Here is a 72,089-nt window from a genome sequence, read left to right on the forward strand (position 1 = left end):
GTGACAATAATATCAATTGGATTCAGTCTCTTTGTCAACATGAATATAAAAAAAATTATTTTTATTTTTTATTTTTATTTTTATTTTTTTTAATTTTTTTTTAGTGGTGAAAATTGCCCAACACAAGATTTTTATCATAGTTCTCAAGGACATTCGACAATAGTTCAGATAGATCAGTTAAGAAAGTGGATTGTCAATTGTCAAACACTGAGTTTAAATGTATTTGACTAAGATGTATGTAAACTTCTGACTTCAACTGTATGTGAGTGAGTGAGATCTTAGTAAAATTCCTGAACTAAGTGTTTTAATCATTCTATATTGCAGCCGGTAGCAACAAGAAGAAGCTCTGCGATGTGTGTGGCTGCAAGAAGGACAGGAAGACACAGTACACATGCATCAAGTGCAGGAAATAATCTGGTGGTCCCAATCACCCTAATCTGGTGGTCCCAGCGCGCACGACCCACGTGGAGTTCCAGGTCTCCGGTAGCCTCTGGAACTGCCGATCTGCGGCCAACAAGGCAGAGTTCATCTCAGCCTATGCCTCCCTCCAGTCCCTTGACTTCTTGGCACTGACGGAAACATGGATCACCACAGATAACACTGCTACTCCTACTGCTCTCTCTTCGTCCGCCCACGTGTCTCGCACACCCCGAGAGCTTCTGGTCAGCGGGGTGGTGGCACCGGGATCCTCATCTCTCCCAAGTGGTCATTCTCTCTTTCTCCCCTTACCCATCTGTCTATCGCCTCCTTTGAATTCCATGCTGTCACAGTTACCAGCCCTTTCAAGCTTAACATCCTTATCATTTATCGCCCTCCAGGTTCCCTTGGAGAGTTCATCAATGAGCTTGATGCCTTGATAAGCTCCTTTCCTGAGGACGGCTCACCTCTCACAGTTCTGGGCGACTTTAACCTCCCCACGTCTACCTTTGACTCATTCCTCTCTGCCTCCTTCTTTCCACTCTTCTCCTCTTTTGACCTCACCCTCTCACCTTCCCCCCCTACTCACAAGGCAGGCAATACGCTYGACCTCATCTTTACTAGATGCTGTTCTTCCACTAACCTCATTGCAACTCCCCTCCAAGTCTCCGACCACTACCTTGTATCCTTTTCCCTCTCGCTCTCATCCAACACTTCCCACACTGCCCCTACTCGGATGGTATCGCGCCGTCCCAACCTTCGCTCTCTCTCCCCCGCTACYCTCTCCTCTTCCATCCTATCATCTCTTCCCTCTGCTCAAACCTTCTCCAACCTATCTCCTGATTCTGCCTCCTCAACCCTCCTCTCCTCCCTTTCTGCATCCTTTGACTCTCTATGTCCCCTATCCTCCAGGCCGGCTCGGTCCTCCCCTCCCGCTCCGTGGCTCGACGACTCATTGCGAGCTCACAGAACAGGGCTCCGGGCAGCCGAGCGGAAATGGAGGAAAACTCGCCTCCCTGCGGACCTGGCATCCTTTCACTCCCTCCTCTCTACATTTCCTCTTCTGTCTCTGCTGCTAAAGCCACTTTCTACCACTCTAAATTCCAAGCATCTGCCTCTAACCCTAGGAAGCTCTTTGCCACCTTCTCCTCCCTCCTGAATCCTCCTCCTCCCTCCCCCCTCCTCCCTCTCTGCGATGACTTCGTCAACCATTTTGAAAAGAAGGTCGACGACATCCGATCCTCGTTTGCTAAGTCAAACGACACCGCTGGTTCTGCTCACACTGCCCTACCCTGTGCTTGACCTCTTTCTCCCCTCTCTCTCCAGATGAAATCTCGCGTCTTGTGACGGCCGGCCGCCCAACAACCTGCCCGCTTGACCCTATCCCCTCCTCTCTTCTCCAGACCATTTCCGGAGACCTTCTCCCTTACCTCACCTCGCTCATCAACTCATCCCTGACCGCTGGCTACGTCCCTTCCGTCTTCAAGAGAGCGAGAGTTGCACCCCTTCTGAAAAAACCTACACTCGATCCCTCCGATGTCAACAACTACAGACCAGTATCCCTTCTTTCTTTTCTCTCCAAAACTCTTGAACGTGCCGTCCTTGGCCAGCTCTCCTGCTATCTCTCTCAGAATGACCTTCTTGATCCAAATCAGTCAGGTTTCAAGACTAGTCATTCAACTGAGACTGCTCTTCTCTGTTCACGGAGGCGCTCCGCACTGCTAAAGCTAACTCTCTCTCCTCTGCTCTCATCCTTCTAGACCTATCGGCTGCCTTGATACTGTGAACCATCAGATCCTCCTCTCCACCCTCTCCGAGTTGGGCATCTCCGGCGCGGCCACGCTTGGATTGCGTCCTACCTGACAGGTCGCTCCTACCAGGTGGCGTGGCGAGAATCTGTCTCCCACCACGTGCTCTCACCACTGGTGTCCCCCAGGGCTCTGTTCTAGGCCCTCTCCTATTCTCGCTATACACCAAGTCACTTGGCTCTGTCATATCCTCACATGGTCTCTCCTATCATTGCTATGCAGACGACACACAATAATCTTCTCCTTTCCCCCTTCTGATACCAGGTGGCGAATCGCATCTCTGCATGTCTGGCAGACATATCAGTGTGGATGACGGATCACCACCTCAAGCTGAACCTCGGCAAGACGGAGCTGCTCTTCCTCCCGGGAAGGACTGCCCGTTCCATGATCTCGCCATCACGGTTGACAACTCCATTGTGTCCTCCTCCCAGAGCGCTAAGAACCTTGGCGTGATCCTGGACAACACCCTGTCTTCTCAACTAACATCAAGGCGGTGGCCCGTTCCTGTAGGTTCATGCTCTACAACATCGCAGAGTACGACCCTGCCTCACACAGGAAGCGGCGCAGGTCCTAATCCAGGCACTTGTCATCTCCCGTCTGGATTACTGCAACTCGCTGTTGGCTGGGCTCCCTGCCTGTGCCATTAAACCCCTACAACTCATCCAGAACGCCGCAGCCCGTCTGGTGTTCAACCTTCCCAAGTTCTCTCACGTCACCCCGCTCCTCCGCTCTCTCCACTGGCTTCCAGTTGAAGCTCGCATCCGCTACAAGACCATGGTGCTTGCCTACGGAGCTGTGAGGGGAACGGCACCTCGTACCTTCAGGCTCTGATCAGGCCCTACACCCAAACAAGGGCACTGCGTTCATCCACCTCTGGCCTGCTCGCCTCCCTACCTCTGAGGAAGTACAGTTCCCGCTCAGCCCAGTCAAAACTGTTCGCTGCTCTGGCCCCCCAATGGTGGAACAAACTCCCTCACGACGCCAGGCAGCGGAGTCAATCACCACCTTCCGGAGACACCTGAAACCCCACCTCTTTAAGGAATACCTAGGATAGGATAAAGTAATCCTTCTCACCCCCCCCTTAAAAGATTAGATGCACTATTGTAAAGTGGGTTCCACTGGAATGCCTCATAAGGTGAATGCACCAATTTGTAAGTCGCTCTGGATAAGAGCGTCTGCTAAATGACTTAAATGTAAATGTAAATGTAAATGTAAATACATGTGCAAAACACACACAGTAAAACTCTGTCCCTCATGTGGTCTGTAGACGACCTTAATTTGTGTTCAATGGTGCTAATTTATCATTTCCATAAAATACTGTATGTAAATGGTGTCCTTCCAATTTGTTCAGTTCAAAGCAATAAACAGCAATACTGATAAAGCTTATTTCATTTACATTTATTCAAGATAAACATGATTTATTTCCCTCATGTCTTGATTAAAATTGATTTTTGTATAAATAAAAAATCGAAAAGCGCTTTTATTGATAAATGTGATCTAGCAGAGGTTAAATGACAAATATTAACCATGTATTCTGTCTTCTGCTTGCAATTGATATGTCAACATCTTAGTAGTACGTATTTTTATGTAAATTGTTACGGCTGTATTGTTTTAAAAACCCAATAATGTTGTGGCTCCATCCGAACTGCGAACATTGGGTGAATGACAAAAACATGAACACCACACAAGGGTTAAAACCTGTGGCTAGCTCTTCTGCTGCTGCAGTTAGACGTTCTGTCTGTTCTGCCCTCTCCACCTCATTCACTGCTGCCTGCTAATGCTCAACCTGCTCAACCTGCTCTCTTTTGGGAAGATGTTCTGAATGTCCATATTTGGTCTGTGTTATGCTACAGGCTCTGACTGAGTACAGGTGTTTTGTTGAGTGATGCCATTGACATCTAACTGGCGCTGTAGCGGTGGGGGAGGGGCCAAGGGACGTTGACATGTCCAGTGCGTTGTGAAATCTCGACCAATCACCGTAGGCACCGCATCACTCCAGGGACTTCTTGCAGTGCCTGCTACTGCCTAGCGCAGGATGTCTTTTTTTGTCATAAAATGTGTCAGTAAAACACAAGTGATGCGTGGTTATGGGAACTCATCAGACTGAAATAATTAAATATACCATTTACTTTTTTATTGTACCATCAAAGGTTCGGGGCTGATGCCCAGGAAATCCAGTCCTAGTGACACCATTTCAATTTTGAAACCCACAAGTTATCTATTTATCTAATGCAACAACTATGCTGTGACTACTTAAAAGGAAAATTAAGCAACTAGGTAATGCTAAAAGAACGTATCTTGGAAACCTGTGGTGATTATGAACATGCAATTACAGCACCCTTATATGGGTTATGAGAACTAATAGGTAAAGTGTATGTACAATATGCATGACTGTAAGTTGCTTTGGATAAAAGCATCTGCTAAATGTCATATTACACAACACAACCAAAAGTATGTGGACATCTGCTCGTCAAACATGTCATTCCAAAATCTTGGGAATTAATATGGAGTTTGTCCCCCCCCTTTTTGCTATAACAGCCTCCATTCTTCTGGGAAGGCTTTCCACCAGTTGTTGGGACATTGCTGCGGGGATTGGCTTCCATTCATCCACAAGAGTGAGGTCGAGCACTGATGTTGTGCAATTAGGACTTGCTCGCAGTTGGCATTCCAATTCATCCCAAAGGTGTTCGATGGGGTTGAGGTCAGGGCTCTGTGCATACCAGTCAAGTTCTTCCACACCGATCTCAACAAATCATGTCTGTATGGACTTCGCTTTGTGCATGGGGGCATTGTCATGCTGAAAAAGGAAAGGGCCTTCCCCAAACTGTTACCACAAAGATGGAAGCACACAATCGTCTAGAATGTAATTGTATACTGTAGCATTAATCTTTTATATTTTCCTTCACTTGAACTAAGAGGCTTAGACCAAACCATGAAAAACAGCCCCAGACTGAATACCTGGAGTAGCTGTCATACAACGCAACCTGACACATTTGACACGCCACACACACCATTACGGCCCTGAGTAACTTAGAAGTAGCCATGTGTGTCTACGTGTTGGAGGTCCATTAACTGCTCTAGAATAGTGATCAACAAAGGTACTAACATAGTAATCTTTCACCAAACTTTAAAGTTGGCACTATGCATTCGGGCAGGTAGGGTTTTCCTGGCCTCCGCCAAACTAAGATTAGTCCGTCGGACTGCCAGATGGTGAAGTGTGACTCATCACTCCAGAGAAACTCGTTTCCACTGCTCCAGAGTCCAATGGCGGCGAGCTTTACACCCCACCAGCCGACGCTAGACATTTTGCACATGGTGATCTTAGGCTTCTGTGCGGCTGCTCGGCCATGGAAACCCATTTCATGAAGCTCCCGACAAACGGTTAATGTGCTGACGTTGCTTCCAAACGCAGTTTCGAACTCGAGTGAGTGTTGCAACCGAGGACAGATGATTTTTACAAGCTATGCACTTTAGCACTCGGCGGTCCCATTCTGTGAGGTTCTATGGCCTACCACATTGCAACTGAGCCGTTCTTGCTCTGAGGCGTTTCCACTTCACAATAACAGCACTTACAGTTGACTGGGGCTGGAAAGGTGGCAACCTATGACATTGTCACGTTGAAAGTCACTGAGCTCTTCAGTAAGGCCATTCTAGTGCCATAGTTTGTTTATGGAGAATGCATGGGTGTGGCTGACATAGCCTAGTCTACTCATTTGAATGGGTGTTGACATACTTTTGAATACATAGTGTATTTTATCATATTGTATGAAATAATGCATTGTGGTGTACTCCTCTGCATGATACATTTGCACCTGTCTCTGAGAAAGCAATTATCTGTGACATGTGGTATAACTGGTAAGGTAAATCATTCCGATACCTCTTTTGCAATTAGACAATGAACAAAAAACACATTTAGGTGGATGGCACTGATGATGTATTTGCACATTAGGGTAGGGTAGATGGATTGTCCTGGCTGGAGTAATGTTTAGGAACAGTCTTATCTATCAAGAGGGCCTAACAACACAAAAGGGTTGACATTGAGTCCACCCAACCAGTTGGTGAGCAATTGCAATTACTAAGGCTGTAAATATGGTCTAAGATTCATATTGAGCATACCTGTGTTCTCCTGCCATACTGACAATAACAATCGTGAGGTGATAGAGTGAGGAGTTGCGCTACTTTTGGACCTGTATACCTGGCTGACAATAACGTTGTGACCCTTTGGGAGTATAATTTTAAGTGGACTTTATTTATTATTTCAAGAAGTTCAGGTGAGTGGAAATTGGCATGCAAGATACTGCATTTAGTGTAAGAATGCTAGGATTTTTTTAATGATTTAGATTTTATAGCATTACTTTATAGAGTTATCTATGATTATCCAACTAATTTCATTGTCATGATAGTATTTGTGCATTTCATCATTTTATTAAACACAATTATTTTTTATGTGCAAACTTTATACACACAAATCTGAACTTCAAAACTGACAGTTTCACATTTCAAATCCATCAACAGAAAATGTTAACAAAATTAAACAATATATACAAAATTAAACAATAAACAAAATTCTTTATATAAAGATATTTCATAATTTTGTCATCAAAATAGATATGACAGAATTTTATGTGAAATTACAAAACAGTAATAAAGACAGTAATCAAAATTCCTCACAAAATATGCACCAGTTTAGAGAAATGTTTCCTAATCCAATAATATCACATGAAATGATCTTGTCACCAAGTAAACCTGTGGTCAAAATATCYTTCATGTATTTCTGCCAAATCAATCAAGAAGGTTACTATGTTAAATCAAGAAAGAACAACAGACATAGCAGAATTCTTTCATTATACAGTGCCTAAAATGTCTTCACACCCTTTGCAACGTTTTCACATTGTGCAGCTTTAAATTTAAATATAACAATGAATTAATCAAATGAACGTACTCCATAGTTTGTAAGTAAAATGATAGAAATGTGCATTAGAGACAGCAGGAGCGGTAGAGATGCTCTCAATGATCGGCTGTGAAAAGCCAACTGACATTTACTCCTGAGGTGCTGACTTGTTGCACCCTCGACAACTACTGTGATTATTATTATTTGACCATGCTGGTCATTTATGAACATTTGAACATCTTGGCCATGTTCTGTTATAATCTCCACACGGCACAACCAGAAGAGGACTGGTCACCTCTCATAGCCTGGTTCCTCTCTAGGTTTCTTCCTAGGTTTTGGCCTTTCTTAGAAGTTTTTCCTAGCCACCGTGCTTCTACACCTGCATTGCTTGCGGTTTGGGGTTTTAGGCTGGGTTTCTGTACAGCACTTTGATATATCAGCTGATGTAAGAAGGGCTATATAAAATAATTTGATTTGATTTAGATATAGGACAGACACTTGAAAACAAATTTATGTTATAATTTTTGGGGGACCAACAGTTTTTCCATTTATGATTCTGTTATTCAATGCATTTCTACGGGCTAATAGCGGTAAGGCCAAATTCAATGTTTCATAAAAAAATATATATTTTTGTATACCTAAAGGGGTCCTACATTTCAAAATAAAATAACTAAATTACCCTTGGTATGATCATTTTAAAAACAATTAGCTTAATGGAACAATGGCCTATAGTTTCAGTCAGGGCCCTCTGTCCCAGAGAAACAGAATATAAGTAAAGCGAGTGCCATTCTGAAAGCATATGATGGAGAAGGTTTGACAGGCTCAGGCAAAACGTAAAGATATGTCTCTAGTGAATCAATTCAAATGCAGATTGGCATTTAATGCTGGACTCTTCCCAATAGCTAAACAACCAACGATTCTACGCACATTTTCTCGCCACCGCGAGAAAGACGTCTTTGTCTGGTTTATCCTATAAACGTTGACATGTTGTACAAAATACATGATCGACATGTTGAACAACAAACGTCTTTGTCTGTTGTACCAGTAGGTTATTACAAACATAAGCATGATTCAGGCATAGGCATTTTAAGTAGATACTCAGGCTATGATATATAACATTCCAAATAAAATACTCTGTAATGTTGAAGTGGAAGAAAAATTCTAACATTTGTAAAATTATACAGCATGAATCAAGTTTAGACACACCTACTCATTCAAGGGTTTTTCTTTATTTTTAATATTTTCTACATTGTAGAATAATAGTGAAGACATCAAAACTCTGAAATAACATATATGGAAACATGTAGTAACCAAAAAAGTGTTAAACAAATCAAAATATATTTGATATTTTGAGATTCTTCAAATAGCCACCCTTTGCCTTGATGACAGCTTTGCACATTCTGGACTGTCGTTTCTCTTTGTTTATTTGAGCTGTTCTTGCCATAATATGGACTTAGTCTTTTACCAAATAGGGCTACCTTCTGTATACCCCCCTACCTTGTCACAACACAACTGATTGGCTCAAACGAATTAAGAAGGAAAGAAATACCACAAAATAACTTTTAGGAAGGCACACCTGTTTATTGAAATGCATTCCAGCTGACTACCTCATGAAGCTGGTTGAGAGAATGCCAAGAGTGTGCAAAGCTGTCATCAAAGCAAAAGGTGGCTATTGATATGTTTAACACTTTTTTGGTTACTACATGATTCCATATTTGTTTTTACATAGTTTTGATATCTTCACTATTATTCTACAATGTAGAAAATARTAAAAATTCAGATGTTTTAAAACTTTTGAAAGGTAGTGTATGTCATGAAATTATTGTATTCATAGAATGTAAGTAGCCTAATCAAAATAATTTGGAAATCTGATCTGAATTCTACACTCTAAATTAAACAACGACAAAGCTTGGACAATTTGAGACATGTTATTAACATTAATAAAACCATAATTAATCATGTCCCCTGAGGTTTCACAACTTTCGTCATGGATTTTGCATAGGCATGTCTGCTCTAACAGAGGGCAGCAGAGAACTATTTAGAGCAGACAACCAGTTCATCACCCTTGCTGTCTCTGCCTGGCCGGTTCCCCTCTCTCCACTGGGATTCTCTGCCTCTAACCCTATTACAGGGGCTGAGTCACTGGCTTACTGGTGCTCTTCCATGCCGTCCCTAGGAGGGGTGCGTCACTTGAGTGGGTTGAGTCACTGACGTGGTCTTCCTGTCTGGGTTGGCGCCCCCCTTGGGTTGTGCCGTGGCGGAGATCTTTGTGGGCTATACTCGGCCTTGTCTCAGGATGGTTAAGTTGGTGGTTGAAGATATCCCTCTAGTGGTGTGGGGCTGTGCTTTGGCAAAGTGGGTGGGGTTATATCCTGCTGTTTGGCCCTGTCCGGGGGTATCATTGGATGGGGCCACAGTGTCTCCTGACCCCTCCTGTCTCAGCCTCCAGTATTTATGCTGCAGTAGTTTATGTGTCGGGGGGCTAGAGTCAGTCTGTTATATCTGGAGTATTTTCTCCTGTCTTATCCGGTGTCCTGTGTGAATTTAAGTATGTAAGTATCTCTAATTCTTTCTTCTCTCTCGGAGGAGGACCTGAGCCCTAGGACCATCCCTCAGGACTACCTGGCATGATGACTCCTTGCTGTCCAGTCCACCTGGCCGTGCTGCTGCTCCAGTTTAACTGTTCTGCCTGCGGCTATGGAACCCTGACCTGTTCAACCGGACGTCGTGCTACCTGTCCCAGACCTGCTGTTTTTCAACTCTTTAGAGACAGCAGGAGCGGTAGAGATACTCTCAATGATCGGCTAATGAAAAGCCAAACTGACATTTACTCCTGAGGTGCTGATTGTTGCACCCTCCGACAACTACTGTGATTATTATTATTTGACCATGCTGGTCATTAATGAACATTTGAACATATTGGCCATGTTCTGTTATAATCTCCACACGGCACAGCCAGAAGAGGACTGGCCACCCCTCATAGCCTGGTTCCTCTCTAGGTGTCTTCCTAGGTTTTGGCCTTTCTAGGGAGTTTTTCCTAGCCACCGTGCTTCTACACCTGCATTGCTTGCTGTTTGGGGTTTTAGGCTGGGTTTCTGTATAGCACTTTGAGATATCAGCTGATGTAAGAAGGGCTATCTAAACACATTTGATTTGATGTGATCGAGGTGACAGCCAGTAAGGCTGTGCATCCAGGTGTACTGTAACCTAATATTTAGTGAGGACTTTTTATATTCACTTACTTATACATACGTTAAAATAAGTAGGCCTACATGAATATTATATAATTTTATAAGTGAATGTAAAACCCCTTACTCATCCCTCACTGAAAAAAATATTTGCCTAAACAGAATGTATTGTATTGATATCATCTCATAGTTTCCCAAGAGGTTAAAATGAATGAAACAATTGTTGTCTGAATTGCGTAAGAGCGGTTAATAAATAGTCAGTCTACTTGTCTGAAGTCTTAATCTCAGCACATACCGCCAGTAGAGATGAACGCTCACACCCATATCTATATTTAGGTGCCTTCTCCGGTCACACAAAATGCACCAACTCACAACATACAGTATCACTACCACCACTTAAGGTATATTATAGCTGTCACGAATATCACCAAAGGTGGCTCCCCTTCCCGTTCGGGTGGCGCTCGGCGGTCGTCGTCGCCGGTCTACTAGCTGCTACCGATCCCTTTTTCCCTTTTCGTTTTGTTGGGTCTAATTGGTTTCACCTGTTCCTTGTTTGGGGATTTTGGGTTGGGGTTATTTAAGTTCAGTTAGCCCGCCTGTGTTCGTGCGGGGTTGTTTTTGGTATAGGAGTGGCTCTGTTTTTGGATTGTCCGGTGTACAGCGTATGTGCCTGTGTAGTACATTATTTTGCAGTGTTTACGCCTGTGTTCGGCGTCACCCTCTTTGTGTGCGGTTATTGTACGGAATAAAGTATTTTTCCGAATCCTCTGCTCTCTGCACCTGACTCCACACCCATCACTCTACGCACCGTTACAATAGCATTATTGTTTCATAAACGGAGCTAGGATAGGCAAGAACCTCGACGAAAGTAACACTTGTCTTTTTCCTAAAGTGACAAAGCTAGAAACACCTTATTTGATGACAAACAACGTATATACTGCATGTCCTCTACCATTAGCAAATGTAATTTCATTTTTGCTGTAAATTAGTTGAAATTAAATTGACAAAAAACATATTTACTGCAATGTTACTTTTGCACCTGTCAGCGGGGCGGGAGTAACATATGCTTGGACGGAAGTAACAGCTGTAGAGAAATGCACAATATCTGTCTAATCTCCATGTTTCTGGTTTGTAATGCTCGTTACTTTCAACAAACGTACTATCAGCCATAATGTCATGTTTGTGTTGATTTTAATAATTCATGCTATAAGTTTGAATATTATGGAAATTAACCACACGTCAACATGCAATGTTGTGCAATTATGGATGACTAAATAGATATATTGCCCATTATTTTCTCATCTCACCTTAATGGGAATGTAGTAGGAGATGTTTTTCACCATTTTTGATGACTATTCATGCTTAGCCCGACCAATTAGGTGCGCTCCAGCTGTCCTTGTCATGTGCACTCCTCAAGTCTTGATAGAATAAACTGCTTCATTCTCTTCACAAACAGAAAACTCATCATGCTTTTCACATTTCCTTGGCTTGACATAAGGTTCTTGACCCTCTTAATGATAAAGATATTTTTAACCAATAACCTACTGATGAAAGCATATGTGAGAAGGGCTTCCAAGTGGCACAGCGGTCTAATGCACTGCATCTCAGTGCTATAGGTGTCCCTACAGACCCTTGTTCAATTCCAGGCTGTATCATAACCGGCCGTGGAGTGTTTCACAATTGGCCCAACGTCGTCCGGGTTAGGGTTTRGCTGGGGTAGGCAGTCATTGTAAATAATAATTGGTTCTTAACTGACTTGCCAAGTTAAAAAAAAGGTTAAATAAAAAAGTATATATATTAAGTCAATTAAGGCATACGTCTAATGAGGTCATTTATATAATTTTCAAACATTCAATCACTTGTTGATATTTTCCTAACATTGTAAATGCATTATGAACTAGAGAAGACAATGGCCTGTGCTTAAACATTATTTTATTCTAGATCATCAGTTTACATTGTGTTACTTTCATCCTATCTGTCTCTTCTGTAACTTCTACCAGGCTAGCAGCCAAGACTAGCTAGCATGATCATTCATGGGGAGGCAGGGTATCCTAGTGGTTAGAGCGTTGGACTAGTAACCGAAAGGTTGCAAGTTCAAATCCCCGAGCTGACAMGGTACAAATCTGTCGTTCTGCCCCTGAACAGGCAGTTAACCCACTGTTCCTAGGCCGTCATTGAAAATAAGAATTTGTTCTTAATTGACTTRCCTAGTTAAATAAAGGTWAAAAAAAAAAAAAAAAAMCTATAGATGGGTTAGTCACTAGATGAATTGAATTTTTCCACATTTTGTTATTCTAAAATTGAAAAAAATACACACAATACCCCGTTACCTTAATGACAAAGTGAAAACAGGTTTGTAGACGTGTTAAATCATTTAATAAAAATAAAGAACTGAAATGCCTTATTTTCAAAAGTATTTAGACCTTTTGCTATGAGACTTGAAATTGARGTCAGTTGCATCCCATTTCCATTGATCATCCTATGAGATGTTTCTACAACTAGATGGGAGTCCACCTGTGGTATATTCATTTGATTGGACATGATTTAAAGACGATACTACAGTGGTAGGCTTGATTACCAATATCGACGAGACGGCCTACAGGGAGGAGGTGAGGGCCCTCGGAGTGTGGTGTCAGGAAAATAACCTCACACTCAACAAAACAAAGGAGATGATCGTGGCCTTCAGGAAACAGCAGAGGGAGCACCCCCCTATCCACATCGACGGGACAGTAGTGGAGAAGGTGGAACGTTAAGTTCCTCGGCGTACACATCACGGACAAACTGAAATGGTCCACCCACACAGACAGCGTGGTGAAGAAGGTGCAACAGCGCCTCTTGAACCTCAGGAGGCTGAAGAAATTTGGCTTGTGACCTAAAAACCCTCACACACTTTTACAGATGCACAATGGAGAGAATCCTGTCGGGCTGTATCACCGCCTAGTGAGGTCTACACAACGCATCACCGGGGGCAAACTACCTGCCCTCCAGGACACCTACACCACCCGATGTCACAGGAAGGCCAAAAAGATCATCAAGGACAACAATCCGAGCCACTGCCTGTTCACCCCGCTATCATCCAGAAGGCGAGGTCAGTACAGGTGCACYAAAGCTGGGACCGAGAGACTGAAAAACAGCTTCTATCTCAAGGCCATCAGACTGTWAAACAGCCATCACTAACATTGAGTGGCTGCCGCCAACATACTGACTGAAATCTCTAGCCACTTTAATAATTACTAATTGGATGTAATAAATGTATCACTAGTCACTTTAAACAATGCCACTTTATATAATGTTTACATACCCTACATTACTCATGTGATATGCATATACTGTACTCTAAACTATCTACTGCATCTTGCCTATGCTGCACGACCATCGCTCATCAATATATTTATATGTAGATTTTCTTATTMATTCCTTTACACTTGCGTGTATAAAATAGTTGTTGTGAAATTGTTAGATTACTTGTTAGATATTACTGCACGGTCGGAACTAGAAGCACAAGCATTTAGCTACGGTCGCAATAACATCTCCTAACAATGTGCACGTGACCAGTAAAATTGGATTTTATTTTATTTGAAAGGGCACACACCTGTCTATATAAGGTCCGACAGTTGACACTGCATGTCAGAGCAAAAACCAAGAAATGAGGTCGAAGGAATTGTCCGTAGAGCTCCGAGACAGGATTGTGTTGAGGCACAGATCTGAGGAAGGGTACCAAAAAATGTCTGCAGCATTGAAGAACACAGTGGCCTCCATCATTCTTAGATGGTGGTTCCAAACTTCTTCCAAAATCTGTATAGAGCTGGCCGCCCGGCCAAACTGAGTAATCGGGGTTGAATGGCCTTGGTCAGAAAGGTGACCAAGAACGCGCTGGTCACTCTGGCAGAGCTCCAGGGTTCCTCTGTGGAGATGGGAGAACCTTCCAGAAAGTCAACCATCTCTGCAGAACTCCACCAATCAGGCCTTTATGGTATCAGAACGCATCTCCTTCCTGAGCGGTATGACAGCTGCGTGGTCCCATGGTGTTAATACTTACGTACTATTATTTGTACAGATGAATGTGGTACCTTAAGGCGTTTGGCAAATGTTCCCAAGGATGAACCAGACTTGTGGAGGTCCACAATTCTTTTTTCTGAGGTCTTGGATGATTTCTTTTGTTTTTCCCATGTTGTCAAGCATAGAGGCACTGAGTTTGAATGTAGGCCTTGAAATACATCCACAGGTCCACCTCCAATTGACTCAAATGATGTCAATTAGCCTATCAGAAGCTTCTAAAGCCATGACATCATTTTCTGGAATTTTCCAAGCTGTTTAAAGACACAGTCAACTTTGTGTATGTAAACTACTGACTCACTGGATTTGTGATACAGTGAATTATAAGTGAAATAATCTGTCGTGCACAAAGTAGATGTCCTAACCGACTTGCCAAAACTATAGTTTGTTAACAATACATTTGTGGAGTGGTTAAAAAACAAATTTTAATGACCCCAACCTAATTGTATGTTAACTTCCGACTTCAACTGTAGCTGTGGCTGGGTTGGTTATAGCATTTCTTTCACATGACCCATACATTTATAAAAGTGTGTCCGAGTAAGCATCATCTAATAATTATAAAATATTTATAAAATATTTTTATCTTGACACTTTCGAGTTTTCAAATTGCTACTAAACCATTTCACACCTTCTGTATTATTTGCATGTGACAAATAAAACACACATTTATTTCATATCGTCTGTGTTTACCAGAGACGATAATGTGAAGAACAACATGACCTGCACCAAAGTCAGATTAGGATATAGGCCACGGACTAGATATAGTGTATTTATGCCTGGAGTTGTTCCTTATTGTAGGCTATTACTTTCACCACTTTTAGTCTTGAAATCTTTGGTTGTTTACTACACTACCTTACTCGTTCTGTTTAACACATGTGTGAATCCTTAAAGTGATGGGAGGGGCTAAAGCTTAAGAGGGTGTGAACGATGCTGAATAGCTGTAGAAGAGTATATAGAGAATGTGTACCAAAACATTAATGGGCAATATAAAAGTGGGGATACAAGTTTAGCAACTTTCAAAACAGAACGTCTTTCCCATTGTTCCTCAACTGCAGTGTATGATGTAACATTTAGTAGCTCTGTCTCTACTTTTATATACCAACAATGCATTCAGAAAGTATTCAAACCCCTTGACTTTTTCCACATTGAACACATATTCTAAAATGCCATATTCTAAAATGGATGAAATAGTTTCCCCCCTCATCAATCTACCAACAATACCACACAATGACTAAGAAAAAACAGGTTTTTCGATTTTTTTGTCCTGGAGTGACCTAGCCAGTCTCCAGACCTGAACCCAATAGAAAATCTTTGGAGGGAGGTCTGAAAGTCCGTATTGCCCAGCGACAGCCCGCGAAACCTGAAGGATCTGGAGAAGGTCTGTATGGAGGAGTGGGCCAAAATCCCTGCTGCAGTGTGTGTGCAAACCCGGTCAAGAACTACAGGAAAGCGTATGATCTCTGTAATTGCAAACAAAGGTGTTCTGTACCAAATATTAAGTTTCTGCTTTTCTGATGTATCAATACTTATGTCATGCAATAAAATGCTAATGAATTACTTAAAATGTAATTTTCCTGGGTTTTTTGTTTTTAGATTCCGTCTCTCACAGTTGAAGTGTACCTATGATAAAAAGACAGACCTCTCCATGCTTTGTAAGTAGGAAACCTGCAAAATCGGCAGTGTGTCAAAATACTTGTTCTCCCCACTGTCTATACAAAACACAGGGTTGAAACCCAAACAAAAGAGCAAGGAGTACCTCGAAAACATACACCGGGGCGAGACCCGTAATCATCTGCGCAATCCACAAGGAAACGAAAGCCCAAAAACACAGCACAGTTACTCACACCCACCAACAGACATAGTAACAATAATCGGCAGCACAATGCTGAACACAGGGCACACTTATACAATTGCTTATCACTGGGTATAGGGGGCAGGTGTGCGTTATGAAAGTTCCGGAGGGATCCGTGACAGCATACTCTTAGCATTCTCTCAACCAGCTTCATTAATTAGTCACCTGGAATGCATTTCAATTAACAGGTGTGCCTTGTTAAAAGTTAATTTGTGGAAGCTCCTTTCTTAATACGTTTGAGCCAATCAGTTGTGTTGTTACAAGGTGGGGTTGGTATACAGAAGACAGCGCTGGTTGATAAAAGACCAAGTCCATATTATGGCAAGAAAAGCTCAAATAAGCTTAGAGAAATGACAGTCCATCATTACATTAAGACATGAAGGTCAGTCAATCTTGAAAATTTCAAGAACTTTGAAAGTTCCTTCAAGTGCAGTGGCAAATACCATCAAGCACTATAATGAAACTGGCTCTCATGAGGACCGCCAAAGATAAGGAAGACCTAGAGTTACCTCTGCTGCAGAGGATACGTTCATTAGAGTTAACTGCACCTCACATTAGAACCCAAATAAATGTTTCACAGAGTTCAATTCACAGACAGATCTCAACATCAACTGTTCAGAGGAGACTGCGTGAATCAGGCTTTCATGGTCGAATTGCTGTAAAGAAACTACTACTAAAGGACACCAATAAGAAGAAAATACTTTCTTAGGACAAGAAATACGAGCAATGGACATTAGACTGGTGGAAATATGTCCTTTGGTCTGATGAGTCCAAATTTCAGATTTTTGGTTCCAACCACTGTGTCTGTGAGATGCAAAGAAGGTGAACAGATGATCTCTGCATGTGTGGTTTCCACTGTGAAGCATGGAGGAGGAGGTGTGATGGTGTGGGGGTGCTTTGCTGGTGACACTGTCAGTGATTTATTTAGAATTCAAGGCATACTTAACCAGCATGGCTACTACAGCATTGTGCAGCGATACGCCATCTCATCTGGTTTGCATTTAGCGGGAACATCATGTGTTTTTCAACAGKACAATGACAAAAAACACACCTTCCGGTTGTGTAAGGGCTACTTGACCAAGAAGGAGAGTGATCGAGTGCTGCATCAGACGACTTGGCCTCCATAATCACCTGACCTCAACCCAATTGAGATGGGTAGGGATATGTTGGTCCACAGAGTGAAGGAAAACAGCCAGCAAGTGCTCAGCATATGTGGGAACTCCTTCAAGCATTCCAAGTGACTACTTCATGAAGCTGGTTGAGAGAATGCCAAGAGTGTGCAATGCTCTCATCAAGGCAAAGGGTGGCTACTATGAATAATCTCAAATATAAAATGTATTTTGATTTGTTTAACACTTGTTTGGTTACTACATGATTCCATATGTGTTATTTCATTGTTTTGATGTCTTCACTATTATTCTACAATGTAGAAAATAGTAAAAAATATAGAAAAACCCCTGAATGAGTATGTGTTTCCAAACTGTTGACTGGTGTGGTGGTTCCTTTCTTTACTATTAAATGAGGAGAGACAAACGTATCACACAAGTCAGTGTTATACTTAAACTAAATCTTTAACAGTGAGAGCTTTGCAATAGCGAAGGCTGGTTGACGAATCACCGTCTCTGATGATCCCGTAGAGAGCGCCGAGACAAAAGTACACAGGTCTTTTATAGCCAAGACACACCCTTTTCAACCAACATGACAAACAACATATATATAGAATGGGTCACAAGGTTAAGATTTGTATGAAAGATACCTACAATACTTAGCAGACAGTATCTGCTGTGTCAACAGTTTTCATTGTATAGAGACCAGTGTCTGGCCCTCCAACTCCAAACTGGAACCATCTCTCCTTGGTATGCTATAGAACAGAAACATTAACTCATGCTCTGCAATGCTCTTTAGGTTTTATCACCCAAAATACGTTGTCTCCTGTCAGTGTTATCTCCCAGAGGCCCATCCTCAGTAGAACACACAAACAATAGTTAGGAATACTCTATTCTGTCGAAATAAAACAACCATTTGATGCAATAAAAGTATTATAACATAKTCTTGTAATTTCGCCACCATACTGGTACTGTATAATCCTAGACTAGTGCTTATTGTATCCTGTGACTTACCGACAGTGAAAACAACTACTTGAAAACAACTCTGGCCCCATAGGAATGAGGAAAGGATCGGTTTCAGTCCATAAGAAAGCAGTGTTCATGAGAGAAATATTTCCTGTAGCTTTTCTGCAAGTCATGGAGGTGAAAACCAGTATTGTACTTGATAAATGTACTAAAGTAATACTGGCATGGAACTCTGTAATAACCCCAACCATCAMCATCATCAATTCTGCCTCTACCATCCAACTTGGCTGCCAGGCACAGTCAACTTAGTGTACGTAAACTTCTGACCCACTGGAATTGTGATACAGTTAATTATAAGTGAAATTATTATCTGTGATATATATTTTTTAAATTACTAGTGTCATGCACAAAGTAGATGTCCTAACCAACTTGCCAAAGCTATGGTTTGTTAACAAGCAATTTGTAGAGTGGTTGAGAAACAACTTTTAATGATTCCAACCTGAGTGTATGTGAACTTCCGACTTCAACTGTAAGTTGACAGTGCATGTCAGAGCAAAAACCAAGGCAAGGAATTGTCAATASAGCTCAGAGACAGGATTGTGTCAAGGCACAGATCTGGTAAATGGTACAAAAAATGTCTGCAGCATTGAAGGTCCCCAAAAACACATTGGCCTCCATCATTCTTAAATGGACGTTTGGAACCACCAAGACTCTTCCTAGACCTTGCCGTCGGGCCAATCTGAGCAATCGGGGGAGAAGGTCCTTGGTCAGGGAGGTGACCAAGAACCCGATGGTCACTCCGACAGGGTTCCAGAGTTATTCTGTGGAGATGGGAGATCCTTCCATAAGTACAACCGTCTCTGCAGCACTCCACCAATCAGGCCTTTATGGTAGAGTGGCCAGACGCTAGCTTCTCCTCATTAAAAAGCACATGACATCCCGCTTGGAGTTTGCATTAAGGAACTTAAAGGTATCTCAGACCATGAGAAGCAAAGTTCTCTGATCTGATGAATCCAAGATTGAACTCTGAACTCTGTGAATACCAAGCGTCACGTCTGGAGGAAACCTGGCACCATCCCTACGGTGAAGCATGGTGGTGGCAGCATCATGCCATGGGGATTTTTTTCAGGGGCAGGGACTTGGAGACTAGTCAGGACTGAGGGAAAGATTAACTTAGCAAAGTACAGAGAGATTCTTGATGAGAACCTGCTCAAGAGCACTCAGGACCTCACACTAGGGCGAAGGTTCTGCATTATTACTGCATTGTCGGAACTAGAAGCACAAGCATTTCGCTACACTCGCATTAACATCTGCTAACCATGTGTATGTGACTAATAAAATTTGATTTGATTTGAGGTTCACCTTCCAAAAGGGCAACAAGCTTAAGCACACAGCCAAGACAATGCAGGAGTGGCTTTGGGACAAGTCTCTGAATGTCCTTGAGTGGYTCAGCCAGAGCCCAGACTTGAACCTGATCGAACATCTCTGGAGAGACCTGAAAATAGCTGTGCAGTGACGCTCCCCAACCAACCTGACAGAGCTTGAGATGATCTGCAGAGAAGAATGGGAGAAACTCCCCAAATACAGGTGTGCCAAGCTTGAGGCGTCCTACCCAAGAAGTCTCAAGGCTGTAATCTCCGCCAAAGGTTCTTCAACAAAGTACTGAGTAAAGGGTCTGAATACTTATGTAAATGTAATATTTCATTTTTTCAAATGTAATTCATTTTAGAATAAGGCTGTGACATAACAAAATGTGGAAAATGTCTAAGGGTTTTGAATACTTTCCGAATGCACTGTATACCCATTGATTCTTGAAGAATATAACATATAAATGCCTCATGAGCGTACTTCCACTGTCGTACTCAATCAGAACACAAAATATAAGCTTGTTTTACTCACAAAGTAAATGTTAACAAACAATGTATAGCTTCAGAACATGGTTAAAACACAAATGTTGATTTCATGGATGGGATCCTGCTCTGTTTATTTCAGACTGGTCACATTTCTCCAGCCCCATCCCTAAATGTTTTACCGAAACACTGGCGGGGAAATGTGTGAGGGAATGCTTCTTATAATCATCTACTCTTTCTGCATTCTGATGTCACACAGATGTCTGGAGCTTTAACTAATCAAATGACATGTCCTTTCTTGTAATTCACCAGGAAGTATTGTTACAGGGTTTCCGCGTTGTTTTGCCAGTTTGTTGAGAAACTTTGCATAAAAATGTTGTTTGGGCAACATGAACGATGAAGTGATGGGAGTGCTTATGTCAACCCAATTACTTCCTCTCCTTAAATGCTCCCATCATCTACACTCCCAAGGTAGTTGTTATTTGGCTGCGAGGCAGATAGTTCTACATCTGGAAATTAGTCAATTCATTATCATTCTATTGTGGAAAGAAAGTAACAGGACTCCTCTTCGCGGTGAACATAGTTCTATTTCCAAAGGTGAGTGATGGATGTTATGATATCTGTTCTTTGTTTGAACATTATCAGTCTCTTCTCACGCACCTGAATGCATGAGAGTTGGTCTGCTCTTTGGTTTGACCATAGGCAGTCAAGTATATGAACACTTCTGACTATTGCATGTGTTGATTTATTTTACACTTTCAAATCACCTAGATTGTTAAATTAACCAACATGGATAACTATTTTGTTAAACTATGTTTAAAATACAATATTGGCTGGTTATTTCATTGATCAAATTCCACAAATCTTCACTTTAATTGTCTGATCCTGTAATATTTTATTTGATAATTTGCTTCCAACTCTTCAATTTGTTCTCTACTCATTTGTAGGTATTTCCAGGTAGCGGTAGCATTAAAAGGTGACATGTATTGGAAGATTTTGACAGCAGTTCTCTGCTTCTATGCAGTTGTCCCTGGTAAGTTTCTCCTGTTATTTACTCCTCTCTTGAGGAGCCATGTAATGCGTCTCCTCTGTCTCCTGGGTGACGGCAATGACGTCAAAACAAGTTGATGGTGTTGAAAGTTACTGTTTCATCAATATTGTTATTGCCAAACCCTATCAATGTCAATTAAATAGTTGTTACTGGTGAATTACTGTATATTTTTTAGCAATTTTGTTTAAAATACAAACTGAAATATCACAGGCCTGTTGGAAGGTGAACCATCGCCCCACTCTGAGGTCCTGAGAGCTCTAGAGTAGGTTTTCAACATGTATCTCTATGTACTTTGCTCCCTTCATCTTTCCCTCGATCCTGATTAGTCTCCCAGTCCCTGCCACTGAAAAACATCCCCACAACAAGATGCTGCCACCACCATAATTCACCGTAGGGATGGTGCCAGGTTTCCTCCAGACGTGACGCTTGGCATTCAGGCCACAGAGTTCAATCTTGGTTTTAACAGACTAGATAATCTTGTTTCTCATGGTCTGAGAGTCTTTAAGGTGCCTTGTGGCATACTCCAAGCGGGCTGTTAGGTGCCTTTTCCTGATTAGTGGCTTCCGTCTGGCCACTGTACTATAAATGCCTGAAAGGYGGAGTGCTGCAGAGATGGTTGTCCCTCTGGAAGGTTCTCCCATCTCCACAGAGGAACTCTGGAGCTTTCTCAGAGCTAACATTGGGTTTTTGGTCACCTCCCTGACCAAGGCCCTTCCCTTCTTCTTTTCTATAGGATTGAGGTCAGGGCTTTGTGATTACCACTCCAATACAGTCATGGTCAAAAGTTTTGAGAATGACACAAATATACATTTTCACAAAGTTTGCTGATTCAGCGTCTTTAGATATTTTTGTCAGATGTTACTATGGAATACTGAAGTATAATTACAAGCATTTCATAAGTGTCAAAGGTTTTTATTGACAATTACATAATGTTGATGCAAAGAGTCAATATTTACAGTGTTGGCCCTTCTTTTTGAGGATTGACCACAAGTTCTCAATGGGATTAAGGTCTGGGGAGTTTCCTGGCCATGGACCCAAAATATCAATGTTTTTTTTCCCCGAGCCCCTTACTTATCACTTTTACCTTATGGCAAGGTGCTCCATCATGTTGGCAAAGGCATTGTTCATCACCAAACTGCTCCTGCATGGTTGGTAGAAGTTGCTCTCGGAGGATGTGTTGGTACCATTCTTTATTCATGGCTGTGTTCTTAGGCAAAATTGTGAGTGAGCCCACTCCCTTGGCTGAGAAGCAACCTCACATTGTCTTCTCCGGACAAGGTATTTTCCAGATATCCCAAACAATCGGAAAGGGGATTCATCAGAGAAAATGACTTTACCCCAGTCCTCAGCAGTCCAATCCCTGTACCTTTTGCAGAATATCAGTCTGTCCCTGATGTTTTTCCTGGAGAGAAGTGGCTTCTTTGCTGCCCTTCTTGACACCAGGACATCCTCCAAAAGTCTTCGTGTGTGCAGATTAGAGGTCGACCGATTATGATTTTTCAATGCCGATACCGATACCGATTATTGGAGGACAAAAAAAGCCGATACCGATTAATCGGCCGATTTATATTATTTATTTTTTTTTTTAAATACACTGCTCAAAGAAATAAAGGGAACACTAAAATAACACATCCTAGATCTGAATGAATGAAATATTCTTATTAAATACTTTTTTCTTTTACAATAGTTGATGTGCTGACAACAAAATCACACAAAAAGTATCAATGGAAATCAAATTTTATCAACCCATGGAGGTCTGGATTTGGAGTCACACTCAAAATTAAGTGGAAAACCACACTACAGGCTGATCCAACTTTGATGTAATGTTCTTAAAAAAAGTCAAAATTAGGCTCAGTAGTGTGTGTGGCTCCACGTGCCTGTATGACCTCCCTACAACGCCTGGGCATGCTCCTGATGAGGTGGCGGATGGTCTCCTGAGGGATCTCCTCCCAGACCTGGACTAAAGCATCCGCCAACTCCTGGAGTCTGTGGTGCAACGTGGCGTTGGTGATGGAGCGAGACATGATGTCCCAGTGTGCTCAATTGGATTCAGGTCTGGGGAACGGGCGGGCCAGTCCATAGCATCAATGCCTTCCTCTTGCAGGAACTGCTGACACATCCAGCCACATGAGGTCTAGCATTGTCTTGCATTAGGAGGAACCCAGGGCCAACCGCACCAGCATATGGTCTCACAAGGGGTCTGAGGATCTCATCTCGGTACCTAATGGCAGTCAGGCTACCTCTGGCGAGCACATGGAGGACTGTACGGCCCCCCAAAGAAATGCCACACCAACCATGACTGACCCACGCCCAAAAAGGTCATGCTGGGGATGTTGCAGGCAGGCAGAAACGTTCTCCACGGTGTCTCCAGACTCTGTCACATCTGTCACATGTGCTCAGTGTGAACCTGCTTTCATCTGTGAAGAGCACAGAGCGCCCAGTGGCGAATTTGCCAATCTTGGTGTTCTCTGGCAAATGCCAAACGTCCTGCACGGTGTTGAGCTGTAAGCACAACCCCACCTGTGGACGTCGGGCCCTCATACCACCCCCATGGAGTCTGTTTCTCTGACGGTTTGAGCAGACACATGCACATTTGTGCCTGCTGGAGGTCATTTTGCAGGGCTCTGGCAGTGCTCCTCTTGCACAAAGGCGGAGGTAGCGGTCGCTGCTGCTGGTTGTTGCCCTCCTACGGCCTCCTCCACGTTCCCTGATGTACTGGCTGTCTCCTGGTAGCGCATCCATGCTCTGGACACTACGCTGACAGCACAGCAAACCTTCTTGCCACAGCTCGCATTGATGTGCCATCCTGGATGAGCTGCACTACCTGAGCACTTGTGTGGGTTGTAGACTCCGTCTCATGCTACCAGTAGAGTGAAAGCACCGCAGCATTCAAAAGTGACCAAAACATCAGCCAGGAAGCATAGGAACTGAGAAGTGGTCTGTGGTCACACCTGCAGAACCACTCCTTTATTGGGGGTGTCTTGCTAATTGCCTATAATTTCCACCTGTTGTCTATTCCATTTGCACAACAGCATGTGACATTTATTGTCAATCAGTGTTGGTTCCTAAGTGGACAGTTTGATTTCACAGAAGTGTGATTGACTTGGAGTTACATTGTGTTGTTTAAGTGTTCCCTTTATTTTTTGAGCAGTGTATATATATATATATATATATATATTATATATATTATATTATATATATATTATATATATATATATAATATATATATATATAATCTATTACATACACACACACACATTTTTGTATAATGACAATTGCAACAATACTGAATGAACAATGAACACTTTTATTTTAACTTAATATAATACATAAATACACACACGCACACAGCTCTGAAGTGACAATGATACTGAAGAGTCTGCTTAGAGACAAATACTCTCAACTGTTTGAATAAAAATAGAGTTTAAGTTACTGTGATGAATGTTGAAAAACAAAAACTTTATTTCTATATGCAGGAATCCTATTTTAATAATGGGCATGGTAAGAATTGACAACCAAAGTGCGAGTCATAATTCCCATGACACCTAGCAAAATCTGAAAAGCGGTTCCTTCATTTATTCCAGAGGATATTTTTAGATTCACTTAAAATAAGGTCTGTGTTTCGTGTAGGCTTACATCACCGTGCCAATTTTTATAACTGTGTAGATATCCATAGGAAAAGGTAACTCTGATCAATATTGGCTAAATATAAGCGAAGATAAAAAAAATTGTAGAGTGGATTTATGAAAATATGTTGACAAACGTTACCTTATCCTAGTGAGATTTACACGGGTATCAAAACGTCGAGGCGGTTTAAGCCTGCACGAAACACAGACCTTATTTGAAGTAGATCAAGACATTCTCTATGGAAGACATGAACGGTAAAAATAACGAAGGAACCCCTTTCAAATTCAGCCGCAAGTTATTACAGGAATTATAACGCGTCGACTATTTCTCTCTAAACCATATACCTTTGACTAATCAGGAAACTATCACCTCGAAAACAAAACGTTTTCCTTCCGTATTTATCTAACGGGTGGCATCCATGAGTCTAAATATTCTGTTACATTGCACAACCTTCAATGTTGCATAATTACGTAAAGTTCTGGCAAATTAGTTCGCAAAGAGCCAGGCGGACCAAACTGTTGCATATACCCTGACTCTGCGTGCAATGAACGCAAGAGAACTGACACAATTTCACCTGGTTAATATTGCCTGCTAACCTGGATTTCTTTTAGCTAAATATGCAGGTTTAAAAAATAATATACTTGTGTATTGATTTTAAGAAGGCATTGATGTTTATGGTTAAGTACACATTGGAGCAATGACAGTCATTGATTGATTGTTTTTTATAAGATAAGTTTAATGCTAGCTAGCAACTTACCTTAGCTTACTGCATTCGCTAACAGGCTGGCTCTCGTGGAGTGCAATGTAATCAATGCAAGATTGGATCCCCCGAGCTGACAAGGTTAAAAATCTGTCGTTCTGCCTTGCCGTCATTGAAAATAAGAATGTTTTCTTAACTGACTTGCCTAGTTAAATAAAGATTAAATAAAGGTGTAAAAAAAAAATATCGGCAAATCGGCCCCCAAAAATACCGATTTACGATGTTATGAAAACTTGAAATCGGCCCCGATTAATCGGCCATTCCGATTAATCGGTCAACCTCTAGTGCAGATGCACTCACACCTGCATGCTGCTATTCCTGAGCAAGCTTTGTCCTGGTGGTGCCCCGATCCGCAACTTTAGGAGATGGTCCTGGCGCTTGCTGGACTTTCTTGGGCACCCTGAAGCCTTCTTCAAAACAATTGAACCGCTTTCCTTGAAGTTCTTGATGATCCGATAAATGGTTGATTTAGGTGCAATCTTACTGGCAGCAAAATCCTTGCCTGTAAGCCTTTTTGTGCAAAGCAATGATGATGGCACGTGTTTTCCTTGCAGGTAACCATGGTTGACAGAGGAAAGAACAATGATCTCCAAGCACAACCCTCCTTTTTAACTTTCCAGTCTGTTATTCGAACTCAATCAGCATGACAGAGTGATCTCCAGCCTTGTCATCGTCAACACTGACACCTGTGTTTACGAGAGAATCACTGACATGATGTCAGCTGGTCCTTTTGTGGCAGGGCTGAAATGCAGTGGCGATGTTTTTGGGGGATTCAGTTAATTTGCATGGCAAAGAGGGACTTTGCAATTAATTGCAATTCATCTGATCACTCTTAATAACATTCTGGAGTATATGCAAATTGACATTACAAACTGAGGCAGCAGACTTTGTGATAATTAATATTTGTGTCATTCTCAAAACTTTTGGCCACGACTGTACATTGACTTTGTTGTCCTTAAGCCATTTTGCCACAACTTTGGAAGTATGCTTGGGGTCATTGTCTATTTGGAAGACCCATTTGCGACCAAGCTTTAACTTCCTGACTGATCTCTTGAGATGTTGCTTCAATATATCCAAATAATTTTCCAGCCTCATGATGCCATTTATTTTGTGAAGTGCACCAGTCCACCCTGCAGTAGAGCGCCCCCACAACATGATGCTGCCACCCCCGTGCTTCATGGTTGGGATGGTGTTCTTCAGCATGCAAGCCTCCCCCTTTTTCCTCCAAACATAACGATRGTCATTATGGCCAAACAGTTTTATTTTTGTTTCATCAGACCAGAGGATATTTCTCTAAATAGTAGGATCTTTGTCCCCATGTGCAGTTGCAAACCGTAGTCTGGCTTTTTTATGGCAGCTTTGGAGCAGTGGCTTCTTCCTTGCTGAGCGGCCTTTCAGATTATGTCGATATAGGACTTGTTTTACTGTGGATATAGATACTTTTGTACCTGTTTCGTCCAGCATGTTCACAAGGTTCTTTGCTGTTGTTCGTGGATTGATTTGCACATTTCACATCAAAGTACGTTCATCTCTAGGAGACAGAACGCGTCTCCTTTCTGAGCGGTATGATGGCTGCATGGTCCCATGGTGTTTATACTTGCGTACTATTGTTTGTACAGATGAACATTGTACCTTAAGGCATTTGGAAATTGCTCCCATGGATGAACCAGACTTGTGGAGGTCTACAGTTTTTTTCTGAGGTCTTGGCTGATTCCGTTTGATTTTCCCATGATGTCAAGCAAAGAGGCACTGAGTTTGAAGGTAGGCCTTGAAATACATCCACAGGTCCACTTCCAATTGACTTGAGTTGTCTTCCGGCGCCGACAGGGATGGCCGSCTCGCTTCGCGTTCCTAGGAAACTATGCAGTATTTTGTTTTTTTCGTGTTATATCTTACATTGGTACCCCAGGTAATATTAGGTTTTATTACATACAGTCGGGAGGACCTATTGGATATAAGAGCACCGTCAACTCACCATCATTACGACCAGGAATACGACTTTCCCAAAGTGGATCCTCTGTTTTGCCCACCACCCAGGACAATGGATCGGATCCCAGCCGGCGAACCAAAACAACAACGACGCCGTTAAAGGGCCAGACGAAGCGGTCTTCTGGTCAGGCTTCGTAGACGGGCACATCGCGCACCGCTCCCAAGCATACTACTCGCCAATGTCCAGTCTCTTGACAACAAGGTAGACGAAATCCGAGCAAGGGTAGCATTCCAGAGAGACATAAGAGACTGTAACGTTCTTTGCTTCACGGAAACATGGCTCACTCGAGACACGCTATCGGAGTCGGTACGGCCAGCTGGTTTCTTCACGCATCGCGCCAACAGAAACAAGCATCTTTCTGTTAAGAAGAGGGGCGGGGGGGGGGGGGGGTGTATGCCTTATGATAACGAGACGTGGTGTGATCATAACAACATACAGGAACTCAAGTCCTTCTGTTCACCTGACTTAGAATTCCTCACAATCAAATGTCGACCGCATTATCTACCAAGAGAATTATCCTCGATATTAATCACAGCCGCATCTATTCCCCCCCAAGCAGACACATCGATGGCCCTGAACGAACTTCATTTGACTCTATGTAAACTGGAAACCACATATCCTGAGGCTGCATTTATTGTAGCTGGGGATTTTAACAAAGCTAATCTGAAAACAAGACTCCCCAAATTCTATCAGCATATCGACTGTGCTACCAGGGCTGGCAAAACCCTGGATCATTGTTATTCTAACTTCCGCGACGCATATAAGGCCCTCCCCCGCACTCCTTTCGGAAAAGCTGACCACGACTCCATTTTGTTGCTCCTCGCCTACAGACAGAAACTAAAACAGGAAGCTCCGCCTCAGGTCTGGTCAACGCTGGTCCGACCAATCTGATTCCACGCTTCAAGATTGCTTCGATCACGTGGACTGGGATATGTTCCGCATTGCGTCAAACAATAACATTGACGAATACGCTGATTCGGTGAGCAGTTTATTAGCAAGTGCATCGGCGATGTCGTACCCACTGCGACTATTAAAACATTCCCAAACCAGAAACCGTGGATTGATGGCAGCATTCGCGAGAAACTGAAAGCGCGAATCACTGCTTTTAACAGGGCAAGGTGACCGGAAACATGACCGAATACAAACAGTGTAGCTATTCCCTCCGCAAGGCAATCAAACAAGCTAAGCGTCAGTATAGAGACAAAGTAGAGTCGCAATTCAACAACTGTGAGCCCTCTCCTGTACTCCCTGTTCACCCACGACTGCGTGGCCATGCACGCCTCCAACTCAATCATCAAGTTTGCAGACGACACTACAGTGGTAGGCTTGATTACCAACAACGACGAGACGGCCTACAGGGAGGAGGTGAGGGCCCTCGGAGTGTGGTGTCAGGAAAATAACCTCACACTCAATGTCAACAAAACAAAGGAGATGATCGTGGACTTCAGGAAACAGCAGAGGGAGCACCCCCCTATCCACATGGACGGAACAGTAGTGGAGAGGGTAGGAAGTTTTAAGTTCCTCCGCATACACATCACGGACAAACTGAATTGGTCCACCCACACAGACAGCGTGGTGAAGAAGGCGCAGCAGCGAGGCTGAAGAAATTTGGCTTGTCACCAAAAGCACTCACAAACTTTTACAGATGCACAATCGAGAGCATCCTGTCGGGCTGTATCACCGCCTGGTACGGCAACTGCTCCGCCCACAACCGTAAGGCTCTCCAGAGGGTAGTGAGGTCTGCACAACGCATCACCGGGGGCAAACTACCTTTCCTCAAGGACACCTACACCACCCGATGTCACAGGAAGGCAATAAAGATCATCAAGGACATCAACCACCCGAGCCACTGCCTGTTCACCCCGCTATCATCCAAAAGGTGATATGCATCATGATATGCACCTGCATCAAAGCAGAGACTGAAAAACAGCTTCTATCTCAAGGCCATCAGACTGTTAAACAGCCACCACTAACATTGAGTGGTTGCTGCCAACATACTGACTCAACTCCAGCCACTTTAATAAAGTAAAAATGTATGTAAAAAATGTATCACTAGCCACTTTAAACAATGCACTTCATATAATGTTTACATACCCTACATTACTCAGCTCATATGTATATACTGTACTCGATACCATCTACTGCATCGTGCCTATGCCGTTCTGTACCATCACTCATTCATATATTTTTATGTACATATTCTTCATTCCTTTACATTGTGTGTATAAGGTAGTTGTTGTGAAATTGTTAGGTTAGATTACTCGTTGGTTATTACTGCATTGTCGGAACTAGAAGCACAAGCATTTCGCTACACTCGCATTAACATCTGCTAACCATGTGTATGTGACAAATACAATTTGATTTGATTTGATTTGACTCAAATAATGTCAGTTAGCCTATCAGAAGCTTCTAAAGCCATTAAATAATTTTCTGGTATTTTCCAAGCTGATTAAAGGCACAGTCAACTTTGTGCATGTAAATTTCTCACCCACTAGAATTGTGATACTTTGAATTGTAAGTGAAATAATCAGTCTAAACAATTGTTGGAAAAATTACTTGTGTCATGCACAAAGTAGATGTCCTAACCAACTTGCCAAAATTTTAGTTAGTAACAAGAAATTTGTAGAGTGGTTGAAAAATGAGTTTTAATGACTCCAACCTATGTAAACTTCCGACTTCAACTGTAGATACAATGGTTGTAAAGATGGCCGTAATAAAGACATTCTCTGCTTTTTTTACACCACACTCTAAAAAGGAAGTTCTGCAGGCTCTAGTTCTGCTTTTAATTGTAATCAGAGGGCTGGTATAAATACTATGCATGCCAGTCTCTCTAGGCTAAGAGTTGAGGAGACTGACTGCATCACTTCTTCTTTTTATAAGAAACATTCATATGTTGAAAATCCCAAATTGTTTGCATAGTCAACTTACACACAGCTCTGGCACATACACTTATCCCACCAGACATGCCACCAGGGGTCTTTTCATAGTCCCCAAATCCAGAACAAATTCAAGAAAACGTGCAGTATTATATAGAGCCCTTATTGCATGGAACTTCCTTCCATCTTAAATTGCTCAAATAAACATCAAAAATCAGATAAAGCAACACCTCGTGGCACAACGCCGCTCCCCTATTTGTCCTAGATAGTTTGTGTGTATGCATTGATATGTAGGCTACGTGTGCCTTAATTTTTTAAGGCACACGTTCTGTCCTTGAGCTGTTCTTGTCTAGTGATGTTCTGCATTATGTCATTCTGTATTATGTTTCGTGTTTTGTGTGCACCCCAGGAAGAGTAGCTGCTACTTTTGCAACAGCTAAAGGGGATCCTAATAAAATTCCAAATACCAAATACCCGGACAGACAGGCAGTTTCAAGTTTCAAGTTCATCTCAAAATATTTGACTGATATCCTCTTCAGAATTTATTCTAACAAGGCAGTTTGTTTATTGCGTCCAATGGAGGTAAAACAAAAATGCTTTTGGGCTGATTGACTTAAAATGTCATATGCTGGTAATTTGGGAAGGTTCAACCTTTTTAACCCCTCAAAACTGTTCCTATGACCCCCAATTAAGTCGCTTCCTATAATCACAGGAAGCTGATATTGAATGTATGACTTCCTGGGGACACCTTTTAAAAATGTACAGAATATCAGTCTTTGTCTGTAGAACAGTCAATTCTTAAAGTAATGGAAGACAGTGTTTTTGTGTAACCTCAGGGAGAGAATGAAGGACCATGTCAAGGATACATTAAGTCACCTCCTATTTCCACAGAAGTTGAATCTTAACACAGACATCCCTATACAGTCACAATGGATTTTGTGAAAAGACAGTTAGCTAGCTCAATCGAGTCCACAGGGCGTCATGGGCATGTAAGGGCTGTAGGTAATGCTTTTCTATGGAAGAAAGGCCTTGTTTTCACTGTAAAGAGTTAATTTCACATTGTCAGCTGTAATTTTGCGTTCATCGAGAGCTTCCGCTGAACGATCCCAAATGTGAATTGTCTTTCTAGTCTCAACCATTTTGCAGATTTCACTCACAGCCCTAGCCTGTAATGCCCGGGGTGTAGTGGATGAAAGGAGTCAAACGCAGGAGACAGAGAGTTCAGAGTAGCGTTCCAAATTTAATTCCCCCACACGGGTGAAAACACGATGCTACTCTAAAACAAATGCTTCACCACAAACAAAGTGAGAAACACGACAATCACAAACCAACGTACACGTACCCTGACACACAAGAATGTACAGACTGTACACACAACAATCCCGCACACCCAGCAGGCCGGGCTGCTGGGTAATAAAGCCCCACAAATCACCCTAACCACAAACAGGTGTCACTACTCAACAAAAAGGGAGGGGGAGGAAAAGTCAGTAGCAGCTAGTAGGCCGGTGACGACGACCRCCGAGCGCCACCCGAACAGGAAGGGGTGCCACCTTCGTTGGGAGTCGTTACATAGCCCTAACCACTGGCAGACCGGACACTCCCGCATCCCCTGCAAGGTGGGGCCCATGCGCCCGTCATCCATGTCTATTTTCTTTTATAAATATATATTTTTTTGTTTTATATAGCTTTTTTCACTCCAGATACAAATGTATACATACGAAAAACAACTTACATAAGCACACAAACAATGACTACATTTCACCTGCCCAGACCCGCATGCTAACACCGCTATCCCTAGTACCTGCATTATTGTTTGCCACATGGCCTTAAGTTGCACCGATTTGTTTTTCTCGGTCGACGATGCTTTTTCAATATTTTAATACTAATCATTTGATTTTCCATTGTGCTAATGGTGGCGGATTGATTGATTTCCAAGTTTGTAGTCTACGTTTTCTTGAAATGAGTGATGAGAAGAGAATCGTCCAGCCCATTGGGTATCTCATTACATCCCCATATGCCATGTCTTGAAATATGCAGACAAACAGATTAAAAGTAAGTTTACAATGTAATACTTCTGATAGCCAACTTTCTAGCTCCGCCCATCATTTTTGGACTTCATAGCATCCCCAGAAAGCTGAGATATTGAGTAATTATTAGTTTTACACTTAAGACATAACTCTGCCGTTCTGCTTTAAATCATTTTGACAGTAACCCTACAAAAAGTCATTAATAAACCTTTTTAAGTTACACGTAGGAAGTTAAGTGTTTTTCAATAATCTACATGGGTAGTAGGTGCATCAGAGACAATAGGCCTATCATTGTCATGCATCTATTTGGCCTCTTGCTCAGCCCCGGCCTCCTCACTTAATTGGCTACCAAGTAAAAAAAATAGTAAATTGGATCAGCAGGTCGGATTCGGATACGGAGAGTGAGATGGATAAACAAAAGGCAAGACCAAGTGGTGCTCAAAAATGCCAAGAAAAAGCATTTTCTGATTAAGCTCGTACCAAACTATCGAAGATTATTCAGACCAGTCAGCGAAGCCACCTCGTCCTCGACTGATGCAACACCATTGCATGTGGAAGAAGCTAGAACTTCTGCAGCAGCTTTCGCTAGCAGCCCCCCAATCCCGACAGATACCTCATTGCCAGCAATGACAGCAATGACAGTGGCCTTGCTCCTCTTCCTCTCCCCGAGAATAGTCACAGTTCATCTAGTGAGAGCGCTGGTTCTCCTTCTCCTCCTCCTCCTCTCCCAGAAAACCAAGCTGATGACCAGAGACCCTGCGGCGCTAATGAGTCCTTCTCTGAACACTGGTAGGCCTGCTACAAGTGAGTTACGTACTGACAAAGTCAATTTCCCTGTTGATGTAAATTATGACAACATCAAATCAGTGTCAATATAAAAAGTCCTGGTGGCCATTTGATTAATTGTTCAGCAGTCTTATGGATTGGGGCTAGTAGCTGTTAAGGAGCCTTTTGGTCCTAGACTTGGCACTCCGGTACCTCTTGCAATGCGGTAGCAAAGAGAACAGTCTATGACTTGGGTTACTGGAGTCTTTGACATTTTTTTGGTCTTTCCTCTGACATCGCCTAGAATATAGGTCCTGGATGGCAGGAATCATAGCCCCAGTGATGTACTGGGTCGTACGCACTACACTCTGTAGCACCTTACGGTCAGATGCCGAGCAGTTGCCGTACCAGGTGATGATGCAACCGGTCAGGATGCTCTCGATGGTGCAGCTGTAGAACTTCTTGAGGATCTGGGGACCCATGCCAAATCTTTTCAGTCTCCTGAGGGGGAAAAGGCATTGTCGCACCCTCTTCACGACTGTCTTGGTAAGTTTGGACCACAATAGTTTGTTGGCGATGTGGACACCAAAGAACTTGAAACTATTGACCCGCTCCACTACAGCCCTGTCTATGTTAATGGGGGCCTGTTCGGCACGCCTTTTCCTGTAGTCCACAATCAGCACCTTTGTCTTGCTCACATTGAGGGAGAGGTTGTTGTCCTGGCACCACACTGCCAGGCCTCTGACCTCCTCCCTATAGGCTGTCTCATCATTGTCGGTGATCAGGCCTACAACTGATGTGTCGTCAGCAAACTTGATGGTGTTGGAGTCATATTTGGCCATGCAGTCAAGGGTGAACAGCGATTACAGGAGGGACTAAGCACGTACCCCTGAGGGTCCCCAGTGATGGGGATCAGCGTGGCAGACATGTTGTTGCCTACCCTTACCACCTGAGTGTGGCCCGTCAGGAATTCCAGGATCCAGTTGCAGAGGGAGGTGTTAAGTCGCAGGGTCCTTAGCTTAGTGATGAGCTTTGTGGGCATAATGGTGTTGAACGCTGAGCTGTAGTCAATGAACAGCGTTCTCAAATAGGTGTTCCTTTTGTCCATGTGGGAAAGGGCAGTCCTGCCACATCCGACGAGCGTCAGAGCCGTTGTAGTAGGTTTCGATCTTAATCCTGTATTGACACTTTGCCTGTTTCATGTTTCGTTCATGTGCTGTGATTTCTTATCAGTGTCCGGATTAGTGTTCCACTCCTTGAAAGCGGCAGCTCTAACCTTTAGCTCAATGCGGATGTTGCCTGTAATCCATGGCTTCCGTTTGGGATATGTATGTACGGTCACTGTGGGGATAATGTCGTCGTCATCGGCTTCATCAATGAGGTGGTATACTCCTAAATGCCATTGGATGAATACCGGAACATATTCCAGTCTGTGCTAGCAAAACAGTCCTGCAGAGTATCATCCACGTCATCTGACCACTTCCATGTTGAGTGAGTCACTATTACTTCCTGCTTTAGTTTTTGCTTGTAAGCATGAATCAGGAGGATAGAATTACGGTCAGATTTGCCAAATGGAGGGCGAGGGAGAGCTTTGTATGCATCTCCGTGTGTGGAGTAAAGGTGGTCTATAGTTTATTTTCCTCTGGTTGTACATGTGACATGCTGGTAGAAATTTGGTTAAACTGATTTTAGAATTTTCTTGTTTGCTTATGGCCTTATACAGCTCGTTGTGTGCGGTCTTAGTGCCAGCATCTGTTTGTGGTGGTAAGTAGACGTCTACGAATAATATAGATGAGAACTCTCTTGGTAGGTAGTGTTGTTTACAGCTCTACCTCAGGCGAGCAATACCTCCGATGATTGCACGTTGGCCAATAGAACGGATGGAAGTGGTGGTTTACTCACTCGTCACGTAAAAGACGGGGATTTGGGCCCGTTCCCGAAAAAGCAGTATATCCTTCGCATCGGACTCGTTCAAGAAATAATCTGTCCAGTTTGTGGTGAGTAATCGCTGTTCTGATGTCCAGAAGCTTTTTTTCAGTCATAAGCGACAGTAGCAGCAACATTATGTACACAATAAGTAAASAAATAAGTTAAAAACAACGTGAAAAAAATTACAAAATAGCACAGTTGGTTAGGAGCACGTAATATGGCAGCATTATATCATACATACAGGTGTGTATAAACCAAAGGGACCATTTCCTAGAGACAAAAATGGCAGGTGCTTTTCAAATTGGTTCGACAATGATTCTTGTATGATTCCCCGTAGATGGTTGTGTTATTCACCAAAAATGAACGGGGTATACGATGAGCCATGTTGGCTCTTTGGCGACAGAATGTGTTGGTCACACCAATTGGCATGGACGGTGGTAATTAATTACTGGTCTTAATTAACTCTCAAAAAGATCAAAGATCATGAACACAGTGTTTCTCATTAGGCTGCATGCTGTTAGGTTCTTATTTTTCAGAGTAAATAACTCACTGACACTAGAGAAGTTTAACCAAGTTTAATTCTTCCCAAAGGGTCGACCCAGCTGTATTCAGACAATAAAACATTTCTCACCATCACAAGTATACATACCCCACTTTAGACACCCCTCTTTCTCTCCAGTCCTTACATCTTATGGTTCGACAGGAAGAGGGTAACAGGATAATATAACCATTATTTTTCCCTTCAGGGGATCTGACCTGACCTCTTGACCTCCTGACCTCAACCTCTCCTTTGCCTAATCCACAGATGATCACCTATTGCACTCCCGTGACTCTCTCCCGTCCACCCAGCACATTCCACAGCCACTCTGTCTTTCTACAGATCTCACTCCTTTATATACTATGCATCTGATCTATCATGTCTTTATCTCAATGTTCAAAGTCTAGCCCGAATCCAACAATGCGTAGCTTATGACATCTGGAAAAATGGACAAACTGTTAGCCTCCGATCTTGAAAAACAGGTAAACTTTTAGACTGAGGTCCAGACGAGCTTAACAGACGTAACTCTGACACTGGCATCATGTAACGCCACCTTTAGGGGTCACCGCAATGAAGGTTCATGTCATGCAGGCTCAGGTAACCTACCCAGGACAGTTGTATATTMAAAAAAATTTAATGGTTGTTGATTAATTTGCAACGTTTCAATTTCCAACTTTAATTACTGAACAAGTAATTACATTATAGCCGCCAGCCAGCAGTGTAAATGGCAGCATTGTGACATAGCTTTGTATATAGCTTCGTGAAATGTTAGGCTTAACATGAGAAAATGACAACCAAATAGGCCTCCCATTAAACGTTTATCCGTTAGCCAAAGCAAAGCTATAGGTTCACAGCGATTGGTAGCCTATACTTCGACCTTGCGGGGGTTCTGAGAAACTGCAATACACCAGTGACCCTAACCCAAAATTACTGTAGGTCAGGTTTCAAGTGAGGCATACCTTTCTGCCAAGTATAGGGGTTTGGGCAGAGTTCATTAATTGTTAATTGGATTGGAGTTACAGTATGTCTAGGGCTCAACCCTAACCCTAACGCTAGCTTGATGTCCACATCTTGGCTCAACCCTAACCACGAGCAAGTCATTGTCAAGTTTGCTACCCCACCCACCCTGTCCGTTTGTTGCGCCTGTTGATCTGCCCTGTAAGGAGCTCACGTGTGCACATTTTTCACAGTCTACCCTGTACAGAGATTGCTGCATTGTATCTAAACATGCATGACTTGAGAGATGTGATCACCGGCTGAGTGTGTGTAGCTAGCGACCTAGTTTAAATATCAACAGTACTGCCACAGCAGCATAACATTTGATCAGTCTTGGTAACACTTGATTTAGCCTACATCATCAATATTCGGTCTGGTTGGCTGATACCTGTAGCAGAGAGAGACAGAAAGAAGTAGAGAGGTAAATCATAATCAGTAAAAGAAATGGAGCTAGCTAACTTGCAGATTTACATCAATCATCAACATCTATGATAAGCTGATATCCCACCCACTTTTCCCGATGTAAATCATGGCTTTAGGGGGCACTGTAACTAGCTTGTTTAAAATGTGTGATGATGGGGGTGTGTTGTTTCAGAAATAAATAGGCCTATGCTACAGAGGAATTTGATAAATTATGAATTTTGAGATACTACAAATTATGAACGTTTTCTTTTTTCTGCTAGTCTGTAATCTACAGAGAAAATAAATTAACATTTAATACAGATTCATTATATAAATGTATTCCTTCTTTCTCAGTCCGAGTGTCTCCAACAACAGCAGCTCCCATCACAACTATAGATGCCCTTTCAACAAGCACAGCTGCCAACACTACAACCACAGCTGCCCCCACAACAACCACAACTGTCAACGCTACAACCACAGCTGCCCCCACAACAACCACAGCTGCCCCCACAACAAAACCACAAGCTGTTCAAACACTTACAACCACAGCTTGCCCCCACAACAACCACAGCTGCCACACTACAAGCCACACTCCCACAATCAACCACAGCTGCCAACCACTACAACCACAGCGCCCCCACAACAACCACAACTCAATCGCCAACACTACAAACCAACAGCTGCCCCACAACAACCACAGCTGTCAAACTACAACCACCAGCTGCCCCCACAAACAACCACAGCTGCCAACACTACAACACAGATGCCCCCAGCAACAACCCAACAGCTGCCAACACTACAGACCACAGCTGCCAACACTACAACCACAGGCTGCCCAAGACCACTACAACCACAGCTGAACCGCCCACAACAACCACAGCTGTCAAGACTACACACCACAGCGCCCCCCACAACAACCACAGCTGCCAACACCGACAACCACAAGATTGGCCCCACAACAACCACAGCTGCCCAACACTCACAAACCACAGCTGCTCCAACGCCAACTACTACAACCACAGCTGCCAACACTACAACGACCAACAGCTCCAACACTACAACCACAGCTGCCCCTCACAACAAACCACAGCTTTCAAGACTACAACCACAGCTGCCTCCCACCAACAACCACAGCTGCCAACACTACAACCACAGATGCCCCCACAACAACCACAGCTGCCAACACTACAACCCAAGCTTCCAACACTACAACACCAGCTGCCAACACTACAACCACAGCTGCCAACACTACAAACCACAGCTGACAACACCACACCATAGCTGACAACACCACAAAAACAGCTGTCCAACAACAACCAGCAGCTGCCAACACTACAACCACAGCTGACCCCACAACAACCCGACAGCTGCCCCCACAAACAACAACCACAGCTGCCCGCCACAACAACCACAGCTGCCAACACTACAACCACAGCTGCCCCCACACAAACCACAGCTGCCAACACTACAACCACAGCTGCCAAACACTACAACCACAGCTGCCAACGACACACCACACTCAACACTACAACCACAGGACGCACCAACAACAACCGCAGCTGAAACACCACAACCATAGGTGACAACACCACAACAACAGCTGTCCCAACAACAACCACAGCTGCCAACACTACAACCACAGCTCGCCCTACAACAACCACAGCTGTCAAGACACAACCACAAGCTGCCCCCACAAACAACCACAGCTGCAACACTACAACCACAAGCTGCCCCCACAACAACCACAGCTGCCAACACTAAACCACAGCTGCCCAACACTACAACCACAGCTGCCAAACACTACAAACCACAGCTGCCAACACTACAACCACAGGTGCACCAACAACAACCGCAGCTGACAACACCACAACCATAGCTGACACACCACAACAACAACAGCAGTGTCCCAACAAACAACCACAGCTGCCAACACTACAACCACAGAGCTGCCCCACAACAACCACAGCTGTCAAGACTATAAACCACAGCTGCCCCCAACAACACAACTGCCCACAACAGCCACAGCTGACAACATACAAACCACAGCTGCTAAAATTACAACCAACAAGCTGTCCACACTATACCACAGCTGCCAACACTACAAACCACAGCTGCCAACATTACAACCAACAGTTGTCCACACTACAACCACAGCTTGCCAACATTACAACCACAGCTGGTCACACCAACAACCACAGCTGCCAACAAATACAACCAAAGCGCCACACTACAAACACCAGCAGCCCCTCACAAACACACTGACAACATCACAACCACAGCTTGCTAAAAGCTCTAACCACAGCTGTCCACGACAACAACCACAGCTGCCCCAATGATACAACCAAAGCTGCCAACGTACATCCCAGCTGCCCCCCACAAACAACCACAGCTGCCAACACTAGCAACCACAAGCTGCCAAACACTTACAACCCCAACTGCCACCACAAGAACCACCACAGCTGTCCCCACAACAGCCACAGCCTGACCAACATCACAACCACAGCTGCTAAAATTACAACAAACACAGCTGCCAACACTTCAACCCCAGCTGCCCCACACAACACAGCTGCCAACACCACAACCAAACCTGTCCAAAACAACAACCCAGCTGCCAACACTATAACCACAGGCGCACCAACAACAACCGCAGCTGACAACAGCCACATCAACTGCTGTCCCAACAACAACCACAGCTGCCAACACTACACAACCCCACTAGCCTCCACAAACAACCACAGCTGCCAACGCTACAACCCCAGCTTGCCACCACAACAACCACAGCTGCCAACACTACAAACCACAGCTGCCCCCACAAACAGCCCACAGCTGACAACATCACAACCACAGCTGACTAAACTACAACCGCAGCTGTTCCACACAACAAACCACAGCTGCCAGCAATACAAACCGAAGCTGCCAACGCTACAACCCCCAGTGCCCCCACTACAACCACAGCTGCCAACACTACCAACCACAGCGTGCCAACAGCTACAAACCACAGGCGCACCAAGTAACAAACGCAGCTACAACACCACAACCATAGCTGCCAACACCACAACAAACAGCTGCTCCCAACAACAGCCACAGCTGCCAACAGCACAAACACAGCTGCCAACACAACAAACCCACTGCTGCCAACATTACAACCACAGCTGTCCACACTTACAACCACAGCTGCCAACATACAACCACACTGTCCACACAACAACCACAGCTGCCAACGATACGCCCAAAGCTGCCAACACTACACCCAAGCTGCCCCCACACAAACCACAGCTTGCACAACACAACAACCACAGGCTGCCACCACAAACAACCACAGTCGTCCCCACAACAGCCACAGCTGACAACAATCACAACCACAGCTGCTATAAACAGTTCCTACAACCCACAATGCTGTGCCACACAAACAACCACACCAGCTGCCAACACTATTACCACAGCTCCAACACTACAACCACAGCTGCCAACACTACAACCACAGCTGCCAACAATTACAACCCACAGCGTCTACACGTACAACCACAGCTGTCAAACACTTACAAACCACAGCGGCCACACAACAACCACAGCTGCCAAAACACCCCACAGCTGCCAACCACTACAACACCCAGCTGCCCAAACACATACAAACACAGCTGCCAACATTACAACCACAGCTGTCCAACACTACAAACCACAGCTGTCAACATTACAACCACCAGCTGCCACACAACAAACCACAGCTGCCAAAGATACACCCACAAGCTGCCAACACTACACCCAGCTGCCCAACACACAACAACAGCTGCCAAAAACACAACCACAGCTGCCAACACACAACCAAGCGTCCAGCACAACAGCCACAGCTGCCAACACTACAAACCACAGCTGCCCAAAACCACAACCACATGCCCAACATAAACCAACAGCTGCCAACACTACAACCACAGCTGCCAACACTACAACACAGCTCCAAACCACAACCAAGCTGCCAAAACCACAACCACAGCTGCCAACACTATCACAACAGCTGCAAAACCACAACCACAGCTGCAACACTACAACCATAGCTGTCCGCACAACAGCCACAGCTGCCACACTACAACCACAGCTGCCCAAAAACCACAACCACAGCTGCCAACACTACAAACCAGAGCTGCCAACACACAACCACAGCTGCCAAAACCACAACCACAGCTGCCAACACTACAACCAGAGCTGCCCCACAACACCCACAGCCTCCAACAACTACAACCACAGCTGTCAAAACCACAACGCACAGCTGCCAACACTACAACCAAGCTGCCAACACAACCACAGCTGCCAAAAAACACAACCACAGCTGCCAACACTACAACCAGAGCTGTCCCACAACAGCCAAAGCTGCCAACACTACAACCACAGCTGCCAACACTACAACCACAGCTGCCAAACCACAACCACAGCTGCCAAAAAACAACCACAGCTGCCAAACACTACAACCAGAGCTGCCAACACAACAACCACAGCTGCCTAAAACCACAACCACAGCTGCCAACACTACATCACGCTTCCCCACAACAGCCACAGCTGCCAACACTACAACCAACAGCTGCCAAAACCACAACTACAGCTGCCAACACACAACAAACCATAGCTGTCCGCCACAACAGCCACAGCTGCCAACACTACCAACCACAGCTGCAAAAACACAACCACAGCTGCCAACACTACAACCAGAGCTGCCAACACAAACAACCACAGTGCCAAAACCACAAACCACAGCTGCCAACACTACAACCAAAGAGCTGTCCCCCAACACCCAACAGCTGCCAACACTAGCAACACAAGCTGTCAAAACCACAACACAGCTGCCAACACTAACAACCAGAGCTGCCAACACAACCACAGCTGCCAAAAACACAACCACAGCTGCCAACACTACAACCAGAGCTGTCCCCACAACAGCCAAAGCTCCAACACTACAACCACAGCTGGCCACACCACATTACAACCACAGCTGCCAAAAACCACAACACACTGCAACAACCAGCAACACAGCTGCCAACACTACAAACCAGAGCTGCCAACACAACAACCACAGCTGCTAAAACCACAACCACAGCTTGCCAACACTGACATCCACAGCTGTCCCCACAACAGCACAGCTGCCATAACACTACAACCACAGCTGCCAAAACCAACAACTACAGCTGCCCAACACTACAACCATAAGCTGTCCAGCACAACAGCCACAGCTGCCAACCACTACACCACAGCTGCCAACAACCACAACCACATGCTGCCAACACTACAACCAGAGTGCCCAAACACAAGGTCGGAACCACAGCTGCAAAAACCACAACCACAGCTGCCAAACACTACAACCAGAGCTGTCCCCACAACACCCCATCAGCTGCCAAACACTACAACCACAGCTGTCAAAACCACAACCACAGCTGCCAACACTACAACCAGATGCCAACACAACCACAGCTGCCAAAAACACAACCACACTGCCAAACACTTACACCAGAGCTTCCCCACAACAGCCAAAGCTGCCAACAACTTACAACCACAAGCTGCCAAACACTTACACCACAGCTGCCAAACCACACCACAGCTGCAAAACCACAAACCACAGCTGCCAAACCACTTCAACCAGAGCTTGCCAGACACAACAACACAGCTGCTAAAACCAACAAACCACAGGCTGCCAACACTACATCCACAGCGGCCCCACAACAGCCACCAGCTCCAAACACTGACAACACAGCGCCAAAACCACAACTTACAGCTGCCAACACTACAACACAGCTGCCAACACTACAACCACCAGGCTGCCCCCCAACAGCCCACAGCTTGCCATCGACGTAGCAACGCGAATGCAACAACAAACAACACAGCTGCCCCAATACTAACAAACCACAGCTGTCCGCCACAACGGGCCACAGCTGGCAACAACTACACCACAGCTGCCAAAACCACAACTACAGCTTGCCAACACTACAACCACACTGTCCCCACAACAGCGGCCACAGCTCGTCAACACTAAAACCACTAGCGTCGCCAAAAAACCACAATCACAGCTGCCGACACTATCACCATCTTGCCACACAAACACCACAGCTGCCCCCACAACAACCACAGCTACCAAATACCACAACCACAGCTGCCAACACTTTCACCAACAGCTGCCAACACTTACGAAAAACCCCCACCAAAGCGGCCAAACATACAACCAGAGCTGTTCCCACAAACAGCCACAGCTGGCCAACACTACAACCACAGCTTGCCAAATCCACAAACCACAAGCTGCCAACCTTATCACCACCAGCTGCCAACCACTACAACCACAGCTGTCCCCGACAACAGCCACAGCTGCCAACACTACAAGCTAGTACCAAAACCACAAAACAACCGCTGCACACTATCACCACAGCTGCCAACACTACAAACCACAGCTGCCCCCACAACAGCCGACCAGCTGCAATCGCCTACAACTGGAATTTGCAACAAACAACAACCACAGCTGCCAACACAACAAGCTATCATCTATCTGATAGATATGCTATCTATACCACAGTCTGCCAACGACTACAACCATAGCGTTTCCCCACAACAAGCCCCACTGCCCAACACTACAGAACCACACTGCCCAAATACCAAACCTACAGCTGCCTATACATCTACTATCTCGATCCTCTCTATCTACTTACAACCACACTGTCCCCACAACACCACCATCTCTCTATACTCTATCTATATCCACAGCTGCCAAAAAAACCACCAACCGACAGCTGCCAACCCCACTATCACCACAGTCTGCAACACTGTTACCAACACGAGGCGCCCCCACAACAGCCACAGCTGCCCATCACTACAACTGGGAATTGCAACAACAACAGCCACAGCTCCAGCCACTACAACCACAGCTTCCCCACAACAGCCAGCAAGGCTGCCAACATACAACCACAGCTGCCCAAAAACCACAACCATAGCTGCCGACGACAGACAACCAGCAGCTAGCCCACACTCAATAACCACAGCTACCCAAATAAACCACAAACGCTATGCTATGTCTGACCAACTAGCTACAAAGCCACAGTCAGCCCCACAACACCACCAGCCTCCCAACGTACAACGCCCCTCGCCTCCATGGTTTTGATACGTGGTATTCAGCTCCAGATGAGTTTTTAGTCCTTGCTCTGACAAAAATACTCCTCACCATTGTTCCAGAGTCTGGTAACTAAGAGCAATTAAAGGCCGTAAGATCCTTGATTTACCATGCAATTAGGAAAAGTTTAACCAGGCATCACAGTTAATAGTTTTTAAATTAAAGGCATGCTCGATTGCTTTAATATTCTGTATGAATGTAGTGTATCCTCTACCAGGCGGATGAGTTGCCCATTAATTAGAGGAATGCTGTTTAGTCAATGCTAGCTATTATGGATAATGGAGAAATGTTGCTCTGGGATTTTTTTTGTCTGTGCAAATAGAACAATRTTTTCATATTCATATCAGTATTTACTGTCTGCCACATGTCACTGAATCACTCTTTATYATTTTTGTTTTTCAGCTTGAGCCTCTGTTTAAGGCACRTTTCCCAAACTTCATAAGAATGATTGTGGTGGGTTTCAGGTCAGTAAGCTGTAACACTCAATATACAAAGTCAGTAACATTTATAAACCTTTTGTATACATAGTGTAATTTATTTCTAAATCAGTATTACCATTAAACAGTTTTAACTAGCTAATATAACAGTTAACTGCTGTCAACAACCACCAAACTAATAATAAAAAATGTAATATTCGGTCAATGCCTTGTTTTGTCGTCCCAGGCGTGGTTCCATCATCACAGACACCCAGCTGGAGTTTGCTGCCGCTAACACAACTGCTAATGCTACCACACCTTTTGCTGATGCAGTGGCTACTACTCTGAAGGCTGCGATCACCAATGGAAGTTTGAGCATTAACATCTCAGCCAATTTCAATATTACTGGTCAGTTCTTGCACACTTCAACATTATACATTTCAGCAATAAGGCAGGAGGGGGTGTGGTATATGGCTAATATACCATGGCTAAGGGCTGCTCTTAAGCACGACGCATCGTGGAGTACCTTGACACTCCTTATCTGTGGTATATCAAAATCAAATCAAATTGCATTTGTCACATGCGCCATACAGTGAAATGCTGTAAGGTGCCAGTACAGAGTCAATGTGCAGGGGCACCGGTGTTGGGGTAATTGAGGTAATATGTACATGTAGGTGGAGTTATAGATAATAACAGAGAATAGCAGCATTGTTCCAGGGGTGGGGGCAATGCTAGTTGTCTCGTTAGCCATTTGATTAGCTGTTCAGGAGTCTTATAGCTTGGGGGTAGAAGCTATTTAGGAGCCTCTTGGATCTAGACTTGGCGCTCCATACTGCTTGCCATGCAGTAGCAGAGAGAACAGTCTATGACTAGGGTGGCTGGAGTCTTTGACAATTTTTAGGGTCTTCCTTTGACACCGCCTGGTATAGAGGTCCTGGATGGCAGGAAGCTTGGCCCCAGTGATGTACTGGGCCGTACGCACTATCCTCTGTTGTGCCTTGTGGATGGAGGCCGAGCAGTTGCCATACCAGGCAGTGATGCAACCCGTCAGGATGCTCTCAATGGTGCAGCTGTTAAACCTTTTGAGGATCTGAGGAACCATACCAAATCTTGTGTCCCCTGATGGGGAATAGGTTTTGTCGTGCCCTCTTCACGACTGTCTTGGTGTGCTTGGTCCATGTTAGTTTGTTGGTGATGTGGACACCAAGGAACTTGAAGCTCTCAACCTGCTCCACTACAGGCCCGTCGATGAGAATGGGGGCGGGCTCGGTCCTCCTTTTCCTGTCGTCCATAATCATCTCCTTTGTCTTGATCACGTTGAGGGAGAGGTTGTGGCATTGCACCACACGGTCAGGTCTCTGACCTCCTCCCTATAGGCTGTCTCATTGTTGTCGGTGATCAGGCCTACCACTGTTGTGTCATCAGCAAACTGAATGATGGTATTGGAGCCTGAATGCCAAGCGTCACGTCTGGAGGAAACCTGGCATCATCCCTTTGGTGAAGCAAGGTGGTGGCAGCATCATGCTGTGGGGATGTTTTTCAGAGGCAGGGACTGGAGGACTAGTCAGGATCGACGGAAAGTTGAACGCGGCAACTAGAGAGAGATCCTTTATAAAATCTCCTCCAGATTACTCAGGACCTCACACTGGGGTGAAGGTTCACCTTCAAACAGGACAACGACGCTTAGCACAAAGCCAAGACAATGCAGAAGTGGCATCGGGACACGTCTCTGTATGTCCTTGAGTTGCCCATCCAGAGCCCGGACTTGAACCCTATCGAACATCTCTTGAGAGACCTGAAAAAAGCTGTACAGCGAAGCTCCCCATCCAACCTGACAGAGCTTGAGAGGATCTGCAGAGAAGAATGGGAGAAACTCCCCAAATACAGGTGTTCCAAGCTTGTAGCATCATATCCAAGAAGACTCGAAGCTGTTGTTTCTGCCTGAGGTGCTTTAACAAAGTACTGAGTAAGGGTCTGAATACTTCTGTAAATGTGATATTCCAGTTTTTTTTATACATTTGCAAACATTTTTAAGAACATGTTTTTACTTCGTCATTATGGGGAATTGTGTGTAGGTTGATAATGGGGGGAAAACTATGTAATCCATTTTAGAATAAGGCTGTAATGTAACAAAATCTGGAAGATGTCAAGGGGTCTGAATACTTTCTGAATGCACCGTGAGATTGCAACACTATGCTGCAACAATGTGTGTTATAATCAGCAAGAAATGAGTTTTCTACTGAGAAAATATTATGCACGAGATGGTGTACACGAAAATGTAATATTGATGTTGATTCATTATATAAATGCATTCACTGTATTTCAGAAGAACCCACTCCATCCACAGCAGCTCCCACCACAACTGGAATTGCAACAACCACAGCTGCCAACACTACAACCTCAGCTGTCTCCACAACAGCCACAACAGCCATAGCTGCAAACACTACAACCACAGCTGCCAAAACCATAACCACAGCTGCCAACACTACAACCACAGCTGTCCCCACAACAGCCACAGCTGCAAACACTACAACCACAGCTGCCAAAACCACAACCACAGCTGCCAACCACCTACAACCAAGCTGCCAACACAACAACCACAGCTGCCAAAACCACAACCACAGCTGCCAACACTACAACCAGAGCTGTCCCCACAACACCCACAGCTGCCAACACTACAACCACAGCTGTCAAACCACAACCACAAGCTGCCAACACTACAACCAGAGCTGCCAACACAACCCACAGCTGCCAAAAAACACAACCAACAGCTGCCAACACTACAACCAGAGCTGTCCCCACAACAGCCAAAGCTGCCAACACTACAACCACAGCTGCCAACACTACAACCACAGCTGCCAAAACCACAACCAAGCTGCCAAAACCACAACCACAGCTGCCAACACTACAACCAGAGCTGCCAACACAACAACCACAGCTGCTAAAACCACAACCACAGCTGCCAACACTACATCCACAGCTGTCCCCACAACAGCCACAGCTGCCAACACTACAACCACAGCTGCCAAAACCACAAACTACAGCTGCCAACACTACAACCATAGCTGTCCGCACAACAGCCACAGCTGCCAACACTACAACCACAGCTGCCAAACCACAACCACAGCTGCCAACACTACAACCAGAGCTGCCAACACAACAACCAACAGCTGCCAAAAACCACAACCACAGCTGCCAACACTACAACCAGAGCTGTCCCCACAACACCCACAGCTGCCAACACTACAACCACAGCTGTCAAAACCACAACCACAGCTGCCAACACTACAACCAGACTGCCAACACAACCACAGCTGCCAAAAACACAACCACAGCTGCCAACACTACAACCAGAGCTGTCCCCACAACAGCCAAAGCTGCCAACACTACAACCACAGCTGCCAACACTACAACCACAGCTGCCAAAACCACAACCACAGCTGCCAAAACCACAACCACAGCTGCCAACAATACAACCAGAGCTTGCCAACACAACAACCACAGCTGCTAAAACCAACAACCACAGCTGCCAACACTACATCCACAGCTGTCCCCCACAACAGCCACAGCTGCCAAACACTACAACCACAAGCTGCCAAAACCACAACTTACAGCTGCCAACACACGACACACAGCTGCCAACACTACAACCACAGCTGGCCCCCCAACAGCCACAGCTGCCATCACTACAACTGGAATTGCAACAACAACAACCACAGCTGCCAATACTACAACCACAGCTGTCCCCCACAACAGCCACAGCTGGCAACACTACAACCACAGCTGCCAAAACCACCAACTTACAGCTGCCAACACTACAACCACAGCTGTCCCCACAACAGCCACACTGTCAACACTACAACCACAGCTTGCCAAAACCACAATCACAGCTGCCGACCACTATCACCACAGCTGCCAACACAACACACCACAGCTGCCCCCAACAACAACCACAGCTACCAATACCACAACCACAGCTGCCAACACTTTCACCACAGCTGCCAACACTACAACCACAGCTGCCAACACTACAACCAGAGCTGTCCCCACAACAGCCAAAGCTGCCAACACTAAAACCACAGCCTGCCAAATCCACAACCACAGCTGCCAACACTATCACCACAAGCTGCCAACACTACAACCACAGCTGTCCCCACAACAGCCACAGCTGCCAACACTACAAGCATAGCTACCAAAACCACAACAACCGCTGCCAACACTATCACCACAGCTGCCAACACTACAAACCACAGCTGCCCCCACAACAGCCACAGCTGCCATCGCTACAACTGGAATTGCAACAACAACAACCACAGCTGCCAACACAACAAGCACAGCTGACAAAACCACAACCACAGCTGCCAACACTACAACCATAGCTTTCCCCACAACAGCCCCAGCTGCCAACACTACAACCACAGCTGCCAAAACCACAACCACAGCTGCCAACAACTATCACCACTGCTGCCAACTACAACACAAGCTGTCCCACAACAGCCACAGCTGCCAACACTACAACCACAGCTGCCAAAACCACAACCACAGCTGCCAACACTATCACCACAGCTGCCAACACTACAACCACAGCTGCCCCCACAACAGCCACAGCTGCCATCACTACAACTGGAATTGCAACAACAACAGCCACAGCTGCCAACACTACAACCACAGCTGTCCCCCAACAGCCACAGCTGCCAACACTACAACCACAGCTGCCAAAACCACAACCATAGCTGCCGACACAACAACCACAGCTGCCCACACAATAACCACAGCTACCAATACCACAACCACAGCTGCCAACAACTAACAACCACAGCTGCCCCACAACAACCACAGCCTCTCCAACTACAACGCCCTCGCCTCCAGTTGTTTTGATACTGGTATTCAGCTCAGATGAGGTTTTCAGTCCTGCTCTGAAAATACCTCCTCACCATTGTTCCAGAGTCTGGTAACTAAGACAATTAAAGCGGTAAGATCCTTGTTTACCATGCAATAGAAGTACCAGGCATCACAGTAATGATTTAAATTAAAGGCAGCTCATCTGGCTTATATCTTTAAATATTTCCTTCTACCAGGCGGATGAGTTGCCCATTAATTAGAGGAATGCTGTTTAGTCAATGCTAGCTATTATGGATAATGGAGAAATGTTGCTCTGGGATTTTTTTTGTCTGTGCAAATAGAACAATRTTTTCATATTCATATCAGTATTTACTGTCTGCCACATGTCACTGAATCACTCTTTATYATTTTTGTTTTTCAGCTTGAGCCTCTGTTTAAGGCACRTTTCCCAAACTTCATAAGAATGATTGTGGTGGGTTTCAGGTCAGTAAGCTGTAACACTCAATATACAAAGTCAGTAACATTTATAAACCTTTTGTATACATAGTGTAATTTATTTCTAAATCAGTATTACCATTAAACAGTTTTAACTAGCTAATATAACAGTTAACTGCTGTCAACAACCACCAAACTAATAATAACAATTAAATATTCGGTCAATGCCTTGTTTTGTCGTCCCAGGCAAGGTTCCATCATCACAGACACCCAGCTGGAGTTTGCTGCCGCTAACACAACTGCTAATGCTACCACACCTTTTGCTGATGCAGTGGCTACTACTCTGAAGGCTGCGATCACCAATGGAAGTTTGAGCATTAACATCTCAGCCAATTTCAATATTACTGGTCAGTTCTTGCACACTTCAACAGTATACATTTCAGCAATAAGGCAGGAGGGGGTGTGGTATATCGCTAATATACCACGGCTAAGGGCTGTTCTTAAGCACGACGCATCGTGGAGTGCCTTGACACTGCCCTTATCTGTGGTGTATCAAAATCAAATCCGGTACAGAGTCAATGTGCAGGGGCACCGGTGTTGAGGTAATTGAGGTTATATATACATGTAGGTAGAGTTATAGATAACAACAGAGAATAGCAGCATTGTTCCAGGGGTGGCGGCAATGGTAGTAGTCTGGGTAGCCATTTGATTAGCTGTTCAGGAGTCTCATGGCTTGGGGTAGAAACTATTTAGGAGCCTCTTGGACCTACACTTGGTGCCCTGGTACCGCTTGCCATAGGGTAGCAGAGAGAACAGTCTATGACTAGGGTGGCTGGAGTCTTTGACAATTTTTAGGGTATTCCTTTGACACCTTCTGGTATAGAGGTCCTGGAATATAGGAAGATTTGCCCCAGTGATGTACTGGGCCGTACGCGCTATCCTCTGTAGTGCCTTGCAGATGGAGGCCGACCAGTTGCCATACCAGGCAGTGATGCAACCCGTCAGGATCTCTGGTCTCTGACCTCCTCCCTATAGACTCTCTTATCGTTGTCGCTGATCAGGCCTACCACTGTTGTGTTATAAGCAAACTTAATGATGGTGTTGGAGTCGTGCCTGGCTGTGCTGTCATGAGTGAACAGTGAGTACAGGAGGGGACTGAGCACGCACCCCTGAGGGGCCCCCGTGTTGAGGGACAGAGTGGGGGATGTGTTGTTACCTACCCTTACCACCTGGGGGCGGCCCATCAGGAAGTCCATGATCCAGTTGCAGAGGGAGGTTTAGTCCCATGGTCCTTATCTTAGTGATGAGCCCTCAAAGAACCGTAGTGCATTCAAATCAAGATGATGCCGGAGAACAAGGCTGACGTTTTACGTATTCCAAACCAATTTTGTTTTTTTGTTTGTTTCTTTGCGTTGTTTGTAAAAAAAAAGAAATKTCATAATGTTTCTGCTACCATCTCTTATGACCATAAATAACTGCAAATACTCACCACGGACTGGCAGAATCCTTTTTTTCCTTTAACGAGTCTGACGAGCTCGACGTGAATGATATACTGCTTTCCCGGGAACATGCCAAGATCCCTGTGTTTTTTGTGAAGAGATGGCGGAGAAAAAGGGACCAGAGGGCAGCCTGTCTTCTGAGAATTCGTAGGCGATCGAATAAACCCCCACATTCTTCCATTCTGCTGTCAAACGTGCAATCTTTGGAGAATATAATCGATGACCTTTGGGGAAGATTAAACTACCAACTGGACATTCAAAACTGTAATATCTTATGCTTCACGGAGCCGTGGCTGAACGACAACAATTTCAGCATACAGCTAGATGGTTATACACTGTATCGGCAGGAGAGAACAGCGGTGTCTGGTAAGACAAGGGGTGGCGGACTATTTATTTTTGTAAATAACAGCTGGTGTACTATTTCTAAGGAAGTCTCAAGGTTTTGATCGCCTGAGGTAGAGTATCTCATAAGCTGTAGACCACACTATCTACCTACAGTGTTTTCATATGTATTTTTCGTAGCCACCACAGACTGATGCTGGCACTAAGACCGCAGTGAATGAGCTGTATTCCGCCATAAGCAAGCAGGAAAACGCTCACCCAGATGCAGCGCTCCTAGTAGCCGGGGACTTTAATGCAGGGTAACTTAAATCCGTCTTACCAAATTTCTATCAGCATGTTAAATATGCAACCAGAGGGAAAAAAACTGGACCACCTTTACTCCACACACAGAGTCGCATGCAAAGATCTCCCKCGCCCTCCATTTGGTAAATCTGACCATAATTCTATCCTGGAAGCACCAGTGACTTGATCAATAAAAAAAGTGGTCAGATGAAGCAGATGCTAAGCTACAGGACTGTTTTGCTAGCACAGACTGGAATATGTTCTGGGATTCCTCCGATGGCATTGAGGAGGACACCACATCAGTCATTGGCATCATCAATAAGAACGTTGATGACGTTGTCCCCACAGTGACCGTACGTACATACCCCAACCAGAAGCCATGGATTACAGGCAAGATCCACACTGAGCTAAAGGCTAGAGCTGCCGCTTTCAAGGAGTGGGACTCTAACCCGGAAGCTTATAAAGCATCAATACAGGAAAAAGATTGAATCGTACTACACCGGATCTGACGCTCGTCGGATGTAGCAGGGCTTGCAAACCATTACAGACTACAAAGGGAAGCACAGCCAAGAGCTGCCCAGTGACACAAGCCTACCCGACCAGCTAAACTATTTCTATGCTCGCTTCGAGGCAAATAGCACTGAAACGTGCATGAGAGCACAAGCTGTTCCGGAAGACTGTGTGATCATGCTCTCTGGAGCCGATGTGAGTAAGACCTTTAAACAGGTCAGCATTCATACCTTCATGTACATATTTCCTCGAATAACCGTTGCCCCCACACATTGACTTTGAACCGATACCCCCATGTATATAGTCTCACTATTGTTATTTTATTGCTGCTCTTTAATTACTTGTTACTTTTAGTTCTTATTCTTAATCATATTTAATTTAAACTGCATTGTTGGTTAGGGGCTCGTAAGTAAGCATTTCACTGTAATGTCTACACATTCGGAGCTTATGACTAATAACATGTGATTTGATTTGTTGAACGCTGAGCTGTAGTCAGTGAATAGCATTGGCCATTTATTGGCCATATGCCACAAACCCCCAAGGTGCCTTATTGCTATTATAAACTGGTTACCAATGTAATTAGAGCAGTAACAATATATGTTTTGTTATACCCTTGGTATACGGTCTAATAAACCACGGCTGTCATTCAATCAACATTCAGGGCTGGAACCACAGTTTATAATATACAATTCAGCATTATATACCCCCCCCCCTCCACCCTTGGCTCCCAAGTTACTAACCATCTTTGGTATAGTGCTGCCATCTTATTTGAATTGAGGAAGTGTGATCACCGTAACATTAATTGTATTTATTTATTTACTGGGGACAATGCACATTAATCAACATCAATATTACAATAATGTAACATCCATGTAAATGTGCCGGGGTCAGCCAAAAACTAATTTGCACCCAGGCAGCTAAGGACAATTACAGAGCCACAATACAAATACTCACGAAAACAATACAAAATAGTCATTAGGATATTTTAGCCATTAGGATATTTTAGCCATCCGCATTAGAAGACGTCCTAAATGCCTCCTATGATGAGTGAGTGTGATGTTGCAAAAACAAAATAGGCCTATGATTAAAAAAAACTAAATTAAATTTGGGACGCCTGCGCTTGAAAGGTCTGTGCGCAGCCCTGACTATAACACATCAACACATAAAATGATGCCATAAGATTGCAACACTGTGCTGCAAAACTGTGTGTGGTAATCAGCAAGGAATTTGTATTCTACAGAGAAAAAGATTATGCACGAGATGTTAGAAATGGTATACATTAAAATTAAATACAGATGTTGATTTATTATATAAATGTATTCATTTGTTTTCCAGTCCTAGCTAATCCAACCACCGCAGCTCCCACAACAACCACAGCTGCCCCATTAACTACCACAGCTGCTCCCAAAACCACCACAAGCGCACAAACAACAACCACAGGTGCACCAACAACAACTACAGCTGCCCTACAAACAACCACAGCTGCCGTTGCCCCGACAACCACCGCAGCCCCAAACGTTTTGCTTCTAGTGTTCAGTTCAGATGAGATCTTTACCCCTACTCTCTCAAACAACACCTCACAAGCCTTCCGGGATCGGGCTACTACTATAAAAAACGCGGTAAGATAATTTTTGCAATCAAGCAGCAAATAGAGTTTGTAATGTTAGTTGATTTCAAATTTCTCTGTTTGCTTTTCAGATTGAGCCCTTCTATCGCAAAGTCTTTAGAAGTTTCATTCAGCTTGTTGTGTTGCGTTTCAGGTGAGTGGTAGTCTGAATTCAATAATGGTCTGAGTGTTCTTCTAATAGATTTACAAATTGTCCTTTTTCCAATTTACTTCAGCCAGTGTTTTTTTCTGACTTTTAAGGGACTGTACCACTTTTTTAAACCTAAGCTCTGTTCCTTGTTTTGCGTTCACAGACGTGGTTCCATCATCACAGACTGCAGAATGGAGTTTGGACTTACTGGTAACGGGACTGCACCCACTGCTAATTTGGTGAAAGATGTTCTGGTGGCTGCAGTCAACAGCGGGACTATAGGTATCCGTGTCAATGCCAGCTCCATCGTTGTCAGCGGTCAGTTCAACACCTCACCTACTGATTTTTCTGACATGTCACGCTCAACATTTTACCACAATCATAGCTGCCCATCTTCAATCTGCGTCACGTCACTATGCCATGCACTTTACATAAGGTGGCACAATGTCACTCTGTTCAGAGCAACACATAACAAGCCAAACATGGACACAGTTGAGCATAAATGAATGTTACCATTTACACCAATTATGGCAGAAATGACTAGTGTCATTTGAGTAGGCTGCAGACAGAACACGTGTTTTTCTGTGCTTTTCCATCACTTTTGTCTACAACTCACCCAGGCAACTCTTGTCTTTTCTATCATCAATTAGACTTTACTAGTATTAGCGATTACGTTGCTATGCTGCCACTGTGATGCTGTGACACCACAGTATGTGAAAATGATGGTTCAGATAGTGATGATGATTATAATGATTGTACATGTGTTTTAACCGGAATCCCATTTTTTATATCCACAGTTCTAAGCTCATCCATGTCGCCGGTGGTGAACAGTGTGTTTTCCTCTTTTGGAATGACGCTGGTTTTCCTGCTGCTGTCTGCTGCAATGCATAGACTTTAAGACCAGGACAAACCAACTCATTTGCAACCCTGCACGTGACTACACATGTAACTCTTTTTTTAAATCACATAGTCCTCTTTTTCCAGTGAACTTTGTCTATAGCATATGCATATTAGGATCCAGCCATCAGCTGTTGTATGTGAAGTCACCACATCAAAGAGAAAAGAGCTCTATCATTCAAATGAAATGAAATGAGTTTAATCCTAGATGCTCTTTAACGTAATGTTAAACCTATTGTACAGGAATGGATGCTTAAGTAGACTTCATTTGTTTGGTTATAGCCCATAGTAATATGATGTAGAGCACATTTTATAATACATTGAGTGTATTTATAAAGTAAACCTTTTTAGTGGATTTAATTTCAATATGGACTTAATGAAGGCAGGGCAAACATCACTATTGTGAGAATATGTCTGCGTTAATACAATTAGCCGTTGTGTTTACTGTTGATTTGATTAAAATAAAAAGGAAACTTTGGAAGAACTTCCACTTGTCAGGTTTTTTTTTTGAACTGGTCCAAGAGAAATCTAGAAATCTACTCGTTATTACAGAAGTCGAAAAAAGGCACCGTGATTATGGAATCCGTTCCATGTGAAAAAGGAACTCTGTATTTTCCTGACATTAAGTAATGAAACAATGAAAATGATATAATTCCGAAGTAATTTATTAAGTGTTTTTTTTTTCAATTTTACCCATACCAAGGATGGATGATTTGTCAATTTATTTATGAATTCTGAAAGTCCTGGGTGAACAAGAAGGCCTGGGTGAAGGCCTGGGTGAACACAAATGATCATATACTCTATATGCCTGTAAATAATGTATTCATAAATACTAATATAAAGTCAAAGTTAGATATTGTGACCTAAAGCATAAACAACAATAGACAGGTCAATATATTTGTTTTGCTTCATAAATAATGTATCCTTAAATATGAATAAGTTATATACAGAATGTATCATTCTTGTTTTAATCAAAGTATTTTTTGGCATATGTAACGAATCTCGTCTGGTGCAGGAGAAGAGGACCAAAATGCAGCGTGGTAAGTGTTCGTCATATTTTAATTTCACACTGAACACTACACAAAATAACAACGATAAGAAAACGAAACAGTTCTGTAAGGTGAACAGACACTAGACAGAAAATAAACACCCACAACCCATAGTGGGAAAACAGGCTACCTAAGTATGATTCTCAAGCAGAGACAACGATCGACACCTGCCTCTGATTGAGAACCATACTAGGCCAAACACATAGAAAAAGGAACATAGAATACCCACCCCAACTCACGCCCTGACCAAAATAACACAAAGACATAAAAAAGAAACTAAGGTCAGAACGTGACAGCATATTGCAACCTGCCCACCATATGACTTGCAGAAGCATAGCATGTAAACATAGCACAGCTTTTGAAAAGCTTACTTTGTTTTCTTCTTATGAAATAACGTCAGTGTTTAGGTGGTGTTTTGGCCACGATTATGTTTGCATGTGAATTTCGTCATTATTCACAACTTCCCCTGATTAATCATTATTGCAGTTAAAACATGTCGAGCCACTTTAAATGTGAAAGTCATTCCCCACTGGAAACAATGTATATGGCACACCTAGTTTTCCTCTCTTTTTCCATTCCCTCCAGTCCTCACTTTAATAAAAATTGTTGTGTTCCTYGGTTAATCTCCTTTAGTTCACAAGGGTTCGAGCAAGCTGACGTTCTTTACTTTACAAGGGTTATAGCCAGCTGGACAGTCCCGTTAGCATGGTGACGAGTATGTGTAGCCAAACTGCAATCATCATGGTGATATTCAAGGTGTTGGCTCCTGAGGCAATGGTGTCAGCGACTGCAGCTGCTGTAGTTGGTGCTGTGGTGGTAGTGGTTGTCAGGGTTTAACAGGGGAAGAGAGTGAAATAACACTAAGACACTAAGATGTATTCCCTTGTATAAAGCTCCATTCCTTTTCATAATTATGGTAATTGTCACGCCCTGGCCTTAGTATTATTTGTTTTCTTTATTATTTTAGTTAGGTCAGGGTGTGACATGGGGTATGTGTGTGTTTTGGGTGATTATATGGTATAGGGGGTGTTGGTTAGAGTGTATGGGTTTGTGTTGAGTGAATGTTTCTAGGGAAGTCTATGGTTGAGTGAATGTGTCTAGTTATGTCTATGGTTGCCTGAGTGGTTCTCAATCAGAGACAGATGTTTTCCATTTGTCTCTGATTGGGAGCCATATTTAAGGTGGCCATAGGCATCATGTATTTGTGGGTAATTGTCTATGTCTATGTTGAACATAAGTAGCTTGTGTGTGCACTTTCGTTTGTAGCTTCACGGTCGTTTGTTGTTTTGTATAGTTTGTATAAGTGTTTCGTTTCATGTTCATCTTCGTCRTTCTAATAAAAGAAGATGTATTCATATCCCGCTGCGCCTTGGTCCGTCTCTCCTCCACACGATCGTGACAGTAATAATGCAACAACTACATCGGAAACAGCATAACATCTTAGAATAACAGATGGAATTACTTACTTGCTCTAATGCAGGTTGTACCAATGGTTAGGAAGGTGTTCCCCTGAGCCAGAGATTGAGCCAATCCCTGCTCTGCACTCATTGTATTAGGAACCACTGTCTGGTTCTTGAAAATAAGGGTTATGTTGATAAGAACTGAGCTACTCCTGTAAACAAATAAATATATAAAGGTTTAGTATTTCTTTTGAGGTCAGATACTTAAACAGTTGTTTCACAAAAAGTATTTAGAAAGATGACAATGTTTATAGAAATTATTTAAAAAAATTCTTACTGTATTATTSAAACTTGCTATTTCTAAATAATTATATTTAAGTGTAGACATTCATACAGTTACAGAAAACAATTAATTGTTACTTACGTGAATTTAATGATCTTACACCTTAGGTACTTTAAAAGGTAAATCATTTTGTAACCAAGATTCACCTGTAAACAATACGTCTATTAGTATTAATAATTTCAGCATTATTGTTCAAAGACACGCTACTCACCTCTGTGGTAACATTTGCTGCGTTCGAACAGTCACTTAGGAATGGACAGATCATTCTAAATCCTACTCCCAGTGATCCCTCATTTGCTGTCAGTACTGCTGTTGAGTCGGTAGTGGTGGTTGTCTCAGCTGTGGTGGTTGTGGGAGAAATTACGGTTGTTGTTTGTGTGACTGTGGTTCTTGTGGTAGAAGCAGTTGTTGTGGTTGTGGCAGCAGCTGTGGATGTCAAAGCAGAAACTGTGGATATTGTGGGTGCAGCTGTGGTTGTTGTGGGGGCGGATGTGGTTGTTGTAGCAGCAGTTGTGGTTTTTGTGGGAGCAGCTGTGGTTGTTGTGGGTGCAGTTGTGATTATTGTAGTAGCAGCTGTTGTTGTAGCAGCAGCTGTGTGTGCTGTGGGTGCAGATGTAATTGTTGTTGGTTTAGCTGGGGTTGTTGTGGGTGTAGCTGTTGTTATTGTTGATGAAGCTGTGGTTATTGTGAGTGCAGCTGTGGTTATTGCAGCTGTGTTTGTTGTTGGTGGAGCTGTAGTTGTTGTGGGAGCAGCTGTGCTTGATGTGGGAGTAGATGTTGTTGTTGTTGCAGCAGCTGTGGTTGTTTTTGGTGCATCTGTGGTTGTTGTTGGTGCAGATATGGCTGTTGATGGTGCAGATATGGCTGTTGATGGTGCAGATGTGGTGGTGGTTGTTGCTGCAGCTTTGGTTATTTTTGGTGCATCTGTGGTTGTTGTAACTTTGGATGTGGTTGTTGTTGGTGCAGCTGTGGTTGTCTTGGGTGCAGCTGTGGTTGTTGTTGATTGAGCTGTAGTTATTGTGGGAGCAGCTGTGGTTCATGTGGTAGTAGCTGTTGTTGTCGTGGCAGCAGCTGTGGTTGTTGTTGGTGGAGATGTTCTTGTAGTGGCAGTAGCTGTGGTTGTTGTAGGTGGAGATGTTTTTGTCTTGGCAGAAGCTGTGGTTGTTGTAGGTAACACGGTGGTTGTTGTTGGTGCAGCTGTGGTTGTTGTAGGTGCCACTGTGGTTGTTTTTGGAGGAGCTGTTGTTGTCATGGCAGCAGCTGTGGTTATTGTAGGTGCAGCTGTGATTGCCATGGCAGCAGCTGTGGTTGTTGTAGGTGGAACTGTTTTTGTCTTGGCAGAAGCTGAGGTTGTTGTAGCTGCAGCTATGTTTGTTCTAGCAGCAGCTGTGGTTGTTGGTAGTGGAGCTGTTGTTGTAGTGGCAGTAGCTGTGGTTGTTGTAGGAGGAGCTGTGGTTGTTTTGTTTGCAGCTGTTTTTGTTGTAGCTGCGCCTGTGGTTGTTGTGGGTACAGCTGTCGTTGTAGATGCTGCAGCTGACGTTATTGTGGGAGCAGCTGTTGTCATGGAAGCAGCTGTGGTGAGGTGCTTGAACAATTGTTTCAGATTCAATATGATTCATTCAATGATATCTTTTAAGGAGAGTGCATAGTTTTGAACAATGGTTCATTGGATCAGTCTAAAACTTTGCACATACACTGCTCCCATCAAGTGGCCAAAATCAAAATTGCAGCTGGGCTGGAATAATATATTATGGCCTTTCTATTGCAATTCAAAGAGGATGTTACAAAAAAATACAAATTAATGGTTGGTTTTTTCTTTGTATTATCTTTTACCAGATCTTTTGTGTTATATTCTCCTACATTAATTTCAAATTTCCACAAACGTCAAAGTGTTTACTTTCAAATGGTATCAAGAATATGCATATACTTTCTTCAGATATTCTTGCTACAGGCAGTTAGATTTRGGTAGGTCATTTTAGGCGAACATTGAAAAAAAGTGTCCGATCCTTTAAAACAGTGGTTTGCAAACTTTGTAAAGTCCCTTACCTCTTCAAACATTCAACCTCCAGCTGGTAACCCCTCTAGCACCAGGGTCAGCGTACTCTCAAACTTTGTTTTTTGCCATCATTGTAATCCTACCACACACACACACTATACGATACATTTATTAAACATCAGATTGAGTTTGAGTTTTTGTCACAATCTGGCTCGTTGGTATTGACAAAGAGCTGTTTATAGGACCAGGGCACAAATAATAATATCATAATAATCAATACTTTTGCTCTTTATTTAGCCATCTTACATATAAAACTGTGTTTGTATATCGAAAATTGTGAAAAACTCACCACAGGTTAATGAGAAGGGTGTGCTTGAAGGGATTTTATTTGTATTTTTTTTATGTAACCTTTATTTAACCAGGAAGGGCTCATTGAGATTTGAAATCTCTTTTTCAAGAGTGTCCTGGCCAAGATAGGCAGCACCAAGTCATTACATAATTACAGACAGACAACATGAAAAACTACAGGTAATCTAGTAAAAAAAGATAGAATTCACAAGAGTATAACAAAATCATAAAACAGCTAATTAAAAACATTGCCAGGTCAGGGAATCAGCCTCAACATCCTTCATCAATGATTTAAAAACRCCAATTGGGACAAATTCTTCCAGATTGAAAATATTTTTTAAGGGGTTCCAAGCCGATGGTGCAGAGTGCATAAAACCCCTCTTACCAAATTCAGTTCGGACATTTGGAACAGTTAGCAGGATAAAGTCCTGTGAACGAAGAGAGTACCCACCACATTTCTGAACAATACAAATGCCTAAATAAAATGGTAGTAAACCCAAAAGRGCTTTGTAAATAAAAGTATACCAGTGACTGAGCCTACGATTGACTAGAGAAGGCCAGCAAACTCTTGTATATAAAGTGCAGTGGTATAAAGTGCATTTTAAAATAAATTGCAATGCTCCATGGTAAAGGGTGTCAATTGATCTCTATCACTGAGCGGAAGCATTCATATATAAAATATCCCCATAGTCTAGTAAAGGCATAAATGTAGCTGATACTAGCCTCCTTCTAGCTTCAAAAGAAAAACAGGCCTTATTCCTAAAATAAAATCCCAACTTCAGCTTAAATGTTTTTTGTAAGTTGTTGAATATGCAATTTTAAAGCGAGTCCGCCATCAATTAAAATTCCAGGATATTTATATGAGGTTACAGTCTCAATCTCATTGTCCTGACAGGTAGTAATATGTGAAAGGTTCAGAGGTCTATTTCTTGCTTTAGAAAAGACCATTAGTTTAGTTTTGTCATTATTGAAGATAAGCCTCAATTGACACAAGGTATGTTGAACAGTATAAAAAGCAGTTTGCAAGTTCTGGAAAGCTTTTGAGAGAAAAGAGGCAAAACAATAAATAACAGTATCATCAGCATAAAAGTGAAGTTGCGCAATTTGCACATTTCTGTCTAAAGTACTTTTTAGAACTGATAGAACTCAGTTCTATCAGACAGATAGTTATCAAACTAAGCAACTGCATGCTCCAAAAGACATACGCTTGACAATCTGTCTCAGTATAGCAAGATCAACTGTATGAATAGCCTTAGAGCAGGGGTGGGCAATGCCAGTCCTCGAGGGCCTGATTGGTGTCACAGTTTTGCCCCAGCCCCAGCTAACACACCTAACTCCAATAATCACCTAATCATGATCTTCAGTTTAGAATGCAATCAGCTGTGTTTGCTAGAGATGGAGAAAAAGTGTGACACCAATCATGCCCTCTAGGACTGGAGTTGCCCACCCCTGCCTTAGAGAGATCAATAAAGAGTGACACACAGTGCTTTTTTTTGTCAAGGGCTTCAGTGAATATGCACATAACTCTGCAATGTTGGGTTGTATTGGAGAGAGTCTCAGTCTTAAATCATTTTCTACACACAGTCTGTGCCTGTATTCAGTTTTCATGGTAGTGAGGGCCGAGAATACACTCTTACATAGGTACGTGGTTGCAAAGGGCATCAGTTTCTTAACAGYGCGATTTGCCAAGGCAGGATACTCAGAGCGCAGCCAAATCCAGAAATCTGGCAGTGGCTTCTATTAAATTCAATTTTCACAGAACTGCTTGTTGCAATTTCGATGAGGCTCTCTTGTTCAGATATCGGTAAGTGGACTGAAGGCAGGGCATGAAAGGGATAACGAATCCAGTTGTTTTTGTTATCCGTTTCGGGAAAGTACCTGCGTAATTATGCAACCAACTCACTCAGGTGCTTCGCTATATCACATTTGACATTGTCCGTAAGCTTGTGTTCATTTGCAGACAAAAAATCATACAATGATGGAAAGACCTGTGTGTTTTCCTTGTTAATGCAGACAAAGAGCTCCAACTTCTTAACCATAGCCTCAATGTTGTCCCGGACATTGAATATAGTTGCGGAGAGTCCCTGTAATCCTAGATTCAGATCATTCAGGCGAGAAAAAACATCACCSAAATGTATAGCCCCGTTGGAATATATGAATGGACTGTTTGAAAATGTGAAGATTTTTTTTTAACAAAAAAAGCATATAAAAAAAAACATTATGTGAATCACATTTTTATTTGGMATACCCCCGGCGGGAGTTTGGGAATACCTGCTTTAAAACATACAATCTACCTGAAGTGACGCTGCTCAAAATGTACATTACATTCAGTCATCTATTAAACACTCCCATCCAGAACGATTGATAAACATAGCATCAATTCAATCATAGCCGACATAGAAATCATATGAATCTGTTCTATATTCTTCCTGCAGAGAATATTCACTTTTTACAAAAAAATTATACCACTGAATTCAACCAATCTGTGAGATGTATTAACAACAACAGCATCAAGGTTTATACTCATTCATCAAATCATTCCTATCTCAGTGGTAGGGAAGTTTAAATTACTACCTTAATATATCACTAAGATAAACATTGCACTTTTCTCAATAAAGTGATTTCTACTGCTCACCATGGTAATGCTAAGGCATACGTTTTGGGACAGAATGGTAGCAACAAATTGACTATTTATTTATTTTCATTTCACCTTTATTTAACCAGGTAGGCCAGTTGAGAACAAGTTCTCATTTTACAACTGCGACCTGGCCAAGATAAAGCAAAGCAGTGAGACACAAACAACAACACAGAGTTACACATGGAATAAACAAACGTACTGTCAATAACACAATAGGAAAAAAATGATGTGCAAATGAGGTAAGATTAGGGAGGTCAGGCAATGAATAGGCCGTAGTGGCAAAGTAATTACAATTTAGCAATTAAACACTGGAGTGATAGATGTGCAGAAGATGAATGTGCAAGTAGAGATACTGGGGTGCAAAGGAGCAAAAAATAAATAAATATCAATATGGAGATGAGGTAGTTGAATGGGCTATTTACAGATGGGCTATGTACAGGTACAGTGATCTGTGAGCTGCTCTGACAACTGATGCTTAAAGTTACTGAGGGAGATATGAGTCTCCAGATTCAGGGATTTTTGAATTTCGTTCCAGTCATTGGCAGCAGAGAACTGGAAGCAAAGGCGGCCAAAGGAAGAATAGGCTTTTGGGGTGACCAGTGAAATATACCTGCTAGAGCGTGTTCTACGGGTGGGTGCTGCTATGGTGACCTGTGAGCTGAGATAAGGCGGGCTTTACCTAGCAGAGACTTATAGATGACCTGGAGCCAGTGGGTTTGGCGACGAATATGAAGTGAGGGCCAGCCAACAAGAGCATACAGGTTGCAGTGGTGGGTAGTATATGGGGCTTTGGTGACAAAACGGATGGCACTGTGATAGACTGCATCCAATTTGCTGAGTAGAGTGTTGGAGGCTTTTTTTATCAATGACATCGCTGAAGTCAAGGATCGGTAGAATAGTCAGTTTTACGAGGGTATGTTTGGCAGCATGAGTGAAGGATGCTTTGTTGCGAAATAGGAAGTCGATTCTAGATTTCATTTTGGATTAGAGATGCTTAATGTGAGTCTGGAAGGAGAGTTTAAATCTAACCACACACCTAGGTATTTGCAATTGCCAACATATTCTAAGTTAGAACCGACAGGCGGGCAGGTGTGGGCAGCGATCGGTTGAAGAGCATGCATTTGGTTTTACTTGCAGTTAAGAGCAGTTGGATGCCACTATCCAACTTTCCAACTATCCGACGATCACAGTGGGGAGGTGAGAACTATAGTGCCAATTTGAAACTGGGGATGACAAACATAGCCATTACAATGCATGTTTGGTACTACATAAGCCCTGTAAGTACTTGTGGAGATTTGATAGGATTAGTGTAGTTAGTAAGCAATATGGTAATAGCTACATTTAGCGATCTGAATTTGTTGTTTTAGGCTTAGACCTATCTAAATACAGTATATAATATGTCTGGAAGTGCAAAGGGTATAAGGGCTAATACTCTTTGCCTGGCAGTGCCATTGAGGTAACCTTAGTTTAGAGAGAAGAGTGCCCTCTACTGGCCCTCCAACACTACTTCCATGTACAGCAACAGTATTATCCTAGGGAGTCTCTGTTCCATGTACCGACCAGGCCCAACCCTGCTTAGCTTTAGCTGAGAGCCAGAAGTGTCATCCAAGGTGTTATGTCAATTTATAAGAAACAAGAATCTCCATCACCTTGAATCTAGGTAAATGTGTTTTTATTGTTCTTTGAAGGGTGAGGAAGGTAATTGACAACACCTATAGCATCAGTCTGGGACTTTCATGCTGAGTAATCAGCAGAATGAGGTTTACTCTGGAAGCAAAGGCTACTGTAATGGTCAGTCTTACATTTTACCCCCTATCAAACTTCATGACTTGGGGAGCAGTGGGGGAAAAAGTACCCAATTGACATAAGTGAAGATACATGAATAGAAAATTACTCAAGTAAAATTGAATGTCACCCAGTAAAATACTACTTGAGTTTTAAATATACTTAAGTATCAAAAGTAAATGTAATTGCTAAAATACATTTCATTCGGAAAGTATTCAGAACCCCTGAATTTTTCAAAATGTTGTTATGTTACAGCCTTATTCTAAAATTGATTAATTTGTCTTTTTTCTCCCTCATCAATCTTGGCACAATGCCCCATAATGACAAAGCAAAAATGTAATGTAAATATCACATTTACATAAGTATTCAGACCCTTTACTCAGTACTTTTGTAAGTCGCTCTGGATAAGAGCGTCTGCTAAATGACTTAAATGTAAAAAATGTAAATGTACTTTGTTGAAGCACCTTTGGCAGCGATTACAGCCTCGAGTCTTCTTGGGTATGACGCTACAAGCTTGGCACACCTGTAGTTTCAGTCATCTCTGCAGATCCTCTCAAGCTTTGTCAGGTTGGATGAAGAGCGTCGCTGCACAACTATTTTCAGGTCTCTCCAGAGATGTTAGATCGTGTTCAAGTCCAGGCTCTAGCTGGGCCACTCAAGGATATTCAGAGACTTGTCCCAAAGCCACTCCTGCGTTTTCTTGGCTGTGTGCCTAGGGTTGTTGTGCTGTTTGAAGGTGTACCTTTGCCCCAGTCTGAGGTCCTGAGCGATTTGGAGCAGGTTTTCACCAAGGATCTCTCTGTACTTTTTTCTGTTMATCTTTCCCTCAATTCTGACTATTCTCCCATTCCCTGCCGCTGGAAATTAGCACCACTGCATGATGCTGCCACCACCATGCTTCACCGTAGGAATGGTGCCAGTTTACCTCCAGACTTGACACTTAGAATTCAGGATAAAGAGTTAAATCTTGGTTTCATCAGACCAGAGAATCTTGTTTCTCATGGTCTGAAAGTCCTGTAGGTGCCTTTTGGCAAACTCCAAGCGGGCTGTCATGTGCCTTTTACTGAGGAGTGGCTTCCATCTGGCCACTATACCATATAGTCCTGAGCTTCAGAGATGGTTGTCATTCTGGAAGGTTCTCCCATCTCCCCAGAGGAACTCTGGATCTATGTCAGAGTGACAATTGGGTTCGTGGTCACCTCCCTGACCAAGGCCCTCCTCCCCCGATTGCTCAGTTTAGACAGGTGGCTAGCTCTTGGAAGAGTCTTGGTGGTTCCAAACTTCTTCCATTTAAGAATGATGGAGACCACTGTGTTCTTGGGGACCTTCAATGCTGCAGAAATGTTTTGGTACCCTTCCCCAGATCTGTGCCTCGATTCAATCATGTCTCGGGGATCTATGAACAATTCCCACGACCTCATGGCTTGGTTTTTGCTCTGACATGAACTGTCAACTGTGGGACCTTATATATATACCTTCCAAATCATGTCCAATCAATTGAATTTACCACAGATGAATTCCAATCTAGAAACATCTCAAGAATGATACATGGAAACAGGTTGCACCTGAGCTCAATGTCGAGTCTCATAGCAAAGGGTCTGAATACCTATGTAAAGAAGGTATTTCTGTTTTTATTTTACTTTTAATTTGCAAACATAAAAAAACTGTTTTGACTCTGACTTTACAGTATGTAGATTGATGAGGGGAAAAACATTATGTAATCCATTTTAGAGTAAGGCTGTAACGTAACAAATGTTCGAAAAAGTCAAGCGGTCTGAATACTTTACGAATGCACTGTGTACCTAAGCATAAAAAGTAAATGTATAAATTGTTTCAAATTCCTTATATTAAGCAAAAAAAAWWTAATTTACGTATAGCCAGGCCACACTCCAACACTCTGAGATAATTTATAAACAAAGCATTTGTGCTTTGTGAGTCCGTGAGTCCACCAGATCAGAGGCAGTAGGGATGACCAGGGATATTATCTTGATTAGTGTGTGATTTGGGCCATTTTTCAGTCCTGATAAACATAAAAAATATAACGAGTTATTTTGGGTGTCAGGGAAAATGTACATAATTTCTTTAGGAATGTAGTGAAGTAGAAGTAGAAGTTATCAAAAATAAAAAGAGTAAAGTCCAGTACAGATACCCMAAAAAACTACTAAGTAGTACTTTTAAACAGCTTTGTACCTCCTCTCTTTATCTAAGATTGCCTGATCATGAGAAGGTTTTTAATCTTTTTGTTTTTGAAATGGATGGGTTTATGTCCTCAGTTCTTACTCAGGATCATGGTGGTGCACTCTGTACGATAACCCAGAAAGTTAAGCGAATACTAGATGTTTTGTGCTACTGATACATACTAGACAGATGCTGGGAGATTGCCAGAACCCCCAGTACTGAACAAAAGTTCCTGTTTAGAATTAGTACAAAGCTTAACTGATGTGTTTTCATCAGTTGGTGGCCAATATGAGAGTGAATGTAAAAAAAATTGTGATAATGAATGGTATTTCCTGATAATTCCACTGATAAAGGAATTCGTACCAGCATTATGTATCTGCAGTGGCAGTATTCCGACTGCAATTAAATGTAACACCACATCTTCAGATGTGAGAGTATATTTGGGAACATCTGTATGTGCAAAGCAAGTAGTCAGTGAACCGGTGTGTAATACCAAAAGCTGCTGTTTCAAAGTGAATATGAGAAACCCCAATCACAGTAACATGTCTGTAGTAAAGATAGCACCGGGTATAGGTACCCCGGTGGGGAAATATTAGGGTATGTGGTAAAAATGCATATACTTTTATTCCTCGTGATTATGCTGGCTGTTGCCATTTATCCACTCTTACTACTGGCCTAGCCGTGTTTCCATTCAATTCCTGGAGGGGAAATAAATCATAGAAATAAAATGGACTTTAAGTAGTTCAAAAATCTTGGATATTTTCATTGGCACACATCACTAGAAGAGAAATGGGCTATAGGTATTTTCCCCTGGTATGGGACAGTATTCTTAGCTRAGCATAATGACAACATAACCTGCTCTATACGGCAGTTTTCTAATCTCACTGTACACCATTTAAAACCTTGAGTAATCCCAGCAAAATCACAGAATAATGCTGTTACAGCATCAGATGGCACTAGATTATATTTTGTCAAGACAAGGTGGGGTATGTGGCGCTTTAAACCTGACGGGTTGTGCATGCTGTACTATGTTGCCAGATTCATATGATCATTTAACAGCATTAATGGATAGTTTGGAGGCATTAACTAATTAAATTTGCCCCTTCAGATAGTGAGGGGTAGTTCAGCATCGTTGTGGTTCTATGACACGTTAGGCCCTTGGTGTACTCTGATGTTACAAGTTCTCCTCCCAGTAGCAATTGTACTATGCCTTATGTTTTGTGCCTGTACTATTTTGATAACATGTATGAGAGTTGTATTGCTGAAATGGGTTGGGGTTGCTCTAGAACCTGACAAATCCTTAATGATGCCTCTGCTAGCAAAGGATGATGGAACAGAGGATAAGGACCCTAATTTGAATGAGTTGCCAAACCATTTCTATAATGGTGAAGGTGATGAAATCCATTGTTGCATACACTGCATTATGCATTAATCAATAATTGATTTTCACTGTCTATGAAGATATAGCCTTAAATCGTATAAACGGTATGTATCTTTTGTTTTTCTTTATGGTTCATGCAGGTGACTGGGTATCATAACCTCTCCAAACCAATTGATAGAATGCTTAGAATATGTGTTGGAGGTTGAAACGGGAGACAGTGCTAAGTGTTTTGGGAGGAGGCCCAGTCCGTGATGTAGCTGTAAGTCACATGCAGGGACAAATGCAATTCATWATTTTTTTTACGTTTCTTGTTTTATGAAGAATGTATGCACTATGTGAAAGTAAAAAAACTCATTGAACCAACGGATGGTAATTTACAATGGTAATATACTAGTGCATGGAAGCTTTTTTTGTTTTAGTTAGAAGTTGTTTGTTTTATTTGTACAACTGTTTTTTTTAAGTCGTAATCCTATTTTAAAATTGAGACTACGTCTCAAGATGGGGAAATGTGGTAGAATTACAACATGATGTTAATCACATTACTTTTATATTAGTACTTTCACAATATCTGTTCATCTGAGTTGGGCCTCTGAAGCTTTCGCTGGCGGTTGATTTACGATGCCTTGGTGATAAAACAAACAGCCACATTCCATTCATGTGAGAGAGATTGCTCCGGTCTGACTGAGCCTGCATTTCATAGACTGAATTGGTGTTTGTGTAATGGAATGTACCTGGGAGAGATGGCTCGGGTATGGATAAGGGTGAGGAGAATCCTCCCTCCAGAGTATTAATGAACACTGAACTTTATAAATTATGGGGAGGACTTAGTATCCTATGTCGCATTAGTATTTTTGTATAAACAAGCAGTAAACTAACTAGAGACAGATATTTGGCACCATGTAAATCTTGATGTCTATGCATGAGAGCACAATGTACCTTTGTATAATTTCACGTATCTGTTCTTCGTCACAATGACTCAGGAAGACTATAAAGAGTTGTAACCGAAACCTGTTTTCTGGGGCTTTAACTCTACACCATTGGGTGACCGTTAACGCTCCATTACTGCAGTAACTATGAATAAAGTTTGATGGTTTTGAAGAAATCTAAAAATCTCTCCTTTGATAAAAAGAATTACCATGACAGGTGAACAAAAGGACTTGAGTTTCTGTATGTTATCACAATCACACCATGAGTTGTTGATCAGCAATCATACACCTCTGCCTCTCTTCTTCCTGGAGAGTTCTTTATTCCTATCCGCGATGTACTGAGAACCCAGCTGGCTGTCTAAAAGGTGACAGTATATCCCGAGAGAGTATGTTACAATCCCTGATGTCTCTCTGGAAGGAGATCCTCGCCCTGAGCTCGTCTACTTTATTATCCAGAGACCGAACATTAGCAAATAATATACCCGGAAGCAGTGGATGGTGTGCACGCCTCCTGAGTCGGACTAGAAGTCCACTCTGAATACCTATTCTCCGCCGGCGGTCTTTTGGAGCAGTCTCTGGAATAAGATTAATCTACCCATTGTGTCCGATTTCAAAAAGGCTTTAAAGTGAAAGCACAACATATGATTAAGTTAGGTCAGAGCCAAGTCACAAAAACATACAGCCATTTTTCCAGCCAAAGATAGGAGTCACAAAAAGCAGAAATATAGATAAAATGAATCACTAACCTTTGATGATCTTCATCAGATGACACTCATAGGACATCATGTTACACAATACATGTATGTTTTGTTCGATAATGTGCATATTTATATACAAAAATCTCAGTTTACATTGGCGCGTTACGTGCAGTAATGTTTTAATTCCAAAACATCCAGTGATTTTGCAGATAGCCACATTATTTCACAGAAATACTCATAATAAAGATTGATAAAAGATACAAATGTTATTTGTAGACTTCTCCTTAATGCAACTGCTGTGTCAGATTTCAAAAAAACTTTACGGAAAAAGCATAATCTGAGTACGGCGCTCAGAGCCCAATCCAGCCAAAGAAATATCCGCCATGTTGGAGTCAACAGAAGTTAGAAATAACATTATAACTATTCACTTACCTTTGATGATCTTCATCAGAATGCACTCCCAGGAATCCYAATTCGACAATACATGTCTGATTTGTTCCATAAAGTCCATAATTTAAGAAATCTCATAATTAAAATTCCTTAAACATACAAGTATTTTACACMATTTTAAAGATAAACCTCTTGTAAATCCAGCCACAATGTCCGATTTCAAATAGGCTTTACGGCGAAAGCACACCAAACGATTATGATAGGTCAGCACCTGGTCACAGAAAACCATAAAGCCATTTTCCAGCCAAGGAGAGCCCTCACAAAAGTCAGAAATAGCAATTAAATTAATCACTAACCTATGATGATCTTCATCAGATGGCACTCACAGGACTTCGTGTTACACAATAAATGTGTGTTTTGTTCGATAAAGTAACATTTATGTCCAAAAACCTAATTTGAAATTGGTGTGTTATGGTCAGAAATGCATTGTCTCAAATAAACATCCGGTGAAAGTGCAGAGAGCCGCATCAAATTACAGAAATACTCATAATAAACATTGATAAAAGATACAAGTTTTATGCATGGAAATATAGATAAACTTCTCCTTAACTTCTCTAGGATATGGGGCAGCATTTTCACTTTTGGATAAATAGCGTGCCCAATTTCAACTTCCTTCTACTCATCCCCAGAATATAAGATATGCATATTATTAGTATCCATATTATTGTTTTCCATATTATTTGGATAGAAAACACTCTGAAGTTTATAAAACTGTTTGAATCATGTCTGTGAGTATCACAGAACTTATGTAGCAGGCAAAACCCCGAGGACTAAATATTCAGATTTTTTTTTTTTTGAGGTCACCGTCTGTTCAATGAGTTTTCATTGGGATACTAGATTTCTAATCAACCTGTTTGCAGTTCCTACCGYTTCCACTGGATGTCACCAGTCTTTGGAAATAGGTTGAGGTTATTCCTTTGTGCAATGAAGAAGAACGGCCATCTGGAATCAGTGTAACGTTATGTGTACTGTTTGAGAGTTGCGCAAGACTAGAAAAGTATCGTTAGTTTGTTGTCATCCTGTATTGAAAACAGATAGACCCGTCTTCAATTTGATCGATTATTAACGTTTACAAATACCTTATGTTGTATTACAAAAGTAGTTTGAAATGTTTTGGCAAAGTTTAGATTTAATTTTTGCATTTTCTGTAGTGACGTTGCGCAAATTGGAAGCTGCTTTTTTCTGGATCAAACACGCCAAATAAATGGACATTTTGGACATATATGGACGGAATTAATCGAACAAAAGGACCATTTGTGATGTTTATGGGACAAATTGGAGTGCCAACAAAAGAAATTCGTCAAAGGTAAGGCATGGTTTATATTTTATTTCTGTGTTTTGTGTTGCGCCTGCAGTGTTGAAATGTGCTACACTCTCTTTGTTTACTGTTGTGCTATCATCAGATAATAGCATCTTATGCTTTCGCCGAAAAGCCTTTTTGAAGTTCGTAGAAACATGTCAAACGATGTATAGAATCAATCTTTAGGATGTTTTTATCATAAATCTTCAATAATGTTTCAACCGGACAATTCCTTTGTCTTTAGAAATGCAATGGAGGCCTCCCGGGTGGCGCAGTGGTCTAGAGCACTGCATCGCAGCGCTAGCTGTGCCACCAGAGTCTCTGGGTTTGCGCCCAGGCTCTGTCGCAGCCGGCCGTGACCGGGAGGTCCGTGGGGCGACGCAC

General features: G+C 43.0%; 1 protein-coding gene and 1 long non-coding RNA gene across 2 annotated transcripts; both read left to right on the forward strand.

The window, feature by feature from the left end:
* The first annotated feature begins 20,626 nt into the window (after positions 1-20,626).
* Positions 20,627-37,605, forward strand: LOC112072151 (uncharacterized). Its single transcript, XR_002894264.2, has 3 exons — positions 20,627-20,731; positions 21,082-21,167; positions 37,450-37,605. It is a non-coding gene; the product is annotated as an uncharacterized lncRNA (long non-coding RNA).
* An 11,504-nt stretch (positions 37,606-49,109) lies between these two features.
* On the forward strand, positions 49,110-55,697 carry LOC112072149 (uncharacterized). The gene is made up of 7 exons (XM_024139569.2): positions 49,110-49,621; positions 49,913-49,974; positions 50,173-50,333; positions 53,895-54,178; positions 54,258-54,319; positions 54,480-54,634; positions 55,114-55,697. The coding sequence occupies exons 2-7, from the start codon at positions 49,955-49,957 to the stop codon at positions 55,212-55,214; spliced, it is 783 nt and encodes a 260-aa protein (XP_023995337.1). The 5' UTR covers positions 49,110-49,621; positions 49,913-49,954; the 3' UTR covers positions 55,215-55,697.
* The last annotated feature ends 16,392 nt before the right edge of the window (positions 55,698-72,089 follow it).

The sequence above is a fragment of the Salvelinus sp. IW2-2015 genome, unplaced genomic scaffold, assembly GCF_002910315.2.
Source record: "Salvelinus sp. IW2-2015 unplaced genomic scaffold, ASM291031v2 Un_scaffold1835, whole genome shotgun sequence".
Taxonomy (NCBI): domain Eukaryota; kingdom Metazoa; phylum Chordata; class Actinopteri; order Salmoniformes; family Salmonidae; genus Salvelinus; species Salvelinus sp. IW2-2015.

Bases quoted from the DNA above. Each gene is read 5' to 3' on its own strand.
- LOC112072149 (XM_024139569.2), top strand. From the start codon at position 49,955: ATGATTGTGGTGGGTTTCAG. The intron at 50,334-53,894 runs GTCAGTTCTTGC...TTTGTTTTCCAG, and splicing joins AGCCAATTTCAATATTACTG to TCCTAGCTAATCCAACCACC. The intron at 54,635-55,113 runs GTCAGTTCAACA...TTATATCCACAG, and splicing joins CAGCTCCATCGTTGTCAGCG to TTCTAAGCTCATCCATGTCG.